Here is a 57,261-nt window from a genome sequence, read left to right as displayed (position 1 = left end):
CAAAAAAAGTTTGGGTGACTTAATCAGAACAAATGTCAAACTTGGTTACATTTCTATGACATTTTCCCTAAAAGAAATATAATTAATCATTAATAATTACAATGGGTCTCACTGTTTTTTTTATTTAGAGTTAGATGCTTTTTAGTCCCTGTGGTTTGGGCTATTTTGTCAGTTTAGCCCAAAGGTTTAAAACATTGCCATTTTAGTCCAAATAGTTTAAATCGTTACCATTTTAGTCTACTGGGTTAACTCCGTCCATTTTTATGTTAGCTAGAAGGGTAATTCGACCATTTTATATGGTCGAATTGCTCTTCTAGTTAACATAATTACATTTAAGATGACCGAAATGTCCTTCTAGTTAACAAAATAAAGGGATAAAGTTAACCTAGTGAACTAAAATGACAACGTTTAAAACTATTTAAACTAAAATGACAAAATGACCCAAACCATATGCACTAAAATGATATTTAACTCTTTTATTTAAACCTAACTTAATTCCCACCCCTTCGGCCCTTCCCCCTCCCTTTCCTCTCCGACAAACCCACCCCTAGCCCCTCAGATGAGTTGCTCCTTTTCCGGTGACTGATTCCGAATAAAACCCACACCATACAAACATCCCCTGGTCAACCTAACCAACTCCGACCACCGAAATCGTTTTTCTTGCCAAAACACCCCTCACTTCCCCCCTTTCTTCCCCTCCACAGATCTGTGATGCCATTTGAAGATACATATCCGAAGCCGGATATGATCCACAAGCACGTACCGAACGATAGCATGCGCGGACATCCCAAAAGATGTCCGTTCCCCCATATCTCCGAGGACGGACATCCACTCAAGTGCGTCTGGACGAATGACGTCACCTTCAGTTGACCACTATAAATACCCCTGCAAGTACAAGGCCAAGTACGATTTTCTGAACCTTCGTCCTTATTTTCTCTCTCTACTTTCTCTCTCTACCAATACTTATACTCACGCCGGAGGGTGGTCGCAGAGAGGCCCTCCCATCTCTGCGGCGAGCCTAACGGTTTTCTGTTTTGCAGGACGATTCTCCAGCTCTTGCATAAGATCCAAACCCTCGATTACAGGCTCCGGCCTAAGCTCGATTCTTTGGTTCTTCAATTGGCGCCATCCGATTTCACAGCTCATAGTCCTTCACTTTGGTGAATTTCTTGAGTAACGAACTGATCTGTGGCAGCCTCGGGTTCTATGAATTCGGGATCCATAACTGTTAGTACGCAAACTACAACACCAACAAGCATTGTTTCCACAGTCTCAGCTCCTTTGAGCTCGGGACCAGGAACAACTCTGCCATTCATACTAATTCCCACTTCGCAGTCATCAGAATTTGATGCAGATTTTCTTTCCAAAAATGCAAGTCTTCTGCGAAGATTAAAAGCCCAGCAGGCTAGAGATGAAGAGATCCTCGGTTTACGAACCAGGCTCTTCCATGATGAAACGCCGGTAAGGACTATGGGTCTTGAAATTTTCACTTCTCCTACTTTCTCCACAATTGTTACTTCGGAAACTTATAATGGATATGTGCAGGGCTCCTCCGGACCATCTCCAGCAATGACAATGCGAAATGAAACGCAAATAGAAGTAGTCAATGATCCGGAGCTCACTAAACCTTATCATCCGGTTTCCATGACTGCTAAGTCAAAATTCAGTGCCCGCATTACACATGCCAAGCTCCCTCCGAAGCTCAAAATGCCAACCACAGTAAAGAAATACGATGGTACCACCGATCCGGATGATCACATGTTTGACTTCGATGGAGCCGCACGAGTCGAACAGTGGCCGATGCCCGCTTGGTGTTTTATGTTCGCACAAACTCTAACAGGGACAGCACGAGTATGGTTTGATGCTCTAAATGAGGGCGAAATCAATGATTTCGAAGAGTTCTGAAGGTTGTTCCTTCAGAACTTCAGCCAGCAAAGGCATTACTCCAAAAAAATCACCGAAGTGCACAACATCCGAAGGAAAGATGGCGAATCTTTGGACAGCTTCATTGATCGGTTCAACCGAGAAAGTATGCAGATCAGTGGGGTCGTGGAGCAATTAAGAATCTCTAGATTCTGCCACGGTGTCCGGAATAACCGTTGGTCGAAAAGTTACATGAAAATCTCCCCAAGACGATGGAAGTGCTAATGGAGCGAGCCAGAGCTTTCGCCCGAGGAAAGAACGCATGTAATCCGGCGCCGGAGTCGGACCATAAAATGTCATCCTGGAAGAAAAATGGTGGGTCCGTATTTGATAAAACTCCGTCCAGAAGTAGGGGACAATCTCACCCTTACAACAGAAACGATCGACCTCAGCGAGGAAGAAGTTCCGGGTCAAGATTTTATAACTTATCGGATCTCTCCAAAACTCCCAGTGAAATACTCAGTGCCGAAGGAGCAAATTTTCCCGCACCACCAAGACTCCGGAATCCGGGCGACAAGAACTCCAAAAAGTATTGTGATTACCATCATGCACGAGGCCACAATACAAATGACTGCTGGTCTCTAAAGCAGGAAATCGAGAAAGCAGTCCGGTCCGGTAAGTTGTGCATTTGGTGAAAGAAGTGAAAGAAGGAAAATCTTCTGGTAATTCGGTAGATAATCCGAATAACCAATCGGCAATCTGTATGATAAGAAAAGTGAATAACCAGGGCATCAAACGGACCAATCATCATATGGCCGATTGGATGCACCAAGCGATCGCTTTCCCTCCAATCACTCCGAGGGAAATCAAAGATGGTCCAATTATTGTGTCGGCAGTAATAGCAGGGCACAAAGTACGGAGAATTTATGTGGACAGCGGGAACGCCTCCGAAATCATGTATCGGCAATGTTTCCAACAGCTAGCACCGCAAACCAAAGCAAAATTAATACAAGTATCTGTACAATTGGTAAGTTTCTCCGGAGAAGTAGTTCAGCCGATCGGGCAGATCACGTTGCCAACCACATTAGGTACCGACAGATTGGTCAGGACTGTCAACCTGACGTATCTAGTGGTTGGAGCTAGGTCCGTGCATAATGTCATTCTAGGAAGACCAGGAATGTGTGCCTTCAGAATTATCAGTTCTACCATTCATGGATCTTTGAAATTTCCTACCGAAGCAGGAGTGGCAACTTTGGTTTCTGAATCGACCTTGTGCGTGGCAGAGATTCGACAAAGCGAAGGAAGTAACACACAACCTCCGTCTCTCCTTACTGAAGAATGGGTTGTTCATCCGCAATTTCTGGAACAGAAGATTATTATAGGCGCCCAGCTCCCCGAACGTACCAAGAAACGACTATAGAAATTGTTATCCAGCTCCCTCGACGTATTTGCTTGGCAAACTTCTGACATGGTTGGAGTCCCTCGATCATTGGCCGAGCACAAGTTGAAAGTCTCTCATTCGGTAAAACCGATCGCTCAGAGAAAAAGAAATATGGCTCCAGCCCGTCACAAAGCTATTGCCGAAGACGTTCGCAAATTATTGGGCGCCGGAATCATAAGGGAGGTGCGGTACCAAACCTGGGTCTCAAACCCGGTTATGGTTACCAAGAAAGACGAAACTTGGAGGATGTGTGTTGATTTTTCTGATCTCAACAATGCTTCCGAAGGATTGCTATCCTCTTCCGGAGATCGATTTGAAAATCGATTCTTTAGCAAGTTTCCGTCTCAAATGCTTTCTGGATGCATATAATGGTTACCACCAGATACAAATGGCTTTGAGTGATGAAGACAAACGGCATTCGTAACGAACGAAGGACTTTTTTATACTAAAATGCCGTTCGGATTAAAAAATGCCAGAGCAACTTATCAGAGGTTGATGGATAAAGCGTTCAAGGGTCAGATCGGAAGAAACCTAGAAATCTATGTGGATGACTTGGTTATAAAGAGCGAGGCCGAAGATAACATGATCGATGACATACTCGAAACCTTTACCAGGCTTCGGAGTATCAACCTCAAGTTGAACCCTAAAAAGTGTTCTTTCTGTTTAGAGGAAGGCAAGTTTTTGGGAGTATGGATAACTCAATCCGGAATCCAGGCACATCCGGATAAAATTCAAGTTGTAATCTCCATGCAACCTCCGAAGACGGTAAAAGAAATCCAGTCGCTGAATGGCAAACTTGTGGCTCTTCATCGATTTATTTCCAAAGCAGCTGACCGTACCATTCCTTTTATGAACGTGTTAAAAAAGCGAACCGGTAAAGGTCAGATAGAATGGACGGAAGAGGCTGATTCGGCATTTCAAGAATTAAAAGTTTGTCTTGGGTCCTTACCCACATTAACCGCACCAATCACCGGAGAGACCGTAACCGTATATCTCTCAGCCTATCACTTTGCCATCAGCGCAGTACTTGTGGTACACCGAAATCAAGCACAAATACCGGTTTATTACGTAAGCCGCATTTTGAAAGATTATGAAACCCGGTACCCAATGATCGAAAAATTAGCGCTCGCCCTGGTACATGCATCCAAACGACTCCGAAGGTACTTTCAGGCCTTCAATATAGAAGTGCAAACTAATCTTCAGATCCAGCAAATCCTGAGAAAGCCAGAAGTCTCCGGGCGACTCACTAAGTGGGCCATTGAGCTCAGTGCTTTCGACATTACCTACCGGACCAGAGGACCAGTAAAGGGCTAAGCGGTCGCCGATTTTCTTACGGAAGTTCCTACCGGCGAAAGCATCAGAGACAAGACCAGTCTTCCAAAAGTCTGGAATCTATATACAGACGGAGCTTCTAGCAAAGAAGGCTCTGGAGCTGGCTTAATACTGATAGATCCGGAAGGAATAGAATACACTTACGCTCTACGCTTCGAATTTAAGACATCAAACAACGAAGCCGAATATGAAGCTCTTTTAGCCGGACTCCAAACAGCGGCCAAGGCAGGTGCAAGCTCCGTCTTAGCTCATGTTGATTCACTACTTGTTGCCAATCAAGTTAACGGAGAATACGAGGCGCGAGAAGAAAACATGATTCGGTATCTGAATCAAGTCAACAGTTTGATGTCCACATTTGATTCCTGCAAAGTGGTTCATATCCCTAGAAGCAAGAATAAGAAAGCTAACGCTCTAAGCAAGCTAGCGTCCGTCACGTTCTGTCATTTGTCCAAAGAGGTACTAGTCGAAACTTTGCAAGCTCCGGCCATCAATCAAGCGGAAGCCATAATGCCAATCTCCATTCAGGAAAAAACATGGATGACTCCGATCTTAGATTTCTGAAAAACGGCATACTTTCGGAGGATAAGGCTCAGGCACGGAAAATGAAAGTGAAGGCATTGCAGTACCAAGTTCACGACAGAAAGCTTTATCAGAAAACATTTCTGGGACCGCTCCTAAAATTCTTAACTCCGGAAGAGGCCAGCTATGTTATAAGGGAAATCCATTGGGGAATCTGTGGCATCCATTCCGGACCAAGGATGGTTGTGGCCAAAGCAATGAATGCTGGGTATTTTTGGCCGGGCATGCACCAAAGCGCTGTTAACGAGTTGCAAGCATGTGAAGATTGTCATCGGCACACTCCCATAAGCCATCGGGCTAAAAACAACCTCGTCCCTGTAACTTCGGCATGGCCATTTCAGAAATGGGGAATTGACATCGTTGGTCCTTTCCCCGTTTCCATAGGAGGTGTAAGGTTCTTGCTGGTCGCCATTGATTACTTCACAAAATGGATCGAAGCCAAGCCTCTTCGAACCATCACTGGAGATCAGGTACTGAGGTTCGTGTCGGAAAACATAATGTGCAGATACGAAATGCCGCTCTGTATAGTCAGTGACAACGGGAAGCAGTTCGCGGAAAAACCGTTCAAAACTTGGTGCGAAAAAATGCACATTGAGCAAAACTTCACTTCGGTGGCCCATCCTCAAGCAAATGGACAAGTAGAGAGGGCCAACCGAAGCATTGTGGACGATATAAAGAGACGTCTAGGAAGAGAAGGAGTCTCCTGGGCAGATGAGCTGCCGCACGTCTTATGGGCACTTAGGACGATGCCTAAAACAAGCACCAGAGAAACTCCCTTCAGTTTGACATATGGCACGGAAGTTGTCATTCCTGCTGAAGTTGGTATCCCTACCCTCCGCATGCTCTTAAGCCAAGATGATAACGCACAGCAGCTCTGCATGAACCTTGACTTGGTCGAAGAAAGAAGAGAACTCGCGGCCATCCAAGAAGCCAAATACAAGAAAGAGTTGGAAAAACATTACAACTCAAAAGTCAAAGAGGTCCGATTCAAAGAAGGAGATTATGTTATGCGGAGAAATGATGTGAGCTTGTCCGAAGGTACCGGAAAGATGTCTCCGAAGTGGGAGGGACCCTACCAAATTAAAACAGCTGGAAAGAATGGTGCGTACACGCTTATGAAGATGGACGGAACTCCCATTCCCCGCATTTGGAATGGGATGCACCTCAAACGATGTTTTCTCTGAAGAACTTTTATAAAATTTCAAAATAAATTTGTAATACGGAGGCTACGGCCCCCGTCGTTCTTACTTTCCTTGTAATGTGGAGGGTGTTACCCGCACAAACAAACTTTATACTTCCAAGAACTGCTGAGGGTTTTACCCGCAGATTATTTTAATGTTTTACCGAGTATGTATTAAACAGAGAATACACTCCGGACTGATTAAATAGAGTACTCAAAATTTCTATCATTAACAGAGTTGCAACACAAAAGGTATCATCGGCCGAATCAGGGATACTAACCCTAAAAGGCAAGAGCGAACTGGCATTGTTCGTAGTCTTTCCTTCATCTAAAAAAAAAATTATCCTAAAGGTAAAACAAATCGGATCCGTGCAATAAAAAAGAACGTTCTAAAAAAGAAAAATGTAGGCATAAAAAGCATGGACGCATGTAAAATAAAGTAACTACATCAAAAATAACCGGATTAATATAACCGGAAGTCATGCAAAGCCATTCATATATAAAGGATAATTGTCATATACACAAAAAACGGTAAAAACATCATTACATTCGCTCCGAATCAACATAAGGTGCATATCCCAAGTGTCGGATATGTCCACCTTCTAAAAAGACAATTGAACAAACTAAAAACTTTCCAAGGTGCATACCCCAAGAAACCGGGCATGTCCACCTTATTCTTTTGAAGATTCTCCGCTCGCAAAAAAGAGAGCATCTTTGATCTTGGAAAGCGGCTCGTTGACAAGCTTCGGAAGATCTTCCACTACCGGAAAGGTAAGTTAATCAAAACAAGCAACCGCTGCATTTAGCTCCTCTCCAGCATTACGGTTCAGCAACGGAACTTCGGAATAGGGAGTCTTTTTCTTCAGAGCGTGCATGTAGCCATTCTGAAGACCGGAGTTGACGCCTACGGCACTCATTGCATTATTAACAGCGGCAACAACCGCAGTTATCTCCGGACCCTTATGAATGTTTTTGGCCAAAAGTTTCGCTCCTTCCGAAAGTAGCCAAATCTTTGTTGCTTGAAGATCATCCGCCCTCGCTTTCAAAGCGGCATTCTCCTTCCTGATCTCCTCAATCTCGGCTTCATGATTCCCTTTCATTTCCTCGATCTGAGCCTTTAAATCAGCCTCCCCTGTTTTGAGCACATCCCGCTCTGACCAAAGTGTTAGAAGGAAATAATAAAATAAAGAAAAAAGGTATAAATCGAATAGGGTGCATACCAGCCATCATGTTCGCATAAGCCAGACGAGCATTTGCAAAATACTCTTCCATCTTCGCCAAAACCACCGTATGCTCTTCATCCTTTTTCTTAAAAGATTCAGCAAAAATTTTTAACTCCGCTGATATCCTATCACGATCCACCGCTGCGGAGGCAGCAGCCGCTTGAGAAGATTGATTTTGGGTGGTCAAGGATTTGACTTTCTCCTGCTGGGACTGAAGGTCTTGGGTAAGCTGAGCAATCTTTTTCTCCACGTCCGGAGCCCTCTGGATCTTGCGCTTCAAAGAGAGGGTCTCCTTTTCCAAGTTTTCCCTCACTGACTCCGCTTCGACCCATCTTCGATAAAGCTCCGTCACAAAAATGTTGGATTGAGCTTGATTGGACAGGACCATGGCACCCAAATCTTGATTTTTCATTCTCCGGCTCCGGGCGTGGTCCAGCGGAGTACTGATGTTGAAAAGAAGAGTTCTTGCAACAAGCTTATCCATTACTGAATCTTTGTTCCGAATATCCCAATCCAGAACGAACTTCTCTTCAGCCGTCGACAGGTCAATCTCCATGTCGTCCGAAAATTCATCTGCATATCGAAAAAAGGACATCAACTCAGGTTTGAACCAAGATGGAGGAAGAGAGGACACTTGGTCTTCCTCATCATCAATAAAACGGTCCGGACCCAAAGACGAGTCCAAATTCGTACCTGAAAAAGTCACCACCTTCGGTTCTCCGCGAATCTTTCCATCCCCCTTATCCGCAATCTCTGGATTCTCCACCTCCATACTTTCCACTTCGTTCACAGGAAGGAAGCCACCTGAAAAAATAGGAGTGGGCGCAGAGCGAGCCCGTGCGGCTTCCTCCCTCAAGAACTTACCACCGGTAAGATGTTCATCCAACTCAACCATCACATCACTACCAGAATGAGAATAACCTCTTTTGTTTTTCTTCGGCTTCGGCATAGGAAGAGGATCAGACGAACGAATCTGTAAAGGTTCATTCTTCCTCTTGCGGACAAGAGCTTTCTGGTCAACTTCCGGCATGACACCTTTACTCTTCAGAGAAGCAGAAGAAGGGTGATACTGTAGGGCTTCATCTATATTGCGTACCTCCGGATCACTGTCCACATAATCCAGAATAGATTTCTTTCCAGCTTGGGATTCGGAGGAACCAACAGCACCCTTTGTTGGCGTTGGAATAGAGGAAGTTTCTTCTGCCGCAGACGGCTCGGAAGTATCTTGGGTAGTCAGGGGCCAAATCTCCCGAGCCGCATAGGCCACCTGCTTCATAAGCGGAACCTCACCCTCTCCTTGGTCATCGAAGTCAAAATAACATTGAAGCTGGGAACCTTCAGAGCATCCCTGAGAGACATCTCGACACCTGCATTTTCAAAATAAAAACAAGTTCAATAAAATAAGGAAAAAGCAAAATGGCCGAAGGGGGAGGTCAAGGGCCGGAACCTTACGTCCTCGCTTCATACGAATGACCGGCCAATCCCTATCCCCTTGGCCCCAGGAGAAACAGACACGACCCAATAAAAGAAAATGCTCGTGAAGGGGACGGATCGGAGATCTATGATCTATCAGGGCACGGGCCAGCTCTTTATTGAAAATAAAGTCATCTCCCAGGTCAAAGGACATAGTCTAGTCTTTAAACCTCCATACCATCTCCACCGGGAGGCAACGGTCATCTAACCAGAAGAAATGGTCCTTCCAATTTTTTAAGCTGGATCGCTCCTCTCCGGTAGGGGGAGGAATATCCTTCCGATGAGCGAAAATATACCAATCTCCGGCGGAAATGAACTCGTAAAAATACCGGAAAACATTCAAGCCCGGCCTCTGATCCTGGGCCCTACAAGAAATTTCGAAGTGGTTCACACGGCTTAATCCGAACGGATTAACTTGACAGATGTGAACCCTAAAAAACTGAAGAACCCTAATTAAGAATACCGAAAAAGGGACCCTATAATTCGCAAAGTTACAGACACGCGTATAAAAGGGAAACTTCCCCTGGCGGAAAGGGTAAATGGTTTCATCCTTGGAAGGAAGAACTGGACGGAGATCTAGAGGGATCCTATACTCCCGAATAAACTTATCCAACTGCCGTTGGGTAAGCACGCTTACACTCTCTGATAGATTGTCCTTACCAGGAGCCATGTTACAAAAGCAGAAAAAGGACACACCTTGGAGAAGAAGAGATCAAACAAAGACTAGAGGGTAACAGTGGAGAAGAAGATCAAAAAGTAGAAAGGTAAAAATGAGAAAGTAAAAGAAGAATTTATAGGAAGATTATAAGGCGGTTTAGAGACAGTCAAATCAAACCGTCACTTCAAATAATCACGATTCCCAATTCAGGGTTTCTTAGCCGTCACATGTGGGTGACAGACGGACAAGTCATCTAAATCACCCGCGCCACGTCAGCACTCTCCAAGTACAACATCGAGCCAATCAGATGATGCCACGTCGTTCGGGCCAAATGACTTGCACAAACATTTTGTCAAGTCCTCTACAGAACTTAACAAACTGGGGGACTTGAAGATACATATCCGAAGCCGGATATGATCCACAAGCACGGACCGAACGATAGCATGAGCGGACATCCCAAAAGATGTCCGTTCCCCTATATCTCCGAGGACGGACATCCACTCAAGTGCGTCTGGACGAATGACGTCACCTTCAGTTGACCACTATAAATACCATTACAAGTACAAGGCCAAGTACGATTTTCTGAACCTTCGTCATTATTTTCTCTCTCTACCAATACTTATCCTCATGCCGGAGGGTGGTCGCAGAGGGGCCCTCCCATCTCTGCGGCGAGCCTAACGGTTTTCTGTTTTGCAGGACGATTCTCCAATTCTTGCATAAGATCCAAACCCTCGATTACAGGCTCCGGCCTAAGCTCGATTCTTTGGTTCTTCACCATTAAAATTCAAATGTCATTGGTTTGTTCTGATATGTGGTATATATGGGAGTAGTGAGCGTCAATAATGCCATGGAAGTCTTTGCTGAAGTTCGTAACAATGGTGGCATTACGGTTGCTCATTCTTCACTCATCTTCGATCACTTGCTTATGTTAGATGGTGGTGGGTAGAGATGTCGGGGAGGGTGATGGGTGAGTCCCACAAATAAAACAAATAAAATGCATTTTTAATTTTAAAAGGTCTCTTTTATTTGTTAATGCATCCTTTTTTTAATATGAAAGGGTATTTTAGTCATTTCACATTTCACATGCACTCAACTGAAAAACTTAACGACCATCCACGCATGCACTTAACTAGATAATCTAATGGCCATTCACACATGCACTTAATTGAAATAGTGAAGTATATAGAAAAAAGTGGTTACAAAGCAATAATTCTCTCTTTTAGAGTATTGTTAATTCTCTACAATTCTCTCTTCTTCTAAAGCATGTGTTATACCAAACAAATGTTAATGTGAATATGAGCGAGACGTAACGTCAAGTAAATAAAAGAGCAACTCAACCCGCAACTCAACCCCCTTTTAGAGCATGTGTTATACCAAACAAATGTTAATGTGAATACGAGCCACGTAACGTCACGTAAATAAAAGAGCCACTCACTCACATTCATTGACCATGTGTTATACCAGTAAGTGATTGTTGAGTCATGGGTATAACATAGGTAATCATAGGTATAACATAGTTTAAGTGGTGAAGGTGAATGATGAACTACACAGCTATTAGTAATGGGGTATAACACATGATCTTATAGTCTTAATTGTTGTATAACTTGTATTGATAACAAATATTACAGTGTCACATGACCTTATTGTCTTGATTGTTGCATTAATAACAAATATTATAGCAAACACAGACCATAATCTAACTTAGCCATGTTATGTAACTAAAAACTGGGCAACTACCTAACAGCAACATATATGGTTAATGAGCTACAAGCCTACTAGTCATTAAACCTAAATCAGCTTGTAACTTCCATCAAAACCTGCCAAATATAAAGACTCAAGATCCCTAACCATTATCTACACTTCTTATCAAAATCCAATGTTTTGCTTCTTTTGTAATGTCACTTCACCTCAAATCAATAACAATAACACTGATATTATCGGTACTCCTTCGCCCCAAAGCAAGACGTACTAGTAAAGTTGCAGCCGACTCGCTTCTAGAAGGACACGGTCCTTCTCCATTGCCCCCTTCATGTGTTTCAGTCCGAGGCTCGACGTTTGAACTCCTGTTTTCTTGGAGACATTCGTGCACAATGTTGCATGCTAATTCACTCGACAAAACATCCCATAATCCGTCGCTACCAAGTATCAAACACTCATCTCCTACTTCCCGTTTTGTGATCGAGATTTCTGGTTCAGACGTCACCCACTGTTTTAGAAGCCTGTCCCCTGTTAAAACAAAAAAAAAAAAAAAAAAAAAAAAAAAAAAAAAAAAAACACCACAAACTTGATCAAGAGATCGTTTTATTAGGTATATGACGCTTCTAGATCGAGCAACTAATATACCATCATTTAAAATGAGCGTAAACCCAAAAGATCTAAACTAAAAGCCGACCGTGAATGCTGCATTGCTATCGAACTTTCTGCTTCTTCATTCAATTACTTCAATGTACCTTCAAATTTAATATTCAAGTGTGTTCGATATAAATATCATAACCGAATAAGACCGCATTATTGATGTTGATTTCATTCGTCATCTTACATTAAAGAAACACTGCCTGGTTAACCTACGTCGGATTCAAGATACCAAACATTCATAAAGCTGAATTAATTATGACGCGGAGTAAGAGATAACCTATGGCTCGAGACATGGCAAGGATTCCTTCAACGCGCGCTCCATTAGAAAAAATGATTCGCCCGCCACAACCTTCGATTCTTGCCCGTTCGTCTTCCCTATTGGGCTGCAGGTTCAAAATTGTGCATGCCCATGTAACAAACAATTTGTATAACAAGATTCACAATGTACATGTCCACAATTTTTTTTTAGTTTTTTAATCCGACTCAGAAACATCCAAAATCATAGGCCATTATTAAACTTCGTTGTTATATAAACGTTTTTTTAATCGTTAGATAGTAATCACCCAAACTTTGAAGCCAGCGTAGGGCTGGTTAAGACAACATAGCCTGGCCAGAGTGGTATACGGGACTCTCCGATTTGGAGAGTGTGGCAACCTTATACGTGAAGTTCACTACATTTAATATATATATATATATATAGGGAGAAGATCATGCGAGAACCACCTCTTATTGTGAGAACCGCGAGAACCAATGTGAACACACAAAAAATTCCTAAAAATAGCTAAAAATCACACAAAATTTTTTTTTTGAATTTTTTTAATATTTTTTATAAAAAAATCGCTATTTTTCGAAGCAAAAAAAAAAAAATGTTTTTTAACTTTTTTATTTAAAAAAAAAAATTTTTTTTGGCTTCTAAAAGTAGCGATTTTAACATAAAAAATATTAAAAAATTCAAAAAAAAATTTTTAGATTTTTTTTTTATTTTTTTAGATTTTTTTTAGATTTTTTTAGGTTTTTTGGGGGGTTTAGTTTTTAGCATTTTAGCTTGGGGGGGGGGTGGGGTTAGGTTTTTTTTAGGTTTTTTTTAGCATTTAGCTTGGAAGGGGGGTTTAGGTTTTTTTTGGGAGGGGGGAGGGTTGGGGGGTTTAGGTTTTTTTTTTTTTTTTGGGGGGGGGGTGGGTGGGGGTTAGGTTTTTTTAGGCTTTTTTAGGTTTTTTTTTAGCTATTTTAGGTTGTGTTTACATTGGTTCTCAAGGTTCTCACAATAAGGGTGGTTCTCGCATGAGCCCCTCCCTATATATATATATATATATATATATATATATATATATATATATATATATATATATATATATATATATATATATATATATATATATATATAGGGTAAGGTTCATGCGAGAACCACCCTTATTGCGAGAACCGCGAGAACCAATGTGAACACAAAATAAAATCTAAAAAAAATCAAAAAAGCACTCAAATTTTTTTTTTATTTTTTTTAATATTTTTTAACAAAAAATCGCTATATTTCGTTCCATAAAAAAAAAAAAAAAAAAAAAAACTTTTTTTTTTCGAGTAACAGTTATCCATGCACATGTGCATATGTATCATTACTTCAACAAATTCGGTAATACATTATCAGGAATAGACAATTGCACTTTAATTTACAATACCATTAGTAATACACTACTTTTTACATTACCAATATTCAAAATGCACATGTGCATAATTAGGTATAACCATGATATAACGTGTTTTGGTACAAAAAAGTTTGTGATTTTGAATGGAGAAGTAGACCCATATACATGTTTTTTGGTTAGTTATATCTAGTGGTTGATGGTTTGGTTATAGTTGTCAATTTTTTATGTAATATGTTGATTGGATGGTATAAATGGTGTTTACATACATGTAATAAAGTGAAAATATTGTTAATGGTATTGTATTATGGATGGTAGGAGGTAATGGTATTGTATTATGGATGGTAGGAGGTAATGGTAGTGTATTATGGATGGTATGATAGATGAAAGGGAAAGTGTATTCAAAGTGGTGTACCAAAACACCTTATTTCATGTTGATACATATAATGCACATGTGCATTTCTAATATTGGTAATGTAAAAAGTAGTGTATTACATATGGTAGTGTAAATGAAAGTGCAATTGTCTAATATATGTAATGAATTACGGAATTTGTCAAAGAAATGACAGAAATGCACATGTGCATGCTTGTGTATTATGGATGGAATGATAGATGAAAGAGAAAGTAGTGTACCAAAACACCTTATTTCCTGTTGATACATATAGATGCACATGTGCATTTCTAACACTGGTAATGTAAAAGATAGTGTATTACACGTAGTAGTGTAAATGAAAGTGCAATTGACTATTATTTGTAATGAATTACGGAATTTGACAAAGAAACGACACATATGCACATGTGCATGGATAACTGTTACTCGAATTTTTTTTTTTTTTTTATTATTTTTTTATTTTTTTTATTAACAAAATATAGCGATTTTTTCAAAAAAAATAGTAAAAAAATAAAAAAAAAATTTTTGGGTGTTTTTTAGATTTTTTTAGGAATTACTGTTTGTGTTCACACTGGTTCTCGCGGTTCTCGCAATAAGGGGTGGTTCCTAACGGATCTTTGTCCTATATATATATATATATATATATATATATATATATATATATATATATATGTATTTTAACTAATTTTTATATTAAACACTAATTAAGTTTTATAATTGTTTGACATATTGTTTCTCACCTTATGATCGACCGAAAGCGGTATGGCCCTGCCGTTGCGGCAGAGTACAGCACGCGAATCCCCGCAATTTGCAACAAATATGTATTCATTCGTTACGACGGACACCACTGCCGTCGATCCCATGAAAGACAACTTCGGGCTGCATCTACATATATTGGAACTACTGCCAACCGCACCACACAGACACAACCGCAGCGCCATCTCATCCATCCGCTGAAAACTCCGATTAATCGCCAACCTCCACCGCTCTACATCTCCGCCACCACCGCTTGACTCCCCTCCGTCCACCGTCACCCGCATCAACTCCTCTTCCATGAAAACGTGCATTTGCTCTTTACACAATGCTGATACCTGCTCACATTGTTTAAATTACAATTACATGACTTAAAATTAAAAAGAAAATGTATCCTTAGTCTGTGGCGGACCCAGGAATTGTTTCTTAGGGGTATGAATCAGGTTCAAGCATATTTTCAAAGGGTACGGTCGGTTTTTTGCCTAAGAAATACATTAATTTTTTTTCCAAAGAGTTTGCCCACCCACCAAGACACTTGAGTCCGCCCCTATCACTAGTATCCCAATATATGGTATGGGTGCTAAACGAGTTGAACCGATCCCAAATTCGACTGAGTTAGAACTCAACTCGTTTAACTTATAAAAGCTTGAGCTCGGTTTGTTAGCTCTGTTTCTAAAAGATAGCCTGGCTCGATTATTATTTACTAATTAACTTATATAAATTAAGTTGAACCGATCCCAAATTCGGCTGAGTTAGAACTCAACTCGTTTAACTTATAAAAGCTTGAGCTCGGTTTGTTAGCTCTGTTTCTAAAAGATAGCCTGGCTCGATTATTATTTACTAATTAACTTATATAAATTAAGCTATGTTTTATGATTTTATATATTTAATTATAACTTTTGTATCTAAAAAATGTATACTATTTGCTTATTTTTATCAAAAATTATAATTGTTAGTTTGTTACTTTATAAATATATTCTTCTTCATATATTTAATAAAAGGCTTGCTGACGAGTTAGCTTGAACACACGATAAGTGAAGTTTGGACTCAGAATGACGAGTTAGCTTCTTGAACTCGATAAGTGAAGCTTAGACTTAAAATACTTATAGTTCTTAAAGAGGCTTGTTTTTAAACTCGAGCTAGACTCGTTTAAAGTTTAAACGGTCTCGAATCAAGACCGTTAACAAACCGATCTCGAGTAAACAAATAACTAAATGTAAGAAAAGAGTGGCGGAGGTTTACATGACGCCCGCCGTGACCATCAAACACACCGAAAAAATGCACGGGCCGGAACCCATTAATTTCCGGCCCGCATAAATTCAGTCTAACCGAAACATGGTCTTCCATTTCACGTTGTCGGCCAATCACCGACAACACTCCATAAACCGGAGGCGGCGGCATAATCAAGCTCATGATCGCCGCCGCAGTATTGGCGGACACGGGACCATCGCCTCGCGTCTTCGCCACACCGTTGGGCTTTTCTTCTCCCATAACGGAGCCGGACGCGCCGGAGGAGACTGCAGCTATACGCCTCATGGCCATCCTCCGCCGGCGCCGCTCGCGGCATTTCGCGGTCGAATCATCACCATTTTCACCAACCATCATACTCTTCAAACTACCGTAAACCCGCTTCATACCGGCACTCAACAAAATCAAACCCTTAACATTTCTAATATGAAAAGAAAATACACAAATACAGGTGTCGAGTCGAAATATAGTGGGATTAATTCGTGCAATATTACGGGCAACGTGGTGGAAGATGCTAAGGGCGCCAGGTAAACGGGCAGGGGGGCTGAGTTGCCCGAGCTGACATGTTTACACGTGGTACGACGTTATGTTTTGAGAATTTGAGTAAATAATTTACGTATTGTATTGGGAAACGGTGGATGGGTGACACGTGGCAATGAAATATGAGAAAAGTTAAGGTCAAGAGTCTGATGTGGGCCAGGGGTACCACGTGGATTGGTTTTTCTGGAATTGTTTGGGCCACTTAAGTTGCTTTGGACCATGTATTCGTCCAGCAGGCCACCAACCCATTAGTTAATATTATTACGTTTCATTAGTTAAAAGAAAGGGTTAGAAAAATCAACATAAACAATCATTACTTAAGCTAATAATTTTATTTTATTTTATTTTTTCGTTTATTTGTTTAACTAAGATGAAAGGAATGAAAACAAATATAGTTTCGTTTTTGTTTTTTTTACACTTATATCAGTTTTATTCTTGGAAACAATGTGAATTTTAAATTTAATGTTATGATCCGTCTAAAGTGAATTACAGATTATCTTTGTGGTATATTTAAGATTATGAAAAGAGTGCATAGAGATTATCCCATCTACCTGTCATTTTTATCTATTTTTTTGTAATTCTATAATTTAAAATGAAAGTCAAAAGGAGGTCCACTTTTCATCCAAAGGATGTTCTCATGTTTGATTGATTAGGTGGGAAACACGCCTGTGTGAAATGTACTGGAGTGTCCCCCTTTATTGGCCTTAGGAAAACCGGTTCGTGGCTAGCCAGGCTGTATGGAAGACAAAATTAAGGAAAGTTGCTAAGCATGAAAATGCTTGTGCTAAGAACCAACATGCAGTCATTCCCTTTGCCTTTGATACTTTTGGTTCCTTTGCTTCTGAAGCTATCGGTTTCCTAGACATAGTGCAGATGGTCGTGCATAGCAATTTCTTGATGTCGAGGAACCAAGGTTTTATTTTCGTTAGCATCGGATTTATTATGCGAAAGGCCTTACAACGCAGCTTGTTGACCGTTTGCGTGCCATTCTATTGTAAATCTTCTAGTACATTTATAAAGCATATTAAATTAATGCATAAGTACGAAAATCAATGTAGTTGTCATTAGTTACATGAGGCTAAGTGTTTTATCTAGACAACAAATAAAAAAGAGGAATGTTAACGTACATTACGGCTTAACGTACATCACGTACAACAGGTAATTACGCATGTTTATTTTAAAATCACGCACGTTATAACTCAAAAATCCAAAATCACGCATATTGAAACACAATAATCACGCATATTGAAAACATTAATCACGCATGTTATATAACAAATCACGCACGTTGTTGTACGTGAAATACATTAAGCCGTAATGTACGATATACTTTTTCATAAAAAATAAAGAGAAAAAACTAATTATCATTTTAGAATTTGCTCTCTCAAAATCTATCTACATGTCTATATATAACCATCCGCATAAATACTTTTGTAGATTTACAGATAAATTAATATAAAAATTACTTAGAAACAGTTGTATTATTCGTGTTGTCAAGCATAGTATATCTTTAGTGATCTTACGTATGTAAAAACTTCAAGTACGTTGATCAGTTTAGCATGTACCACTAAGTAAGACCGTTGATTTAGTCATATTGATCACAAGCAACATGTTAGGTGCTGCTAAGCACGAAAACATTATGCTATCAAGTCTTAGCGAGTCAATAAATGAAGTTTTGATATCAGAAACGAAACGTTTAACAAAGGGCCTTTGCCTGGCGCTATCTAGAAGTGTAAAATGATGCCCCAAGAGGTCTATGGTTCAAGCCCTGGTGGACAATAGTGTATTTTTACTTGTAGAATAAATTGCTTTAAACGAAAAAGAAAAACAATAATTCATCTAAAAAGTTAAACTAACCGCCTGTTGGACATTCCTATGTTAAACTCTCAAGCTAACAATTCCACGTACATACACTTTAATCAAGATTGAATATTAAAAGATATAACCCCCATTAGTTTCGGGAGCACCTAGTGATGATGGAAGACTAGGCGAGTAGGTGAAGATCGATAGTTCGATCATTGAACTGAGCGGGTTTTACCTTACCGCACTGTCGTGCCTTCGGACGAGTGTTCACGGGTTTCAGCCATAGGTGAGGGTTTTCCCCGGTTCGAAGGCAAGTGTATTCCGATGTGATGAATTTCGCTAGTAGCCTATTTAGAGTATTCATTGAACGTTCAAACTTCAAAAAAACTACATTGCAATCAGAGCATTATGAAGTTACAAGTCAACCAAAAGAGATTCGTCTTTGCATGACCAATGCAAATACATGAAGATATTTAACCTGATTATTTAACGGATAAGATTGAACATGTCGCAAATCTCGTTATTGATTCATTACTTTAAGAGGACATTAGTAGGCATTTGAATTTCATGGCATCATGCGATAGTTTCTTTTATGATAGAAATGTATACTGCAGTCGCTCAAAAAGAGTGAAATAAGAGTTTATAATCTAAATTGACCAAAAGTCATACAAACTACAGAGAAGTTTTTAGCTTTTCAAACTAAATCAGTCAATCAGAGTGTGACACGCAACCCTTAGCTGACCATTTAATCGGTTCAGTTGGGCTCTAAATTTTAGGATTTTCATAAGTGGGGACCACCACAAAGGTTCTCTTGTTTCGACACGTGTCTTTTGAAGCCGATAGATCAGCAATTTAGCAGACAAAGAGACGTGGCCTAATGTCTGAAAAGCCACCCACGTAACCTATTTTGATAGCTTAGTCAGCTAAACAATAGTATAAAGTACCGGCTAAGCCAGCATGAGTAACAAGACACATGTCAGAAAGGCTACACCAGCTAAACAATATCATAAAGCACCAACGAAGTCGACTAAACAATATTTTAATGTCAGCTAAGACAGCTAAACAATATTACAAAGTACTGCCTAAGCTGAGTAAGCTGACACCAGTAACAAGACGCATGTCAGTAAAGGCTGCATCGACTAAACAATATTATAAAGTACCGGTTGTTCAGCTCTTACATCAAGTGTTGCTGTCGGCTAAGTGACTCATCTACCACCTATAAAATACACATGTCGAAAGGAGGGTGCCTTTGTGGTGGAGCCTACTTTTGAAAATCCTAAAATGCCGTGCCCAAAAGTAATGGCAAGGTCTGGCTAGTTATCAGTTAATATAAATTAAACATTAAAAAAGTTATGGAGTCAATTTTTTTTTTCTTGTTTTCTCAACTCATCCCTATTTATATCTAGTGACTTTGAAACAAACGGTAAATCTTGGTACCGAACACCCCGCCAATAGAACAATCCGGACTTCCTCTTTTTCGCTTCAGCGGATGAGGAAGACGTCGAAGTAGTCGGTGATGTAGCGGGGGTAGACAAAGGGAACACCGATGCTACCACTAGTCACAACCAACATGACATCACCACTACCCTTAAACCTTCCAATTTTGAAATTAAAAACTTGTTTTTTTTCTTTTCTAGAACAACTAAGAACCAATTTTGAATAATTAATCGTATATCATTGCGCATGTAAGTTCTACGTTATGACAAAATAAACCCTTTAAAGTTGTTTTATTTGTATCTTTGGCCCTTGCCTCTTGAGGCTCACCAACACCAAACATGAATCATGATGCAATCTAGTTAAGAGTGATATCATCCATGTGATACCAAACCAAACCTAGAACTGATTCCATCATGGGAATCAAGGTAACAACCACCAAACATTCAACAACTTTTACAATTCTAGAATTTGGAGTAAACATCTGTATTTTATATCTAATTCATTCATATATGATAATAAAAAACTGAATGAACAGTTCATTGAGGGTAATATGGGGATTCTACATTTTAACCCTTTACACGTACTTCACACCTCGCCCTCCACCGCATCCAGATTCATATATGATAATAAAAAAACTGAATGAACAGTTCATTGAGGGTAATATGGGGATTCTACATTTTAACCCTTTACACGTACTTCACACCTCGCCCTCCACCGCATCCAGATTAGAGAGATGGATACAGAGAGAAAGCGCACCTATACCACGGCAGAGAGAGACAGAGGAGCGTCGGAGATGGAGGAACCGACCATCATCTCCCATCGGCAACCCTCTTGGCCTTCCGTCAGACCGGTGGTGCGTTGTGGTGGTTAAGACGCGTGAACCGATGGTATAAGGCGGCGGTAGACGAGGTTAGCGGTGATGCTGTGGTGGTTTTGACGTGGGTAACGATTGTAGAAGGCGGTGGTGGATGCGCATTCCACAGTCATAGTTTGCCGGAGATAATGTTATCGGTCGTCGGTGAAGGCGACAGTGACGATTGCGGGTTCTAGGGTTCCGGCGAGTGTGCCCATGACTCTCATCGGACAATCTAGAGATAGAATGAGATACTTGAAGGTGATCTTGAACAACCACAACCTCAGTGACATGAATCGGTGCTCCGACGAAGTCGGTTAGGTTCCACCGTTAATCTTCAGTGTTAGTTATGGGTGAGTGTTTTAACAAGTTATAAGCTTATTTCCTTCTTTTGTTCTTACAAATGTTATTCTTGAAAATGGGTGTTCTTTGCTGGTTCTGTCTTAAAAGCATTTGTGTGGTTGTTTATGCATACCAACTGTTTGATATTATGCCAAAGAGAAAATGCATACATTTTTTTTTTCAATTCTATTGTGATATTGAAAAATATTGTGCTAAATTATGCCTAAACAAAAAAAAAAAAAAAAAAAAAAGAACTTCAGATGATCAAATAAGTGTTGATGACATATTCACACCAATAGTTGTTAGGTAATTGACATTTGAAACGGCAAAGTGAATTTTGTTAAAATATAGTACAACAAACTAGCAAACATCTAGATTGAAGATGAAAAACACCAACAACATTACAAGTTACAACTAAAAATTAGTTATAGTCACAATGTATTGATAAAAACCCCTTTCATTTTTGAAGGAACAAATCCATTTATTTATTGTAGGTTCAGGATCAGGCCATGCTTCAACTTTGGACTCTTGGATTCTTGGAGGGACATTTTTATTTCAACAGATCCTTGCCTTTGCTTTTCTTATTTTTTTTCCCAGAGGTATCAACCCATCCGAAACCATCATCATAGTTAATTTGTTTACATATTGTTTTAGATTATTTAGTGAGACACGTATGGGACTAAACGGGCATAACGGACCCGAACCAGTTATACATATACATATCCTATCGGTACCGAACCAAACCGATATTCCTGTCGCAAAAAAAATATATTGGTCCACCTGTTCTTTTATATAAATATATGTAGCTGTTGAGAAAATGACTATTTGAAGTAATCTTTACACGATTTAATTAATACTTTTAAACCAACACCTACCATTTTTTCTTTTATATAATGGAAAATAAAGAAATACAAATAGTATGATTAAAAATTTATGTAAATGAAGGTGTTGGCACCACTGCCAAAAGCATTTGCAGTCTTCATGGTGCACTTGGCAACCATTCCGATCACCGACACTAGATTCAACCCAGCCTGAAGTTGCCGGTTGGTGAAGAATGACGATGGTAACGAGTTAACCGGTGCTACTCGGGGCTGTTATGGATCATATATGGGACAGTAGGATTCAAGGCAAAGCGGGTCAAACATGATCAACTCGATCCAAAAGAGCAGTCATCGTGGACAGACTTTGGACAGATTGTTAAGCAGCTATAAGAGAGGTATCAACGCATCCGAAACCATCATCATAGTTAATTAGTTTACATATTGTTTTAGATTATTTTGTGTGACACTTCACTTAAATCAAGTTTGACTACATTATCGGCCTGGTTCAGTATCCATCGGCAGCCCACAACATGTTAACCAAACCAGGTTGGCAACGGTTGCTTTAATACTCTATTTCTCAAAAGTTGAAAAAACAAAATAAAAATGAATTAAGTGAGAGTACCTAAACCGGCTAATTTGGGCAAAAAGGAAATTGTGAATATGGGATCACTTGGATCAACTCAAATTGACAACAGTTAATTTTGTTCACTTCAAACTAGACAACGGGTCAATTTGCGTCTACCCTTCCTAAATTTAAAATATATAAAAAGAACATTTTATAGACGTAGCAATGAGAAGGGTCACGTGCTGCTATTTTTTTTAACCAATTGTATATTTTCTAGATTGAGTTGGTTAGTACATTAACAAAATTTAAGGGCTATATTCTCTTGGAGATGGAACAATGAAAGAAGATTATATTTTAAGTAGCGAAACTGGAGAATGGAAGCAACAATATAAATTTCATGCCATATGAAATATAGTAATTTATAGATGGGTTTTCCACTTCTTTTATATTAATTATTATACATATGATTTTAACAATGTTGTCATTGCAGTACCTACTCTTGATGTTGATTGGCACAACAATGTCTCATTTGCAACGTGTTCAATTGATAACGTGATTTATGTTTGTAAAGTTGGAGATTATAAACCTGTAAAAGCTTCTGTGGGGCATCAGGTTTGTCTTAGGCTTTTTGTTTGTTATTATATTTTTTACGATAAAAGAAGAAAATAAAGAAAAAACTTATTTTCATTTTAAATATTAAATTTGTTCCTGTCTATTTTCTAAGAGGTTTTTGAATGTTACTTTAGGGTTAAGTTTATTGCTGGTGTACCAAAAATGTTAAGCTAGACAAAATATTCGCAGGTGGTTATCATGTTTGTGAGTTAATTGAAGGCATTGACTAGAACGTTTTGCGTTGAGGGACGAGTTGGGAGTCCCAAGAGGAACTTACCATGGCATTGGCTCGCAAGGGCCATGTCAACGTTCTCTTCGCCCCGCTCAAACTGCACCACATTTGAGTGCTTTTAGACTTTTGTCATTATAGCTGCCTTGATTTAGATGAACTAAAGATTTGAAGAGCTCGACTTTTCAGCTACAATGGACTGGAGATAGCTACAGTGACCTGGAGATAGCTACAAGAGGGTTTACAGAAGATTAATCACAAGTAGGAAAAATGTAGTTTGTTAATATGATTGCAAAGAGGAGGGTTTACAAAAGATGAATAACAAGTTAAAGATTAATCACAAGTAGGAAGGTAGTTTGTTAATATGATTGCAAAGATGCAATGATTATGATAGAAACCCGAGTCCAATGTTGGGTCAAAAATAATTCAGGTTATGAGTTGTAATGTAATGATTCGGTTTAGCGCAATTGCGTTATGAGTTTACGTTCATGTTATCACACCAAGAACTGTTCGGTTTCGCACGCTGCACAATTGCGTTATGAGCGTTATGAGTTGTGAGTTTATGTACATGTTATCACACTAAGAACTATCCGCTTTCGTTGCGGCTGCGCCGCAACGCGCGTGGTGTATAAAACTAGTATCTATTATAACTATATAAAGAAAAGTTATCACTATAGATATTTCATATCTAAGTTATATAACTATGGATTAGGATCAAGTACAAAGGATCCTAATTGTAAGAAGTGTAAGAAGGATTTATAGAGTGACAAGTGTCCAATAACCTAAAAAAACCCACTACACAAAAAAGCCCCACTACAAAAAAAAAAAAAAAACCTTAAACATCCACCATCACCAAAAACCTAAACCCCCACCCCCCTCCCCACATCACCCACCCTAAAAAAAAAAAAAAAAAAAATTTGCCGAGGGGGTGGGGGTTTTGGGTGGGGGTTTTGGGTGGGGGTGGGTGTTTAGTTTTTTTTTTTTAGGTTTTTGGGGGGTGTTGGTTGGGGGGGGGGGGAGGGTTAGGTTTTTTTAGGTTTTTTTTTGGGGGGGGGAGGGTTAGGTTTTTTGGGGGTTTTTTGGTGAGGTATAGGTTTTTTTTGCCCGGGGGGGGGGGGTGGGGGTGGGTGGGGGGGGGGGTGGTGGGTTTAGGTTTTTTGGTGGGGTGGGGGGGGTTAGGTTTTTGGGTGGTTGTGGGGGGGGGGGGGTGTTTAGGTTTTTGGTGGTGATGTAGTGGGTTTAGTTTTAGGTTATTGGACACTTATCATCATTTGATGCCATAATATATTTTAATTAAATAACGACAAAAAGGGGAAGAAGTTAACAGAAAATTCTAACAGAGTTTGCCAATTGGATGAAAATGACAAAAAAAAAAAAAAAACCCTCAGGGACACAGATACAAAAAATTTCATTTTTGTACAGAGTGGCAAAATTGACCTATACTCCGGGACCGTTTTGATATTTTACTCTGTAACTTTATAAACTATAAAGAAAAGTTATCATTAAAGATAAAATTGTGATACTGATAATATGCGAATCTATCTTTGGCTCTTTAGATCTTTGTGATAACATTTTTCATCAACGCCGAGAGTTCGATCTTAGAATATACATCTCGAGATCCATCTATGATGATCATGTTATATTATCAACGCCGAGAGTTCGACCAGAGGCACACCTTTCGTAAAAGTTGGATAATTATAGTGTGTTCTAGAATAACCTTCCAAAAACCTATCTAATATCAAGAAAAGGTCATTAGGTATTTTGTTATGACAAAGATAGACTAATTGCGATGGCCTGCTACTTAACAATAAAGTTTTTCATAGCACTTGAAAGTATTTTTATCATTTACATATGTGTATCTTACTTGTGAAATAATTGTATCTATTACGTGCATCCCTTCATTTATAAGTGCTTTATGAATCCTTCACAAGTGGGATGGATCTCGATGCTTATTGGTTAGCTACACTAACCTTAGCCTTTATTAAATGAAAATATCCGTATATATTTTAGTGAATATTGTATTTATTTATTTCTTTATTTTTCATTATCTATCACTTCAATTTAAGAAAATAATTGTGTAACTAGAATTACGACCCGCCGCAATGCGGCAAGGATTATTTAATTATAACTAAGTCGATTTAGGACCCGCATGTTATGTTGAACCTATCAAACGGGGAAAAAAAATAGACGATGTAAAAACGTTCACCCACCCACACACGCACGCTGAGTCGTGTAAACTCGTAAAATTTAGAACGAAACGTAAAAACGTTAAACCAAATACGCACGTTGCGATGTGTTAAGTCACAAAATTTAGAACGAAGCATAAAGCGAAAAATTTGCGGAAAATGAAAACTATAAAGGACCAAAGTTGAAAGTAAAAAAAGTTGTGAGGATAGATTGCAAAAGACAAAAAGTTTTGGGTTAAAAGTAAAAAAAATCATTTTTTTTTTGAAAAACCCCTAAAGCCAAGGTTTCAACAACCATATACATAACCATTTTTTCTTTGAAAACCCCAAAAGCCAAGATTATAACACATATATGCATAAATATGTTGCTTCTTTATAGTGTTTTGATAACTAAGTTGATCAATGACCCATGCGTTGTGACGAACCTGTAAGATGAAAAACAATAGACGTAAAAACCATGAACTACGGACGTTGTGCCGTGTTAACTCGCAAAATTATGAACAAAACGTAAAAACGTGGAACCACGCAAGCACGTTGCTTCGTGGTAACTCGTAAAATTTAGTACGAAATGTAAATCGAAAATTTGCGAAAGATGAAAAGTAGAAAAATTGTGAGGTTAAATTCTAAAAGAAGAAAAGTTTTGGCTTTAAGGTGAACAAAATCAATTTTGTAAGTTAAATTTGCAACAAATAGAAAGAATTGGGTTTAAAAGTAAAATTCTCATTTTTTTTTTGAAAACCACCCAAAGCCAAGGGTACAACCACCCAAAGCTTAACGATGTTGCGTATTTATATAGTGGATAATTTGCGAAAGATGAAAAGTAGAAAAATTGTGAGGTTAAATTGTAAAAGAAGAAAAGTTTTGGCTTTAAAGTGAACAAAATCAATTTTGTAAGTTAAATTTGCAACAAATAGAAAGAATTGGGTTTAAAAGTAAAATTCTCAGTTTTTTTTGAAAACCACCCAAAGCCAAGGGTACAACCACCCAAAGCTTAAAGATGTTGCTTATTTATATAGTGGATAATTGTTTGTTATATAAAGAATGCAAAGCATCCATAAAAGGTGTGATTGATTCTAAACTGGTCATATGGTATCAGACTATCAGCCTAAACTTTATTGCTTATTCCCTCTTTTCTACCAAAAAGTTGCCTGCCCCTTTTCCCTCCTACGAATCCTCTTTTTCACTTTTTCTTTTGGTAAAATTACCAAAATGTTGGTTGACCAAGTGTGTTTTCAAATTTGTCACCCTTCTGAATGCAAAGCATCCACAAAATGTGTGATTGATTCTAAACTTGTCATATGGTATCAGACTATCAGCCTAAACTTTATTGTTTATTCCCTCTTTTCTCCCAAAAAGTTGTCTGCCCCCTTTCCCTCCTACGAATCCTCTTTTTCACTTTTTCTTTTGGTAAAATTACCAAAATGTTGGTTGACCAAGTATGTTTTCAAATTTGTCACCCTCCAGTTGCCTGCCCCCTTTCCCTCCTACGAATCCTCTTTTTCACTTTTTCTTTTGGTAAAATTACCAAAATGTTGGTTGACCAAGTGTGTTTTCAAATTTGTCACCCTCCTGCGTCCTTGGAAGAACTACTCAGCCTCAGAAGCGTCCGTATGTTTTGTTGAAGCATCCATGTCCTAGAAGCTGACACGTGTCCGACATGTTTATGCGTCCTTGAAAGGACCATTCTGGGATGCGTCCTTCAAGCACGGGATGCGTCTTTCAAGCACGGGATGCGTCCTTCAAACACGGGATGCGTCCTTGGAGTACGGGATGAGTCGGGCAAGTTTCTAATGCGTCATTTTCTCTCTCCCCTCTCTCTTTCTCTCTCTCTCTCTTCTCTTTCTCTCTCCTCTCACTTAAAATACTTGTCGGCTTTTCATCAACCATACATGCAATAACTTGTTCAGCCAACATAACTTCTTCCCCATCATCATTCTCACTCACAACTTCCCTTCCTGTAATCAGTTCCAAAAGAACAACTCCAAATGCATAAACATCAGTCTTTGTTGTCACAGTTCCAGATTCTATGTACTCTGGTGCATGGTAACCCTTTGACTCAATAGGGAAGAGAATGAGAAAAGAGAGAGAGAGAGGAGTGAGGAGAGAGAAAGAGAAAAAGGAGAGAGAGAGAGGAGAGAGAAGAGAGAAAGAGAAAGAGAAAGAGAAGAGAGAGAGATGCCTCGGCCAAAAGAAGAGGGAGAGAAGAGAGAGAAAGAGAAAGAGAAGAGAGAGAGGAGAGAGAAAAAGACGTATTGGGATGCGTCTGGGCCCACATGCAAAATGCCACGTGTCAGCTTCTAGGACATGGACGCTTTAACAAAACATACGGACGCTTCCGAGGCTTAGTAGCCCTTTTCTTTTTCTCTTTTCAAATGGCTACCTCAGGAGATCTCAATTCCACCAATGTTCCTCATCTTTCTCCCATCAAACTATCATCAACTAATTATCTTGTTTGGAGAAATCACATGAATTTACTGGTTGCCCATCACAAATTATCGGCCAATATTGATGGATCCTCTGTTCCACCGCCGGCCACTCTTACGGTTGATGACAAAACAACCTGTTGGGATTGAACCCTACCAGAGGAACAGATAATGAAAGCCAAAACCAGATCACAACAGTGGACTCATAATAAACAGCTGTTTACACTTGGATTTCCCCTTGACAGTGGTAATCCAACAGCTGATAGATCTTAAGTACTGCTCACTATAACAACTGATGAACCAAACACTGATGAATCGTTAAAGACTGCTGAAGACAAACACTGTTGCTCTATCTACTGTCGTTTCCTAAGTACTGCTGAAGACACAAGCACTGCCCATTCAAGGACTGATCACCTTTGAAGAAAGCACTTATGCTCAACATCAGTGCTCAGGCTACAACAGCGGAACGTGAAGCAGTAGTTATCTCTTATTGTGTATTGTACTTATAATCAGTTGTTACACATCAGTAGTTTGTATAGAACAACGTTTATAGGTTGTTAGATGTCACTATCATGGTGACGTCAGCTTAGATGCTTCAGTGGTTTGGTTTGCCTATAAATGGAACAGTACCCTGTACTGTTACATTTGATTGACTGAGTGGATTCTTCTTCTTCAGTCCAATCCTTTCATCTTGTGCAACTAACCTTGGGGTATCAGGCTGAGGGGGAGCTTAGTTCTGTAAGCATGCTTGTAATCATTTGCTTATTATTTCAATCATTCAACTTAATGAGAAGCATTTGTTTACCAAACTATTTTCTCTTCTGATTGTGTTCACAAAGTTTGTTTTCATTTCCGCTGCACTTAATCTTATGTTATATTCATTGTTCTGTCAAAATTATACAAATGAGCACAATCATGACAGCCTCCGATCCTAACAATTGGTATCAGAGCTCGGACAGTCAAATTCGATCTAACAATCAATTTGACATAACAGTTCAGCTCAAAATTCATTGATACTAAGGTTGATTGTATTTAGTTGAAAAACAGAGCAACGAGAAATCATATTCAAAATGATGGATCAGATACTCTGTAAAACAACCAAGATGTCAAAACATCCACAAATTTCAAACAACAAGTGATGTCATACACAAATCACCCATAATTTTCAGATCTGAAGACATATCTGGTAACTATGGTATGATAATCTTCAGTCAAAATTGATTTCAACTGTTGTTATGAAATTTGTGATGATTTCATCATATTTTATACTTAAGTATGAACCTCAGATTAACGAAACCTATGTTCATATAAACATTAGTGTTTTGTTAACATAGAAAGAGGGAAACAAAACTTTAGTCATGAAATCTTATGTGTTAAAAGGCAGGTTGAAAATCCTCAAAGGGACCAAATCAACATCGTCAAAACACATTAAGAAAATCTGGGGTCAAAACAGTCCAAATCATACGTAATGTGAGAATTGGTAATAAAACATGTACAAATGTGGCTAGATCTCTCAAAACATTGCTGAAAATGATTTTGGATTGAGTATTCTTTCATTAAAAACCTCCCAGTAAGTATTTTATTACTTATGAATGGGAAGGGTAAAAAGGGAAGAAGAAAATGAACAAAACTCAAAAGTGTGCTTATCTCAAAACTTTTGAAGCCAAAAGAAAAAGAGTATAAACATAAAACACTTATGAGTCCAAAGTTGGGTAAACAATGGTCATCATGCAACTGTGTGCATTCATCAATACAGGAATTGTTCAGGTAACAATGGCATCTCCAGTGATTAACCTTAAAAGAAGAATTTACAATCAATTGACAAGAAAATGATCCTAAACAGTGGTCAAAATAACTTGAGAATGATATGATCATGAGCTTATTTGGAAAGTTACCAGATCCTTTTGATGTTATTTTCAAAATTTTTACAAAAGTTTTTCTCAGAATAAAACCAGATATATTATTTTTTATATAATATATTTTGTACTTTTACTCATTTTTTATAGTAAAAAGTTCATCTCTGGTCAGGATGTAATTTCCTTATTTTTGTGTGAAATTACTTTTCCTAAAACTGATCAAAAGGAAATGGTACACATGTCAAGGTCATGTCAAGCTCAAGTTAGTTTATCACAGATCAAAAATTGATTGCAAATTGATTTTGAACTACTGAGATACTCATGTTCTAGTTCAAATAATTAGACACAAAATGAGTAGCCTTAGTAGAAAAGTCTTCATCATCTAGGATGCTAAACCACTGTCAGGAATAATGAACATGTGGCAAAACCTTGAACAAAGATTTCTGAGATAACTACTGACAATTTAAACTTGATGATCCACATCTAAAATGTATTTTGTTAAGCATAGCATTTCTGAAGCTCAACAGATGTTGGACATGATATTGTGTTTACACAAAACAAAACAAAACAAAATCAATTCCTATATCTGAACAAGCAGATGCTAACATTATTTGTCAAAAGTTAAAACACTGCTGCACTAACAGTTATTGTATTAATGGTCTTCATTTTTCTACCACTGTCCTCCCCTAACTGATGTCGTGCCTCAACATCTGCTTTCTAAAGTCTGTCCACTGCTGAAAGTCAACCCCTGCTCTTTCATTTTCTTGATAAGCACTGTTGTACAAAATCAGTGTTCTATTCACTGATATGCTATCCACTGATGTAGTAAAAGCATCTACTGATGGTAAAAATCACCCACTGTTCCATTTATTACTGTTGTAACCACTGATGTTTGTTTCATCAGTGGCTCCCAAAACAACTGTCCTCCATTATTTACTTTTCCATCAGGGGCTGGCACGTGGTCAGTTTTTAGTCGTCAGATCGTTATAACCGCTGCCACATCAGCATTCACTTTTTCCCTAAAATAAAACCCTGATTAAACCCAAACAGGGGCTCACACTGTCGAATTGAATTCCAAAAATTCTGTTCTCAAAGCAGTTTCCCACTCTTCTTCACGAAAACTTTCTTCGATCTTCTTCATCAAAAATGACGAAATCAAAATCGAAGTCAAAATCAAAATCATCTTCTTCATCCGCTCCTAAAGACGCCACTCAAATGGCTGCTGAACCGAACAAAATTCCATACAAAGCTCCTCACAACTACTTGGGTATTCTCACAAAACCCACATCCAACAACATCTTAGACTCCATCATCAACACCTTAACTATGTCAAAGTACAAAACTTTGCTTACAGCAGATGCTCCCATCTACATACAAACCCAGAGGGAGTTCTGGAAAAATGCTACCCTTGAAAAACAAGGAGACATTGTTACAACCATCAACTCCTCCATACAGGGTAAAACAATTCAAATCACTCCACAATCAATCTCAGAAGTCTTTAAACTCGATGATCAAAAAGGTAAAACTTCTTTATCTAAAGACGAGTTGAAAACTGATTTTCTGGGAAGAGGGTATGCAGTACAACCAACAAGAGATACCTTACAAAAAGGCTATTTCCCTCCTGCACCCAGGTTTTTATTTCACACTCTTTTAATGTGTGTCTCAAATAAAACAACCTCTTTTAATGAAATACCATTAAAAATCCAATGTCTGGGATACGCTATTTTAAATAATAAAGATTACAATTACTCCTAGGAGATTTTTGATGATTTGGTAAAAAATGTTGATAATAAAGCATTTATGCTCTTTCCAAGGTTTCTGAGTTATTATTTTAAACAAAAATTTGTAAAGGAAGATGCAGAATTGCCTAAACAAGGTGCTCACTTTCAAATAAATGGTTTAACGCCTGAAACATTCTCTAGAATGTTGGCACTGATAAAAACAAAAGCAGAGGTGCCTGAGCAGAATTTAGCAGATGAAACTGCTCCTCAGGTATCGGCTGCTGAGCCCACTGCTCCAGGTGATCAAAGCAGCACACCCACCGCTTTGAAACCCATACCTGCCACCACCAAAAAGACCAAAAAGAAAACATCCAGAAAGCCCCCCAAACCCAAAACAAAGGCACCTCTGGAAGATGAGATCCCAGAGTCAATGCCAGTGACAGCACAAAAGTCACCAATAACCACTGCAGCTACTTCTTCACAGCAGTTGGAAGAAAGATCTCCACCTTTGCCACAAACTCCTCCTGCATCCTCACAAAAGGATCAGGTTGTAAACACAGGGACCCCACAATATGAAGCTCTGGACCCACTCGGATCCATCTTCCACAGTCCTGATCCCAAGGACATGTCTCTTTCAACTCCTTTACCCTCACCCCTACATTACCACCATCCATAACACCCCTGTTGCATACAGTTGGTATTACTCAGACACAAACCAGTTCCTCTCAAACACCTATCACCGAGAGTATACTCCCACAAGTGACTGGGTCTGATGGTGATATCCCTGTTATCCCAGTGTAACAACACGTAAAAACGTGTCCAACTATACATAGACACGTGTCCTAAACTCCGGTTATATGAAAGATTGAGTTTAAAGGACTAAAGTTGACAATGAGTGAAAATATGCAAACGAAAGGACTAAAAGTGTCAACATGCCAAACTTGGGCCTCTGAATGACCACACGTGAAGAAAATATTCTTAAATGGGTGATTGATTGGGTATGCGAAGCCGTTTGTGAAAATAATCGGAAGATTATAAATTACAAGGGTTAAAAGTGTCAATATCTCAATTCTGACCTCTGAATGGCCTTTTAACGAAACCGAAGCTTCGTAATAGTCAAATATACTCCCGAGAATATATGATAAAAATTTCACGAGATTCCGAGATCGTTAAGCATGTTTTCTAAACTTTGGGCTAAAAGTGTCAACTTGATGAAACTTGCATTGACAAAGGAATTTAACGAACCCGAGGCTAACGAAGTTTGTTTGCACCTCATTGGGCTCCAAGAAATTAACCACAAGGGCCTTGATTGCTAAAAATGAAGTTAAAAAGGGCTTAAAACGTTCAGGGACTGAAACTGCCAAGGTTTAAACTTGTTTCACCAGCTTTCCCGGTCCACGCGGCCCGCGTAAGACCCCCCTTAAGTCTTACGCGGCCCGCCTCAGGGTGCCAGATGTAGAAAACAACCTGCAGGTGCGGGTTTGGTCAGTTCCACCGCCTTAAACCTAGTTTTTAACGACCTAGGGGCTGTAAGTCGGTTTAAATTAATAGCTTGGACACCTGGGATGATCTCCTAGCCTCCTAAAACACCTGGAAGCAATCTAAGATCATGGAAATCCCTATATAAGTGCACCTCCTCTTGTGTTCTTGACTCACATTCACAACAATTCAGATTTGGGACTTGCTCTGGAGCTTGCTAAGGACTTGGAGAAGATTTGAAGTGTAGAAAAGATTGCTAGGACCTGTAGTAAGCTTCTAATTACTCCTTTAAGTTGTTTAATTAGTTTAATTACTTAAAAGTCAAACTTAGTGCCTAATTAGTTTGACTTTCGTTTTGTTTACATGTGGCTTAACCACTGATCAAATTGAAAGTGGTTATGAAACCACATTAGTATAGGTGATTAACCCCTGGAAGGGTGTCTCCTAATTATCTCGTTTGACTGGTTAATTGTCGGGTCAAAATAGTTTGACAAAAAGTCAAACTGGACAGAATTGACTAAATTGATTAAAATTAATAAACCAGAGGTTCTAAATTATAATATAACATTCTAATGACTCGGTAATGATTATATAAACATATTTTATCAGTCCTAATCCGACAATTAATCATCTAAGGGCAGATTATAACCGAAAGTCGCAAAAGCTTGACTTTTGCTATGACTTTCAGTTCTGACCCATTCAAGCTTATTTCTTCCATGTTTTAAGCTTCCATTAGGACCATAATACATTGTAGTATAACTCTCTGAAGTTATATTGCATGGTGCCTAATCGTTTGTAATTTATGCTCTTGATCGTAATTATGCTCATTAATGCCTAAAACGCCCTTTTTGCATAAAAACGAGATTTTTAGCAATGTGAATGAACTAAAACCTTTGCTACTGATATTTAGACATGTCCCGAAAATTTGACATCAGTTTGAGGTCTAGAATGGGAGTTATGCTCAATAGCGTAATTAAGGGACTTCTTAGTAATTAAAAAGCGTAATTAGCATAAGGCCCATCTAAACCGGATTTCAGACACCAAACTTTTTACCTACTGATGTTAAATAATATTTTGGGATTTTTAAAGATTTTTACTTATTTTTAAGCTGAACTTAACATAGGATTATAGCCTAGTTTCGGTAATTACCGATTTTACCCTTTTCATGCATAAAATGAGTTTTTCATAACTTTTTGAAGCCAAACATTTTGGTTACTGATCCTAAATGATAAATGTATTATTTTGAACCTTATAAACTGACCAAAATATTAGATTTCCTATTTTTACTATATTAGCCCCTTTAAATCGTATATTTAGTGTTTTTAGCACCTAGTATGGGTCAAAACTATATTTATCATATAAAACTCATAACCTACTGACGTTTTTAAACTAATTTACATAATATTACGGTAAGCTAATGTTTTAAACTCAGAAACCTATTTTTAACCTTTAAAAGCCTATGTAAGATTACCAAAATGCCCTTACGGTGCATAATTGGTTATAAAAGGTATATTTTCCATAATGTTAAGTATCCTACTGATATAAATTAATAAAATACATATTTTTACTAATCTAATCAGACCTGGAACTCAGTTTTAATAAATAAATTCTTTTATGAGCATCAAAATTACCAAAATGCCCTTATGGGACTTATTTGGTTTAAATTGCTTTTTGGGCATAAATGTTGATATACTATTGATGTATTAACATATTATGAGCATAATAATGATTAAGACCTGTTTGTAGCTTGTCCGGTTACCCGTTACGCATCTACGCGTTCGGATCGGTTTACGTGACTAGTTTACGTAAAATAGCCGAAACGGGCTTAACCTTGTCATTAAAACCTCATTTTCCAGAATGTGTTTAGTTTACCCATATTATACAAGTATTCAAGCTTGTCGGGTCTAAATCACATTCTATCCCGGTTTCCGTTTAATCTACCGGTTAGGTCCGTAAGGTTTCTTTCTAGCTAGTCGGTCTAAGTCTTTGACTTAAGTAAAGACCCGTTAGCATCCTATTAGATAATTAAACCTTCTATACAGATTTATAGCTTCCAGTAAAAAGTATCTTTCAAGAACCTTAGGAATTTACTGCTACATCAGGTAAATACGTTTAACTTATTTTTCCTATACGGGCTTGGGATACGGTATATTAATACCGCTTGGTCGGGTATGGGATTATTATGTCGGATTGTGATTTAATAAATCCGCATAACCCATTTTAATCTGTATTGTTTGATAACATAAACATGTGGGGGTTAACGACCGTGTCCTGGATATCCTTGGCTCATTTAAGTTATTAATGGCCACAACCTATGCACGGGGTGCAGGCATGCACCCGACAGATGCAAATGCTAAATATTAATTTACCCACAAGTTGGGGATAACTCCTTTGTGGGTTCTATAAGTGGTGAGTCAGTTAATCACGTCCGGCTTACAGACCGGCCCCACATGTATGACAAGCATATAAAACTGTATACAAGATTTTAAATAAGATTGTCCCAAGTTATAAAAGATTTGTGCCTAGTGCATCTAAACCAATTTTCCTAAATGTTTTCAAAAATGAGTCAGTTAAATTGTATTTACCAGTGTATACTGACGTATTTTCCCAAAGATTGATTTGACAGGTACTTATCGAAATAGGCTGGAGCTATAGGGTGTTGTAGAGGATCTTGCAAATCCCATAGATACCCGGAGTCTGTAGTTTTTGTTTCTTTGTACCTTATGATCCACCTGTGGATCTTATTATATTCCAGTCTGTATTTTCTTGTACTCGAACATCGACAGACATTATGGTTTGTAATAGTTTATTTACCCAGCCTTCCGTTGTGCTATATTATTGTGTGTGTTGACAATGATGATATCAACTACGTCACGACACTCCCCACCGGGCCCACCGGTATTACGTGGAATATTGGGGTGTGACAGGTTGGCACCAGAGCCAACATTGAGCGAATTAAACACTAACCTTTTGTGTTTAATCTCAATGACACAATAAGCACATTCCTTAGACTCACGAGTCTAGGCAAATGACCTAGGATGCATCTTTATCTTTCCTTTGTTACTTTTATGTTTTGTTTTATTTTGTTCTCTTGTTAAACAGGAAGTTAATCATCATGCCTCCAAGACTAAGAGGACGTGGCAAGGGTCCCATGCGTGGAGGACCGTCATCTGCTGGGCCATCGCACAGACGCACTCCATCGGCGTCTTTTTCCACCTCCGACTCCCGCGATATGTGGGGTCAACCTTTCGAGCCGGCAAGACACTCAGTCTCGCTCAGCTCTTCGCCATCTTTTCATCCGTCTTTCGGACCATTTGCTCCAAATGAGCCCGAACACTCTCACCATTCGGACCAATCTCACCATTCGCATGAATCATACCCACCGTATAACTCTTTGCAATCTCATTCATTTCATCATTCCGAATCCCCCTACTCTCCAAGACAATTCAACCCAGCTGACTACGTTAATGACTTTCTCGGCTACAACCCGTTGGGCCCTGAGGACCATTACTCTCAGGAAATGGAGATGGATGATGACCCCAACCCGGAGATGCAAACAGGAACCCCGGGCCACCCGATCAGCATATCTAGTGGGTCTCCGTTTCAGGGATCTCCTTATCGTGGACCCGACTCCTTCCAAGAGAGGATGGCTACCTATGACTGGTTCTTTACCCCATCTTATCGTAGCTCTCCGGCTCAACCACCTTTAGATGATCCTCAACTTCAAGCTGTCTCTCCACCACCACTCCCGGTAGAGGAGCCACCACAGCAGCCACCGCAACCACCTCCCGAGCCTCCGAGGCGAAGGAGGAACGCCCGCATGTCCGTTAGAAGAGGACTCCGTTTCAGTTCTCCTCGAGGATCGAGTTGCTATCCCCCTATTCCAGAGGACCCTCAGATGGGTGGGCCCTCAAACGCGGCACCGGAGGATAACCCTCCACAAGCTTCTTATTCACCACCTATGCCGCCTGTGGGATTTGATAACCCAATTCTGACATACCCGGGTTCTTCCGGGTATAATACTTATGGAGACCAGTCGGGATATCCTTTGGGCTACGGAACTCATGACCCATATCTTACGGCTGCTCAGTATCACCACCTTTATCCTTCTACTTACCCTCCTATGCCTCCAACTGACTACCCAATTCAGGGTTATCAGTATCCTCCATATCAATCACCTCCATCCCAGCAACTACAACAGCAGCAACAAACTCAGGAAATCTTAGAAAGGTTGGATAAGGTTGAGCATAAAACTAAGAAGAACAAGGAGAGGCATACTAGCTTCATGAAAGGCCTCGCCAACCTTATCAAGGGAAAGAAGAAATAGAGGGTTGTTTTATTTTCTTGTTTGTTGTAATCATGTCCCTGTGTGGACATTTGTTTGATTTCTGTATCAAGTCCCTGCGTGGACTTATTTTCATTTCTGTATGCCCCTGCGAGGGTAGTTTGTCTTTTTTCTATAAGTCCCGTTTAGGGCAGTTGTATTTGCTTTCATCCTAATGAAGTTTTAACTTTGGTTTTAAATGTGTGTATTTTATTACACCATGTTATTTCCTTTCAATTTATAATTGATCTGCCAAAGAAACTCTTAGAGGTATAACCTAGCCAAAGTATTAAATTGGCTATAATGGTACAACCTTTTTAAGATAATAAATCTCTGTTAACATCTGAAAACGTGTTAACATTCCTAGCTGTGCGGTACGAGAAACCACACAAACTTCCAAAAGATACTTGGACCCTTCCAAGTCATATAAAGCCAAAATGATCAATACGAATCCTGGCTAGCAAACATCAGTGTGATATATACACCAAGACATCCATTTGAGATGCAGGCTTTAAGCAAAGGTGTAAAATGACAATGAAAGTACAATTCATAAACTTCTTGTCAAAAAGGGCAATGAACTTTGTTCAGACCTTAAAAGATCACTGATTTTTGAGATCGTTAATTAGAATCTCAACTCGTACTTGTGACAAGCTCCCTAGCTATATCAGTGTCATTCGAGACGAGTTTAATGATAAGTAAAATGCCTTTTATGACATTGGCAGTTGTGGAATTTCTATTCTTCCCCTGCCCAATAATAGTGCATTTATTTTTATTAGCCTTAAGATATTATGATTTGAAAAGGTCTAAATGGTTTAATAATACCATGACCAATGAATCATCAATGCAATGAACTTATATGTAATTTAAATTACTATTATTGTCTATATTATAGCATTCAGAAATGGCTGACTCCGACGAAGTAAACAGTCATCCAGCACAGGGCAATACCAGAATTAACATTACTGGTGCAGAATTACAAGCTATGATCACCGCTGCAGTCTCTCAAGCGGTTGATGCTAAGTTTAAGGAGCCGAGTATCGTTCGGTCACAAACTCATTCTAAAACTCATTCTAAATCTCACACCCATGTGAAGAGTGAGTCAGTGCATTCGTCTAACCAGGGTAGTATACCCAAAAGACAGATAGATCTTGAGCCGACCCCTAGGTACACCAAGGGTTGTACCTACAAGTATTTTGTTTCCTGTAAGCCGAGGGATTTTACAGGAGAAAAAGGGGCGATAGATTGTATGAAGTGGATTGATGAGATGGAGACGGTGATAGACATTAGCGACTGCGCTAAGGAAGATGTAGTTATGTTTGCCTCCCAATCTTTTAAGGGCGATGCCCTTACGTGGTGGAAAGCACTCGTGCAGTCCACCGGGAAAGTCCATTTGTATAACCTTTCTTGGGAGAAGTTTGTCGATTTGGTTAAGGACACTTATTGTCCTCAACACGAAGTAGAGCGTGTGGAGACTGATTTTCTCACTCTCGTAATGAAGGATCTAGATTGTAGATCTTATGTGACAAGTTTCAATTCCATGTCCAGGTTGGTACCATATTTAGTCACCCCTGAGCCGAAGCGCATCGCGCATTTTATTGGTGGTTTGGCCACTGAGATTAAGGGAAATGTGAAGGCTTATAAGCTAACCACCTATAGATCTGTTGTGGATCTATCACTATCCCTCACATTAGATGTAGTGAGGAGCAGGGCGAAGAAAAATTCTGAAGAGGGAAAGGAAAAGAGAGGATGACCAGTCCTCTCAATCGAATAAGAAAGGAAAGGGGAACTCTGGTTCCAAGAAGGGGCAGACTGATAACAAGCCCAGATGCAAGACTTGCCATAAGAGACACTTTGGCAAGTGTAACCGGGAACCACAGGCCAAACCATGTGGGATTTGCAAGAAGAAAGGGCACAAGTCTGTTGAGTGCCGAAACATCAAGGACGCAACCTGTTATGGTTGCAATGAAAAGGGGCATATCAAGACCAATTGCCCCAAGTATGCAAAGAAGCCTGAAGAGGCTAAGAAGAACAATGCCCGAGTATTCCAGATACAGGCAAGGGAAGCGGTGACCGATGATAACGTCATAACAGGTACCTTCCTCATCAATAATATTTATGCTAGAGTCTTATTTGATTCCGGTGCTGATAAGTCCTTCGTAGATCATAAGTTCTGTAAGTTATTGAATTTGCCTATTAAGACTCTAGACATAAAATATGAGGTAGAACTCGCTGATGGTACCTTAGAATCTGCTTCAACTCTTCTTGATGGATGTTCAATATCCATTAGGAACCATTCTATTCCGCTGTCCCTCCTGCCAATGAAATTGGCTGGTTTTGATATAGTTTTAGGCATGGATTGGTTGTCACATAACCAAGTCGAAATTGCCTGTGATAAAAAGCTTATCATTATCAAAACCCCCTCCGGTGAATCAGTCACTATCCAAGGAGACACACAGTACGGATTGCCCAGCAATGTGTCTATTCTTAAAGTATCCCAGTGTTTGAAGGGTGGATGTGTCATTTACATGGCACAAGTGACTGTTAATGACCCGAAGCCGAAGATCGAAGATATTCCAATCATTTCAGAGTATCCAGATGTCTTTCCTGACGAATTACCTGGATTACCTACTGAGAGGCAAGTAGAATTCAGGATCGACATTCTCCCTGGATCTGCGCCTATTGCACGAGCTCCGTATCGCCTAGCGCCTACCGAAATGAAAGAGCTCATAACTCAACTGGATGAATTATTGGAAAAAGGTTTCATTCAGCCCAGCTCTTCGCCTTGGGGAGCTCCAATCTTATTTGTGAAAAAGAAAGACGGATCAATGCGTTTATGCATTGATTACCGTGAACTGAATAAGGTAACGATCAAGAATCGTTATCCTTTACCCAGGATCGATGACTTGTTCGATCAACTCCAAGGAGCGAGTTACTTCTCAAAGATAGATTTGAGATCTGGGTATCATCAACTTAAGGTTCGAACCGAAGATGTTCCAAAGACGGCATTCAGAACAAGATATGGACACTTCGAGTTCTTAGTGATGCCTTTTGGGCTCACTAATGCGCCTGCAGCATTCATGGACCTCATGAATAGAGTCTGCAAACCATATTTAGATAAGTTTGTCATTGTTTTTATAGATGACATACTTATCTACTCACGTAGCCAAATGGAGCATGAAAAGCATCTTCGATGTATTTTAGAACTGCTTCGACAGGAGAAGTTATATGCCAAATTCTCTAAGTGTGAATTTTGGCTTCGCAAGGTCCAGTTTCTTGGACATGTGGTCAGTGAACACGGTATTCAAGTGGATCCTGCCAAAGTAGAGGCTGTAATGAATTGGGAAGCACCTAAGACACCTACAGAAATTCGCAGCTTTCTGGGTTTAGCAGGATATTATAGGAGATTCATTGAGAACTTCTCAAGAATAGCTGCACCATTGACTTCCTTGACCCGTAAGAATGTGAAATTTATCTGGGGTCCCAAGCAGCAGGAATCCTTCGAGACTTTAAAGCAAAGATTGAGCAACGCTACGGTTTTGTCACTACCGGAAGGAATTGAAGACTTTGTTGTTTACTGCGATGCTTCACACACCGGCATGGGGTGTGTACTTATGCAACGGGGCAATGTGATTGCCTATGCATCGCGACAGCTAAAGGTGCATGAAAAGAACTACACCACTCATGATTTGGAATTGGGTGCTGTGATATTCGCACTAAAGTTATGGAGACACTATCTGTATGGAACTAAATGTGTGATCTATTCAGATCACAAAAGTCTCCAACATTTGTTCAATAAAAAAGAACTCAATATGAGACAACGTCGTTGGATGGAAACGTTAAATGATTATGATTGCGAGATTCGCTACCATCCCGGTAAGGCTAATGTGGTCGCAGATGCTTTAAGCCGGAAGGAAAGAGTTAAGCCAATTAGGATCAATGCAAAGAGCATTGAATTGAAGAATAATTTGAATGAAAGACTGTTGGCTGCACAAAAAGATGCCATGTTGGAAGATAATCTTCCAAATGAAAAGTTAGGTGCAACCGCTGAATTATTGACACCTGGAAAAGATGGAATTCTTAGGATGAATGGCAGAATTTGGGTTCCTATTCAAGGAGGACTTCGGGATGTAATCCTTCAGGAAGCCCACAATTCTAAGTATTCGGTTCACCCGGGAGGTGACAAGATGTATCAAGATTTAAAGGCCAATTATTGGTGGATAGGTTTGAAGAAATCTATTGCCACCCATGTAGCTAAGTGCCTGACATGTGCTCAAATTAAAGCCGAACATCAGAAGCCATCAGGACTTCTACAACAGCCGAAACTTCCCACTTGGAAATGGGAAATGGTAACCATGGACTTTATAACCAAGTTACCTAAAACAAAACACGGAAATGACACTATATGGGTTATTATTGATAGACTGACGAAGTCAGCTCATTTCTTGCCCATCAAGGAGACTCATAGCTCCGATAAGCTGGCCCAGTTGTATGTCGATAAGATTGTAGCTCTTCATGGAGTACCGGTGGCAATTATCTCTGATAGAGATACTAGATACACCTCTCACTTTTGGAGAAGTTTCCAACAATCATTGGGCTCACGTCTGAATTTTAGTACTGCTTACCATTCTCAGACCGATGGTCAAAGTGAGCGTACTATTCAGACCTTAGAAGACATGCTTCGTGCATGTGTTATGGATTTGGGTGGTAGTTGGGACGACCACCTGCCTTTGATTGAGTTCTCCTATAACAATAGTTATGATACCAGCATTCAGGCTGCGCCTTTTGAGGCACTGTATGGTAGGAGATGCAGAACACCTGTCTGTTGGGCCGAAGTAGGAGAAGCTCAGATATCAGGACCTGATATAGTCCTTGAGACAACGGAAAAGATTATTCAAATTCGAGATCGCCTAAAAGCTTCCAGGGATAGGCAGAAAAGCTATGCTGACTTGAGACGAAAGCCTCTAAAGTTTGAAGTAGGCGATAAAGTGTTATTAAAAATGTCACCCTGGAAAGGTGTGATGCGTTTTGGTAAAAAAGGGGAAGCTGAGCCCCAGATATATCGGACCATTCGAGATCCTCGAATGTGTTGGCAGTGTAGCATATAGGCTAAGACTGCCAGAGGAGCTGAGCGGAATTCATGATGTGTTCCACGTTTCTAATCTTAAGAAATGTTTAGCCGATGAATCTCTGGTTATGTCTCATAAGGACGTACAAGTTGATAAAAGCTTGAAATTCGTTGAGAAGCCTATAGCAATTGAGGATCGGCAAGTCAAAAAGTTCCGAAGAAAGTATGTACCAATAGTAAAGGTTAAATGGGACGCTCGAAGAGGTCCCGAATATACATGGGAAGTTGAGTCCACTATGAAACAAAAGTACCCTCACTTGTTCCAGTAAATCTCGGGGTCGAGATTTCTTTTAAGGGGGTGAGGATGTAACACCACGTAAAAACGTGTCCAATTATACATAGACACGTGTCCTAAACTCCGGTTATATGAAAGATTGAGTTTAAAGGACTAAAGTTGACAATGAGTGAAAATATGCAAACGAAAGGACTAAAAGTGTCAACATGCCAAACTTGGGCCTCTGAATGACCACACGTGAAGAAAATATTCTTAAATGGGTGATTGATTGGGTATGCGAAGCCGTTTGTGAAAATAATCGGAAGATTATAAATTACAAGGGTTAAAAGTGTCAATATGTCAATTCTGACCTCTGAATGGCCTTTTAACGAAACCGAAGCTTCGTAATAGTCAAATATACTCCCAAGAATATATGATAAAAATTTCACGAGATTCCGAGATCGTTAAGCATGTTTTCTAAACTTTGGGCTAAAAGTGTCAACTTGATGAAACTTGCGTTGACAAAGGAATTTAACGAACCCGAGGCTAACGAAGTTTGTTTGCACCTCCTTGGGCTCCAAGAAATTAACCACAAGGGCCTTGATTGCCAAAAATGAAGTTAAAAGGGGCTTAAAACGTTCAGGGACTGAAACTGCCAAGGTTTAAACTTGTTTCACCAGCTTTCCCGGTCCACGCGGCCCGCGTAAGACCCCCCTTAAGTCTTACGCGGCCCGCCTCAGGGTGCCAGATGTAGAAAACAACCTACAGGTGCGGGTTTGGTCAGTTCCACCGCCTTAAACCTAGTTTTTAACGACCTAGGGGCTGTAAGTCGGTTTAAATTAATAGCTTGGACACCTGGGATGATCTCCTAGCCTCCTAAAACACCTGGAAGCAATCTAAGATCATGGAAATCCCTATATAAGTGCACCTCCTCTTGTGTTCTTGACTCACATTCACAACAATTCAAATTTGGGACTTGCTCTGGAGCTTGCTAAGGACTTGGAGAAGATTTGAAGTGTAGAAAAGATTGCTAGGACCTGTAGTAAGCTTCTAATTACTCCTTTAAGTTGTTTAATTAGTTTAATTACTTAAAAGTCAAACTTAGTGCCTAATTAGTTTGACTTTCGTTTTGTTTACATGTGGCTTAACCACTGATCAAATTGAAAGTGGTTATGAAACCACATTAGTATAGGTGATTAACCCCTGGAAGGGTGTCTCCTAATTATCTCGTTTGACTGGTTAATTGTCGGGTCAAAGTAGTTTGACAAAAAGTCAAACTGGACAGAATTGACTAAATTGATTAAAATTAATAAACCAGAGGTTCTAAATTATAATATAACATTCTAATGACTCGGTAATGATTATATAAACATATTTTATCAGTCCTAATCCGACAATTAATCATCTAAGGGCAGATTATAACCGAAAGTCGCAAAAGCTTGACTTTTGCTATGACTTTCAGTTCTGACCCATTCAAGCTTATTTCTTCCATGTTTTAAGCTTCCATTAGGACCATAATACATTGTAGTATAACTCTCTGAAGTTATATTGCATGGTGCCTAATCGTTTGTAATTTATGCTCTTGATCGTAATTATGCTCATTAATGCCTAAAACGCCCCTTTTGCATAAAAATGAGATTTTTAGCAATGTGAATGAACTAAAACCTTTGCTACTGATATTTAGACATGTCCCGAAAATTTGACATCAGTTTGAGGTCTAGAATGGGAGTTATGCTCAATAGCGTAATTAAGGGACTTCTTAGTAATTAAAAAGCGTAATTAGCATAAGGCCCATCTAAACCCGATTTCTGACACCAAACTTTTTACCTACTGATGTTAAATAATATTTTGGGATTTTTAAAGATTTTTACTTATTTTTAAGCTGAACTTAACATAGGATTATAGCCTAGTTTCGGTAATTACCGATTTTACCCTTTTCATGCATAAAATGAGTTTTTCATAACTTTTTGAAGCCAAACTTTTTGGTTACTGATCCTAAATGATAAATGTATTATTTTGAACCTTATAAACTGACCAAAATATTAGATTTCCTATTTTTACCATATTAGCCCCTTTAAATCGTATATTTAGTGTTTTTAGCACCTAGTATGGGTCAAAACTATATTTATCATATAAAACTCATAACCTACTGATGTTTTTAAACTAATTTACATAATATTACGGTAAGCTAATGTTTTAAACTCAGAAACCTATTTTTAACCTTTAAAAGCCTATGTAAGATTACCAAAATGCCCTTACGGTGCATAATTGGTTATAAAAGGTATATTTTCCATAATATTAAGTATCCTACTGATATAAATTAATAAAATACATATTTTTACTAATCTAATCAGACCTGGAACTCAGTTTTAATAAATAAATTCTTTTATGAGCATCAAAATTACCAAAATGCCCTTATGGGACTTATTTGGTTTAAATTGCTTTTTGGGCATAAATGTTTATATACTATTGATGTATTAACATATTATGAGCATAATAATGATTAAGACCTGTTTGTAGCTTGTCCGGTTACCCGTTACGCATCTACGCGTTCGGATCGGTTTACGTGACTAGTTTACGTAAAATAGCCGAAACGGGCTTAACCTTGTCATTAAAACCTCATTTTCCAGAATGTGTTTAGTTTACCCATATTATACAAGTATTCAAGCTTGTCGGGTCTAAATCACATTCTATCCCGGTTTCCGTTTAATCTACCGGTTAGGTCCGTAAGGTAGTCGGTCTAAGTCTTTGACTTAAGTAAAGACCCGTTAGCATCCTAATAGATAATTAAACCTTCTATACAGATTTATAGCTTCCAGTAAAAAGTATCTTTCAAGAACCTTAGGAATTTACTGCTACATCAGGTAAATACGTTTAACTTATTTTTCCTATACGGGCTTGGGATACGGTATATTAATACCGCTTGGTCGGGTATGGGATTATTATGTCGGATTGTGATTTAATAAATTCGCATAACCCGTTTTAATCTGTATTGTTTGATAACATAAACATTTGGGGGTTAACGACCGTGTCCTGGATATCCTTGGCTCATTTAAGTTATTAATGGCCACGACCTATGCACGGGGTGCAGGCATGCACCCGACAGATGCAAATGCTAAATATTAATTTACCCACAAGTTGGGGATAACTCCTTTGTGGGTTCTATAAGTGGTGAGTTAGTTAATCACGTCCGGCTTACAGACCGGCCCCACATGTATGACAAGCATATAAAACTGTATACAAGATTTTAAATAAGATTGTCCCAAGTTATAAAAGATTTGTGCCTAGTGCATCTAAACCAATTTTCCTAAATGTTTTCAAAAATGAGTCAGTTAAATTGTATTTACCAGTGTATACTGACGTATTTTCCCAAAGATTGATTTGACAGGTACTTATCGAAATAGGCTGGAGCTATAGGGTGTTATAGAGGATCTTGCAAATCCCATAGATACCCGGAGTATGTAGTTTTTGTTTCTTTGTACCTTATGATCCGCCTGTGGATCTTATTACATTCCAGTATGTATTTTCTTGTACTCGAACATCGACAGACATTATGGTTTGTAATAGTTTATTTACCCAGCCTTCCGCTGTGCTATATTATTGTGTGTGTTGACAATGATGATATCAACTACGTCACGATACTCCCCACCGGGCCCACCGGTATTACGTGGAATATTGGGGTGTGACACCCAGCAACAACTGAGGAGGTTACACTGCAGGAGTTACAAGTAACTCCTGTCAGTAGTTCAAGTGGAGCAGCCACTACAAATGTTGAACCCACTGGTTTACATTTGGACAATGGTTACATTCATAAGACTCCCTTGAAGGCAATTTCTTCAATAGCACCTCTGAGAACCACCAGTGAGGTTGTTATGCCCACTGGTACCTTTACAAGGTTAACAAGTGCTGAAGAAAGAAGTCCCCAGTACCAAGAACAAGGGGCATCAATGAATGCATTTTGGGATTCAGTTCCTAAGTCATACATTGGTAAAACCACTGCTGGTGGGGATTCAAATGATCCTGTTAATTCAGGTGATGATTCAAAATATCAGGAATTGACGGGCAGGGTTGAAAACCTGGAAACCTCAGTTGCTGAAATAAAGGATTTGGTGCAGCAGCTGTTAAAAGCTCAGAAAGCCCAATCCACTGCTGCTCCAGCTCAAGCACCTGCACAACAGGCACTTGCTGCAAATGAGTTATGGAGCATGTTCCAACCATTGCTGGAAAGACAAAAGCAGATGGCTGATCAGCAGCATGCTATACATGTTCAAAAGCTGACAAATATGGTGGAATCAAGGTTCAAAGATACTCAGGAAGATATCAAAGCTATCAAGGCTCACATTCAAAGTGCCTCTGGAAAAGTTCCTTCCACTGTCCTCTTCATGAACGAACCCTTCCCAGATAATGCCAAAAGGGGGAGAAGATCAATTGGAAGAAGAAAGGAATTGATGATGGCATCTTTATTGAGCCAGAAAATAGCCAAGTCAAAGTCACTGTATCAACACACACCACATTACCACACACCACTACAACCACTGCTCCATCATCATCTATGATCACATCACCAACAACAAACTCACCACCAAAAATAGCCACCCCATCATCACCTCCTGCCAAAAAGCAGAAGACAGCAGATGTTACAACATCTGCTGTAATGATAACAGTGGTTGAAACACCAGTTGTTCCAACTACTGTTAGTCAGTCACTCATCACCACTCAAACCCCTGCCATCACAACCCCTGCTCAAAAGCAGAAGACATCTGCTGACATATCAGTAGTTGTAATGACAACAGCGGTTGAGACACCAGTTGTTTCAACCACTGTTAGTCAACCATCCACCACTGCTCTCACCTTTCCTACATCACAACCAAAGCTCTTCACCAGAAAAAGAAAGTCAATCTCTGCCGATGAGGACATACATGATCCTAATGCTGCAAAATATCCCTTGGAACTAGAAGCTATCAAAAATGAGATGAGGCAATTCTATACTGAGGAAGATCCTTCAAAAAGAAGATTCCCCTCACTCATAGGCTTTATGGCACCAGAGGATATGGATGATTATCTCAAGCTCAAGACAAAGCAAGCTAAAATAAGAGCTAAAGTTGAAAGTGAAGGTCTAAGTGACGAGGCCATTGCTGAAAAACTAGAATTCCTTCCTCTTAAAAGTGAAGCAGATGGAAGAGTTTGCACAAGAACTGAACAAAGAAAAGGCTGATAAACGAAATAAGTTAAGAAAAGAATATCTAGCCTATATCATGAAAGAGAAATTCTATCCTGCTGAAGAAAAACAGTTTGAAGAATGGCCAATAGTTGCTCTAAAGCATGAGGCTGACAGGATTGACAGAATCAAGAATGATCCTAAAAAGAAGAAGAATGCTCCAAATTGGAGTAAATACAAAAAGCTCATTGCTGACATAACTACTGAGTACAAAAGAAAGAAAAAGGAGCTGGTGGATGCAAAAATGGATACTGCTGAAGCCATATCAAAATGGTCAAAGCAGCAGACTGATGAAGCCTATGAAAGGCTGAAGAAAAGGAAAATAACTGTTTCAGGCACTTCAAAGAAACGTGAACAAATGATGAAGCTTGAACAGCAGATTGAAAACCTCAAAACACTGTTCAAATCAGCAGATAGTCCTATTCTTGTGACAAACCAAGAAGAAGGAAAACAGCTGTCAAGTGAAGAGGTCAAAGAAAGGGAAGCTGAGTACTTCAATGAAACCATCATGAAAATGGGTCTAAAAGAAGAGAGCTCAACAAAGTTTCAGAACCTTTTTAAGAAGGTATTAACCAAGCCTGCATCACCAAACACTTCAACAGACATGACAAACATTGAGAGGCAAGAGCTAATTAAAAAAGAGACTGCAGAAGACATAGTTGCAGCAAAGAATGTCATTGAATTGGCCTTCAAAAGAATGTCTGAAAGTCTGCAAGTGTTCTCAAGGCCAATATCTCCAAACTCATCAAGAAATAACTCTCTCCCAAGAAACCCGTCTGGTTTAAAAGTACTAAAGTGGATGTCTGATCAAAAGACCCACGTACTGACCTTGTTCAGATCCAACGGCGAAGTGAAGTACATATCAAGGAAAGAAGCACTAGGCCTTAGTGTTGAAGATTTGCAGGATCTCCTTGAACTTACACTGTGTAGGGATGAAGACGACACAAGTTCCAAGAATTTTGAAGAAGAATTTAAAAGACAAGCTGAGGAACTTCTGATGAGGAATAAAGGTCCAGAATAATGAGGGGTTTTGGCATTATCTGTTCCAGGGGGAGATTGTTGGGATTGAACCCTACCAGAGGAACATATAATGAAAGCCAAAACCGGATCACAACAGTGGACTCATAATAAACAGCTGTTTACACTTGGCTTTCCCCTTGACAGTGGTAATCCAATAGCTGATAGATCTTAAGTACTGCTCACTATAACAACTGATGAACCAAACACTGATGAATCGTTAAAGACTGCTGAAGACAAACACTGTTACTCTATCTACTGTCGTTTCCTAAGTACTGCTGAAGACACAAGCACTGCCCATTCAAGGATTGATCACATTTGAAGAAAGCACTGATGCTCAGCTACAACAGCGGAACGTGAAGCAGTAGTTATCTCTTATTGTGTATTGTACTTATAATCAGTTGTTACACATCAGTAGTTTGTATAGAACAACGTTTATAGGTTGTTAGATGTCACTATCATGGTGACGTCAGCTTAGATGCTTCAGTGGTTTGGTTTGCCTATAAATGGAACAGTACCCTGTACTGTTACATTTGATTGACTGAGTGGATTCTTCTTCTTCTTCAGTCCAATCCTTTCATCTTGTGCAACCAACCTTGGGGTATCAGGCTGAGGGGGAGCTTAGTTCTGTAAGCATGCTTGTAACATTTTCTTTGTATTTCAATCATTCAACTTAATGAGAAGCATTTGTTTACCAAACTATTTTCTCTTCTGATTGTGTTCACAAAGTTTGTTTTCATTTCCGCTGCACTTAATCTTATGTTATATTCATTGTTCTGTCAAAATTATACAAACGAGCACAATCATGACAGCCTCCGATCCTAACACAACCCCGAACTCAGATCTTGCGACATGGACAACCTCTGACAAAGTATGCTAAAGACATCCTTCAACGAGCAAATCTTTACGACTCAAAACCAGTTGCAACACCTCTTGCGCCCCATGAGTCATTTACTACTGCTGGTTTACCCTTTTCTGACCCTACACTTTATCGATCCTTAGTGGGTGCTTTGCAATATCTCACGATCACTCAGCCTGACTTATCTTATGCTGTCAATCAGCTATCTCAGTTTCTTCACAAACCCACGGTTGACCACTTTCAAGCAGTGAAACGTCTTCTAAGGTATGTTAAGGGGACTCTTTCTTTTTTGCCTCACATATAGTCGCCCGAACAAAAATTCAATTATTGGCTATGCAGATGCTGATTGGGCGCGATGTCTAGACACGCGGCGCTCCACTTATAGCTATTCGATTTTTCTGGGGGGCAATCTTGTGTCATGGAGTGCTAAGAAGCAACCCACTGTCTCATGTTCCAGCTGCGAATCAGAATATAGGGCCATGGCAAACACTGCTGCTGAACTCGTTTGGATAACTCACTTATTACGAGAGTTGCATGCTTTACCACCGGATCGTCCTACTTTATTGTGTGATAACAAAAGTGCTTTATTCATGACTCAAAATCCAGTCTCACACAAGCGTGCCAAGCACATCGACCTAGATTATCATTTCATTCGGGAGCTCGTTAGTTCTGGGAAACTCGATACCAAGTTTGTTCCTAGCAATCTACAGGTGGCTAACATTTTTACTAAGAGTCTTCCGCGCACACAATTTGAAGTCTTTTGTTCGATGCTACGTCTTGGACCGCCACCATTTCGATTGAAGGGGGTATTAAATGAAAATATCCGTATATATTTTAGTGAATATTGTATTTGTTTGTTTCTTTATCTTTCATTATCTATCACCTCAATTTGAGGAGATAATTGTGTAATTGTTTGTTATATAAAGAATGCAAAGCATCCACAGAAAGTGTGATTGATTCTAAACTTGTCATAGCCTTCAATGCATTGTGCTACTTAGCAATTTAGGTGCAATTCAATCAACATGATATACAAATTTTCACTAATTACTTTTCACAGCACTTGGTTACTCATACAATGCATCATTATAATCAAACCATGTTAAAAAACATGAAAATTGTTTCAAAAAAGTTGTATAGCAAGACTCATACCAAAAAAATGAAAATTTAAAATTCAAAAGCAGATAAAAAATCAAAGAAAGAGAACAAAGGTGTAGTAGTGTTTTCATGACTAGACCGCACCGAGAACTAGTTGCTTAGTCGGTCTAGTTAATAAAATAGTTATGCCTCTTTGCATCGTTCCCATTCAGTCGGTGAACCAAATCGTATTTTTGACTTTTTTTTTTCCTTCAGAATCTCAATTTCTTGTTCATCTAACTTAAGGCCCAATATGTTATCTATTAAGTCTTTATATAATTCAATTAAAATTATAAATTCACATTAAAACTTAAATATTCTCAAATTTTGTATAGCATTATATATATGGTTTTAATTTTAAATTATTTATTATGAGGTCACTTGCATCTTAAATTTGGTACGATCAGTGGACCGGTAAAACGACTGATTCCCTTTCCGGTGCGATTTCACAAAAACTGTTGGGGATGAGAGAAACAAACTAATACACTGGACTAAAAACACTCAGTTGAAATGTAATTTTTTTATATAGCAATATGGTAAGATAAAACAACACTCATAATTATGATGTAATTAAAAAAAATTACGTATAAAAAATTTATTATCGTTTAAAAATGATATGGGGAGCTTGCATGTATATTTCTGAATTTAAAACACACTGAAATTACATTTGTACCCTATGTTATCAAAGCAATCATTGAAATAAAACGCAAGTTACAAAAATACCACTAATCAACATCAACCTCATCCATTTTCAAAATTACAAACTAATTGTCCTAAGAGTTATTAACCTTGTTATGAAAAATAGTCCTTGTATACTAACTCTACCTTATTTTTTTAACATTAGTTAACATAATATTAATATTATAAATATTATAATATTAGTTGTTCCATATAAACATGGCCCATAAAAACAAGTTGGGCTGCATGGATTTCGAGCATGGAAGGCCCAACAGAATAAATAAGGATTGTGAATCTTGGGATATCATGGGCATGTATTTCGAAATTAGGACATGGTGTTGGGCCTGAGCTTATAAGAGGAACCGGATTAGACCTGAGTTCAAATTTTATTTTGACAATTCAAAAAATAAAAAAAATGATAAGATATTTGATGAGTTCACTTGTTTTAACGGGTTATTCCACTTAACAAAAATAAAATGTAATATTAGAAGTCGTAGTTTGTTGGGTTGTTTGTAGCTAGGGTTCAGAATGCTTGAAGCATATTATTTTTAGATGGTGTTTGTAAGGTTTAATTGCCTTGTGTAACTTTAATTGACATCTATATACGGAATGAGATTCTTCGAGAACTAGAAAACGAGAAAATACGGAACGAGATTCTTCGAGAACTAGAAAAGGAGAAAATACGGAACGAAATTCTTCGAGAACTAGCAAAAGGAAAAAATATGGAACGAGATTCTTCCACTAATTAGTCAACAGTCATTACTTCTTATTTCTTAATGAACTCGAATTCACGAAATGATGAGTAATGTAAGGAGAAGCGTTAAGATTCAAGGATTTAGACGCCATATTGAGGAGTTGGTCGATGACATGATAGATAAAATGCTGAAATGTTGCATAATTCATTTAGTTTCTGTTTGGCACCTTCAATCTCCATTGCATTCTCTTTGGTGTCAGAAGAACGGGATGTGATAAGTGTCTAAACAACAAATTGCTTTCCGTCCTTCTGTCACGTCTCATACGTGAACAAACCATCCATGTATGTTGCAAGTTAAATCCACAATCAATGTATAGAGCTGCAACAACAGATTCAACAATATCGCTGATCTGGAATTGGAGAACCGTTGTGTCTAATCATATAAACTATTCACTATAAGTTTTGTGGTCTAATCATCATATCAACTTTTCACTATAAGTTTTTAGATGGTGTTTGTATGGTTTGTAACAAGTTTGCTGCTAATTGTACTGGAAGTCGCTTTTCCCATTTGGTTGGCACTAGTTGTCAATATAGAAAACTTAACAAGAGAAGTAGCTAAAAAAGTGGTGAACGGTGAGGAACTCATTTAACATCTCACGTCCCTTTAATCATCATAGCCGATAACCTTCACCTTTTCACCGTCACTGCACTCCATCCCACTCTCTCTCGTGGTTTATGTACCCATCTTCCTGCGGCATGGCGTCTAAATCCTTGAATCCCAACGCTTCTCCTTACATTACTCATCATTTCTTGAATTCGAGTTCATTAAGAAGGAATGACTGCTGACTAAATGCAAGAATGTATACGGCCCGTATAAAGTTATACGGGCCGTATACATCCTTTATAATTTTTTATTCGATCGTATACTCAACATACGAGCACTGTTTTATGTCTTGTATATGGGCCGCATAACCTTATACGACCCGTATACAATTAATCAACTTTCTTTTTTTAATTAGTATATATGAGATTGACGAAAATGCAGTAACGTTGAGGATTTAGAATTACGAACTTTGTTTGAGTTACTTAATAACCACCATTGTTGAGCTTCCGGTTCTCAAGTTCACAACGAAGGTTCTGAAAATTAAAGGAAAATGACTTTGTTATGGTTTGAGGAGAATATTCTGAAAATTGAAGGAAAAGGAGAACTAGAATATCGATATAGTTGCTGTAAAAGCTCACAATTTACATAATAAGAAACCTTGAACACAAGTTTTCTTTTTGAGGTTGATGGATGTCCATTATCTCAACGCTTCTTCTTACATTTCTGATCTGTATTTGGAAACTTAGGTTGAAAATTTGAAGTAAAACATTTATATTTGCAAGTAAAACATTTAACATCTCCTTAACGCAAATGCAATACTTACAATTAACCAACATATATTGATTGTGGGATTAACTTGCAACATATCCATATCCCCTTGGTAGTTGTTACCATATCCATTGATGTCCAACTGACGAACACGAATGTGTGAAGTGGGATTTATTTCAAAGTACAAATAAAACTGTAACCAGTTTGTCTGAGTTTTCTTTCTCTTTGATAAAATGAGATTTATTTCAAAGTAAAAAGAAAACTGAAACCCGTTTGCTTTGATAGTTAAAGGTCTTCCATGCTTGCTTTATGTTAATCAAATGGTCATTTGTCTGAGTTTTCTTTCTTTTTAATGAAATGGGATTTGTTTCAAAGTAAAAAGAAAACTGAAACTCGTTTTCCTTGATAGCAGAAGCCAGTTCGATTTGATGGTTCTGAACAATATATACACTGCCAGATCGAAACCCAAATGTGTAAATATTAATTCATAAAAAAATCTTATCTATACAGGTCGTATACCATTATACGGTCCATATAAAGATATCGTATACGTTGTATATGACCTGTTTTTGTTTAACATGGTGTATACGGGTCGTATAAGGTTATACGACCCGTATAGAAAAAAGATAAACTGACAAAGTCTGCGCCCACAGACTTTGTCAGTTCATTTTATTCTATACGGGCCATATAACCTTATACGGCCCGTATACATCATGTTAAAACAAGATTTTACCATGTATTAATATTAACACCCTAAATTAATTACCAATGGGGTGGTGGTTCATTGGCAAAGATAAAGTTTTTAAACACCTTGAAAGAGGGATGTCTTGGGTTCAAGTCCCATAGATGACATGGAATAAAAGATATTTACTGTTAAAAAATATAAATTAATAAAAGTGACAGTTGTCTTTAATAAAACTTGGTTTGTTATCATAGAACAAAAAAAGGAGTTAACTACTCTTACTTTCCGTGCCGGTTCGAGGGTTTTCGGTGGGGTTTTTAATGAGTTTCTTAAAAATATCTTAGTGTGGAGACATCACAATTTTAAAAATCTAAAATATGTTCCCTTAAACATCTAAAATATGTTCCCATTTGCCATATGGGCATTGACCCTACACCTAATTCATTTTAGACTAACCATAATCAACTTGCATTTGTTTTCATGCAGATTTGACAAATACATATCACTTGATTTAAAGTCTCATTGAGTAGACTATCAGTAGGACTTGATTATTATGGGGAAAATTTCCAAAATAGCCAAGACTTGGTCAACATTTCAAAAATAGCCAACTGAAACCCCTCAAAGAAGGGTTTCACGAATTCCCACGCGTCTCAAAGACGTTTCCTCATCAGCCATCCACCGAAAGCCACGTGTCCACAAGTGCTGAAACGTCTCAGAACAATGAAACGTCTCAGAACCTGAAACATCTCAGGTGAAACGTCTCAGAACCTGAAACGTCTCAGGTGAAACGTCTTTTGTTCCGCTCGTTTCCGGCGAAGATGGGAAAAAAATTGACTGGGACTCGGCGGCGGGTGGAGAGATAGAGAGAAGAGGTCTCATTTCGGGTGGGGGTTGTGGTTAGTACCGGTTTTTGTGGTGGGTGGTGGTTGTGGTGGGCAGAGAGTGACGATTGTTGGTAGGTGATGGTGGTGGTTGGTTGGTATGTGACCGTGCCGTGGTGGTTTACGGTGGTGGTGGAGGGTTGAGGTGCTCAGTGGAGGGTGGTGGTGCTCGGTGAGGGTGGTGTGACAGCTGGGTTTCAGTTGGGTATGTGAAGACTAAATCGAAGAAGGAATTTTCGTCGTCGAAGTCACCGGTGGTGGTTATGGGGTCTCCGACGCCGGCGTTTCGCCAGAATTTGAGAAGGCTGAAGATATCCATGGAAGAGTAAAGAATGAATGAGAGGGTGGGTGGAGAAAAGGTGTATAAATAAACAAGCAAAGGGGGGAAGCTTTCCCTTCGTTTAATGGTCTGCAAAAGTTGCAGAGGGGGAATAAGCTTTTTGCAGTCAAACAGTGAGAGAGTGAAGAAGAAAGAGGAATAGTTGGGGAGAGAGCTTCATGAACAGCTGGTTGCAAATTAGTCAATGCCTTTCTGGATAATTAAAGCATTTGACAGTTGGGAATTCGTGAAGAAAGAGTATAGACTAATAGGGAGAACAAGGTAGATGGAGTGATTGCGTAAGTGTTTGGACACGTGGCTTTCGGTGGATGGCTAATGAGGAAACGTCTTTGAGACGCGTGGGAATTCGTGAAACCCTTCAGTTGGCTATTTTTGAAATATTGACTAAGTCTTAGCTATTTTGAAGATTACCCCTTATTATGGTCCTATGGATTATTTGATAGAAAATTACACTCCTATAGTCTTGAGTCTTGAAAAGTATTAGAGGGACTTGATCCCTCGTTTCCCCATGAAAGAGAGAGGTCTTAACCAATGGTCCATAAGGGCCTATGACCATCATAAATAAATAAATAATAGGTCCCATCCTTCCTTAAAAAAAAAAAACTAGAAACACAATAGCTAATAAGAAAAACACATTATGTAATTAGTGATCAAGTACAACTCTAACCAAAAGTTAATTGGTTGTAAAGAATCGTAATATACAACAAATATGTGACCGATGTTCGCCACGGTACCAATACATTACCGACACTTAGTATAGCATAAGACACACACAAAATCGATTTATTTCAAATACAACTACATTTTCAAAAACAATTATGCCATAATATCGAAAATAAATATCAAATACAACTACGTGTTCATTTTTTTTAAAGTTAACGAACAAAATTTATCAGAGAAAAATCAAATTACATAAAATTAAATTAGTTAGAAGCGTATATTATTTATAGTATAAAGAATTAAATTAAAAACATCGCATATTACCGTTCATCTCGATCGTCACCCATACCTTTCAACCACCCTAAAATTAAAATCAACAAGTTTAATGACTTTTTAGTCGTCTTTGGTCTTTCTACTTTTAATGGAATAACAAATATAAGCCATACATTGTGAGGGCTAATGAATCGGGACCCATTGTTCGGTAGTAATGTTTACACTTGTTATTATATTATAAAACAATTAACTTATGAACATGAAAAATTGAAATCAGCAGTGCATGTTACCATACTACGATGGATGAAACCAAGTTTCAATTAACCTTCACGATATATTGATTCCACAATAACTAAACAAGAAATGCGTTTATCTTTCTAATTCCCTGGGCTGTTTTGGGATGCATGCAAATAAATTTAACTAGGGTGTTTGCCCGCGTCGGTGCATTATAGTTCGGTACAGTACAATACATACACTTGCATAAAAATTAACACATGTTTTACATTGACCGAAAACAATAAAAACGAATATCACCAGCACCGATGTTGTTCGAACGGTATATTCATTTATCATCTCAAACAAAATCGTATAAATGAAAAAAAATATCAAAACCTAAAACCATAAAAGTGAATATTGGTACCGATGTTGGTACAACATGATAGCAATACGGTGTCAGTTTATCAAAAGCAATAAAATAAATACTGGTATCGAGACAGGTATTATTTGGTCGGTCTCGGTTTGATTTGTTACGATAGCGGCAAAATATTCGTTTTAACTAAAAAGTATATCG

General features: G+C 38.8%; 2 protein-coding genes and 1 long non-coding RNA gene across 3 annotated transcripts; 2 read left to right on the top strand and 1 right to left on the bottom strand.

The window, feature by feature from the left end:
- Positions 1-11,615: 11,615 nt before the first annotated feature.
- LOC110898754 (probable protein phosphatase 2C 75) lies at positions 11,616-16,674 on the bottom strand. The gene is made up of 4 exons (XM_022145588.2): positions 16,128-16,674; positions 14,873-15,223; positions 12,382-12,487; positions 11,616-11,975 (listed from the first exon to the last, which is right to left on the bottom strand). The coding sequence occupies exons 1-4, from the start codon at positions 16,518-16,520 to the stop codon at positions 11,653-11,655; spliced, it is 1,173 nt and encodes a 390-aa protein (XP_022001280.1). The 5' UTR covers positions 16,521-16,674; the 3' UTR covers positions 11,616-11,652.
- A 3,824-nt stretch (positions 16,675-20,498) lies between these two features.
- LOC118485369 lies at positions 20,499-23,853 on the top strand. Its single transcript, XR_004875670.1, has 5 exons — positions 20,499-21,119; positions 21,603-21,707; positions 22,054-22,324; positions 22,985-23,106; positions 23,296-23,853. It is a non-coding gene; the product is annotated as an uncharacterized LOC118485369 (long non-coding RNA).
- A 12,262-nt stretch (positions 23,854-36,115) lies between these two features.
- Positions 36,116-37,327, top strand: LOC118485821 (extensin-like). Its single transcript, XM_035982297.1, has one exon. It carries the CDS (start codon positions 36,116-36,118, stop codon positions 37,325-37,327), a length of 1,212 nt encoding a protein of 403 aa, XP_035838190.1.
- Positions 37,328-57,261: the final 19,934 nt, after the last annotated feature.

The sequence above is a fragment of the Helianthus annuus genome, chromosome 13, assembly GCF_002127325.2.
Source record: "Helianthus annuus cultivar XRQ/B chromosome 13, HanXRQr2.0-SUNRISE, whole genome shotgun sequence".
Taxonomy (NCBI): domain Eukaryota; kingdom Viridiplantae; phylum Streptophyta; class Magnoliopsida; order Asterales; family Asteraceae; genus Helianthus; species Helianthus annuus.
Note: the sequence above shows the minus strand (reverse complement) of the source record. Positions and strands in the feature narration are given on the sequence as shown.

Excerpts from the sequence above, each read along its gene's own strand:
- LOC110898754 (XM_022145588.2), bottom strand. The coding sequence starts at position 16,520 with ATGAAGCGGGTTTACGGTAGTTTGAAGAGTATGATGGTTGGTGAAAAT. Across the intron at positions 15,224-16,127 it reads ATGGTCACGGCGGGCGTCAT|GTATCAGCATTGTGTAAAGA; the intron begins GTAAACCTCCGC and ends CAATGTGAGCAG. Across the intron at positions 11,976-12,381 it reads TGCCATGTCTCGAGCCATAG|GGGACAGGCTTCTAAAACAG; the intron begins GTTATCTCTTAC and ends TTGTTTTAACAG.
- LOC118485821 (XM_035982297.1), top strand. The coding sequence starts at position 36,116 with ATGCCTCCAAGACTAAGAGGACGTGGCAAGGGTCCCATGCGTGGAGGA.